Genomic DNA, 72,089 nt, shown 5'->3' with positions numbered 1-72,089 from the left:
CAATCGGACATGTCGCTCGCCGCGTCCTCCGGGATGCCCTCAGACGCGTCGCTGGCATCATCGTTACCATCGTTGGCGCCACAATCCTTGTCATCAGCATCACCGTCACCATTGTCGGCGTCGCCTACACCATCGTCGATCACGTCGCCTTCATTCGCAGTGACCACCACCGCGTCATCCTCGGAGGGGAAGGACCTGACTAGGGTGTCCACATTGTCATCAACCCAGCGTGCTAGGTCGTCTTGGATGGCCTGGGGCACAGGGGCAATGACGGCATCGAAGTCAAAGTTGGGGTAGGTATTTTGGAGGTGGCTAAAGACACGGGAGAACGTGCACTTGAGCAGGCCGCGGCTACTCTCCTCGGCAAGCACGCGGGCCCTCTTGGATCGATTCTCCAAGCGCGTCACCATGTCGGTGAAGAAAAGGAGGTGACTAGCGTAGTCGTCCGAGTGGGGATGAGGTGCATTTTCGTCACAAACGGTGCCCAGCACAGCATTGGCTCTGGTCCTGAGGTTTTGGAGCATGGGGGCGTGCTCGCACTCTAGCGTCCGCCACCGGAGCGCTTCCACCCTACCCTGCTGCATGGAGGATTCAGTGCCGGTGACCCGCCGCTAAAGGGAAAGCAGCTCGGCACGTGCGGAAGCCAGCTCGGCCTGCACTGAAGATAGGGCGGCTGCAACGGCTTTCTCATGACGTTCAGCCTCGTCTAGCTGTGACCTGAGGGCCTTGGTCCTGCCCACAGCCTCGGCTTCCACAAGCTTCAACTTCAGGTCGTACCTGCCCACAAGGTTTGCGCGAGCTTTGGCCGCTTGGCGATCAACTTCCTCCTGGGCCTTGGCCTCGCGCGTGCCGACAGCGTCCTCAACATGGGAAACCTGGAGCTCCCTCGTCTCCAACCACTCGAGCTCAACACTGTGCTCCGCGGCTTCTAGCGCTAGCACTTCCTCGTGCCTCAGGATATCTCCCTCCTCGGCAGGCGTCCCCTTCATCGACGCTAAGGTAGCCTTGCGCGCCTCCACTTGCTGCTCCAAGGAGGCACTCCAGGCTTGGAGCTCCCACGCGCGCTTCTCTGCGAGCTCGCAGTGGATCACCTCAAAGCTGATACATGCTTATGTGATGCCATTGAACAGAAGGGCATCATCTACGCGATTGACAAAGCAGATTGTCGGGGATATACCCCGCGGTATGACCCAGCCGGAAGTATGACCCGACTGGACATGGCGACTCACTAAGTGACCCGCCCGGATCTCTCAACTCACTGATGACCCGGCTGAGCCAGGTGACTCATATGTGACAAGGCCGGCGGAGCAGAGGAGCAACAAGACCTAGTGGCCCAAGCAGACGGTTCATGGAAGGTCGGCTCGTATTATGGTGGGCTGGCTTAAGAGGAAAGCATAAGGAATATTCCCTTACAAAGGAAGCAAGACTAGGACTCCACTTGTAACAGAGTAATCCTAATCCTAATAGGACTAGTCATGTAAACCGCCCCTTCAACATATATAAGGAGGGGTAGGGCACCCCAAGAGGGACAAGTTTGATAAGTTCTACAAGTTAGGTTTAGACAAGACAAGTCAATAGCTCTCGATATAGAGCACCCTTGTAATCGTGATCATCATCATCAATATCAATGAAGCAGGATGTAGGCTTTTACCTCCACCATGAGGGGCTGAACCTGGGTAAAACCTCACGTCTCTCGTTCCGCTCAACCCCTCTCAAGCTACCACATAGATGCGTTGGCCTCACGACTAAGTCCTTTTCACGAGGACATCTGCTGTGATAATTCCACGACAGTTGGCGCCCACCATTGCGCCTGCACACGGTGGTGATGAGTTCTTGGAGGGATCTCTTCTAGGGATCGAGAAGCTTGCGATTGTTGGATGAAAAAGTGCTAGCACGGAAAGCCCGAAGGGTAAACTGGCAGTAGACAGCCTCGGACAGAGCAGGAAGATTCATTATTTTTGTGGTAAGTATCATGGTTAAACTCGGTGTTGATAGTGTGATTACGAAGATAAGAGAATTTAAGGTTGCGCGCGTGGCCGGGGGGGTCCATCTGGATCGATTTCCTCCATGGTGTTCTACAAAAGTCACCGAGACCGACAGGAATATTCCTTGACACCGTTGCAGAAATCTACCAAAGGAGACTCGTTTTCCGGGTCGGAGGAAAAATTCGCTATAGCCGTGCGTGGACAGTCAAGAAAATACAGCCACGTCTTACCATCTACGGACAAGTACACAAGACCTAAATTGTTGCTACTACTGGTACATGTCAGATCAAGAAGGCTCTCCCAAAAGGAATCATCCATAGTTTGCTACATGCAGACCGGGTCAAATCAGAGGAAAGAAAAAGGATTGACACGGATCGGGCATAGTCAAACCAACGACGACCAGGACTGACACGGGGGGTCGACTCAGACTCTGTCACTTGGTCGTGAGCCGCCGGGGGCTTCCTCATTCGTAGCCATTGCAGTGGGATGCCTCCTTCTCGGTCTGACCCACCCCAGCCTCTGTTGGTCTCCTGCCTTCACTCAAAAATACACCCTCCTTCCGTGCATTGTCTCAGATTGCCATCGTCTCTGTGTTGAAATCGCTACGTCAAGTCGCCTTTTGACCAGTACGATTTATTCTCAAGGATAAATGGCAGCACATGCCAAATCCATCAAGTTTTCACTGCTGCTACGTGAGAGCATCTCCAACAGTTTGTATGTTAGCTTGTTGGTAAAATCTGCCATGTCATCAATCAACATATTAACATACAACATCTCCAATGGGTTGTATCTAGTATGCCCAATAGGATGTGAGATAATAAATAAGGTGCTCTCTCATTCTACATTGGAGCTTGTGCAATGGGTGTTGGTTCAGGCTGGTTGTAATGGTAGTATCATAACTAGTATCATGCATGCCAACTAGGCAATTTTGATGAAGTGTCATATCATTAAATGAAGAAAGAGATGATGGAGTATCATATTATGATACCGTATCATAATAAATGATATTCTACTTTGTGTCATGCATGGCAATAAATAGAGTACTACATGATACTAATATATGATACTATGCATTAGGAAAGTAGTATCATGCACTAGTATTATATGCATGATACTACTATATGACACTCCCCATTACAACCAGCCTCATGTACATACAACCTTCCTCTCTTTCCTCATTTATTGCATGACACATCATCAAAAATCCTATGTGGCAAAATCTACCAACAACTATCTTACAACCATTGAAGATGCCCTGAGGGCAAAGGAATAAAGAAACAAGCATCATTGCATTCCACGAGTCCCTAGGCCTACCACTCCTCCTCTGCTGCACCGTAAGCCGGCCTGGGCCCTGCTATCGCCGCTGCTGTACTTTAAACCGCTACTGATCTGAATCACCTTCTGCCTTCGTCGACCCCACGCCGAGCGGTCTGCCACCATCATCGACCTACGGGTACCATCACAGTCCAGCAATAGTACGCCACTATGGGGTAAATCAGTGATGCCAATTCAGAATTCACTAATAAACAGTTCATCCGTGGAGTACTAGTACTTGCTACCATGACCCCACATGAAGGATCAATCAAAAGGAAAGTGAGGCCTGCTCACACATATCCTGGATGGGATTAATAGTACTTTTTTGACTTGGGCTCCACAATTGGGCATCCGATCCGCGACTGCTGGCTTCGGCCCTGCCGTCTCCGCCGCTGCACTTCCGAGCCTATCTGCGTGAAAACTGCCACGGCCGTGCTGAGCCGCCAGGGCCGTATTGAGTCGCCAGACAGTTTTTTCAAGCATAGAAGAGAGTGGCTAAATTATCATTGCATGTATTGGAAGTTATTCATGGAACGTCTCGTCTATCGTCCAAAACAACTCAGGACAATTGTTCACCTTAGATGAGGCGCTATGCTGCGGGTATGGAGCGCACTGGCAATGTTCTTATACCGGCGTTTCATCCATGCCATACTACCCGGTGAATGAATGTGTGCAAGTCATCATCCTTGTGACTCGGTTTACATCAACTAACCCGGACCGTGCCTGCGATTGACTCGCCATCCGCATGGCTTACTGCACTTGTGATTGATTTTTTTGTCTGCACCGTTTGCAATGCCGCGGCTGACTGTACCTATCGGCTGATTTTTATGGTCGCCTTGTTATCACAACTGGATCGACCTCCAACAAAAACCAGGTGCTATTTACCTTATTTTTAAGCGCATATTAATTCATCTGAGCAAAACTACTTTGTCCTGATGTGTTTTATATGCAGGAGAATTATTTATTACAAAGTGACATTATACAACGAAGATGGAGGCGTGCCAACATCAATCGGCACAGGTGGTCGTCCTTAGCGAACGGATTCCCGCATCGGCTTACAATGCTGTGACCGACTCACCCGTACGTGACGCCTTACAACGCCACGGACGAGTCACTCATCTGCCCTCGAGGCGGTTCACGCGTCCGCACTGGCTTACAATGTCGCAGCCGTCTCTCCCACCCGAGCCGGCTTACGACATTGCGGCCGACTCATCCATCTGTGCCTCCTCTGATGCCGCAGTCGTTTTACTGTCCGCCCTGCGGTCCGGCCTATTCAACGTGCCGGGTTGACTAAAGGACACCGCTGAGGATCATAAATACATCAGGTGATATCTGTCTAGATTATTTTAAATAGCACGTATCAACATGTTTTCCTTTTGAGAACAATTACTCCGGGTTATGATATTATTTATGCAGGACATTTGGTCACTACAAGAGCAGTAGTGACTCGCCCGCGTCCATACTACCTCTAATGTTGCAGTTGTTTTTTTCTGTCCGCCTCCGCGGTTTGGTGTATATCAACATAATGCGGCTAACTTGCCTATTCACACGGTTCATCGTGTCGGTTCATCGTGGTGGTCAACTGATCATCAACTCTGCGGTGGATAAATTTTGGCCTCATATGTCAGGTGAGATCCATCTAGTATATTTTTTATTGCTTTCTTTAAAAGAGCAATTACTCTGGCTTGCAAGTTCTCCGGTGCAGGGCATGTTATATCACTAAGATGTTGAATGACTCATACCGGTTTATACCACGTACAAATATGGAGAATCTCAAGACAAATCCTCGAGTCGTCTTAAGAGTCAGGGGCTACAATGACATGACTCAGCGAAATTGTCCGATGTCAGTGAATTCCAGAACTCCGGTTCATTGGAGGGAAGATAACCCGGCCCCGGAGGATACTGCCTTACGGGCGAATATTTAAAGGCTGTCATAAAATTTCTGGCTTAATAAGAAGGATTCCGGTTCAAGGAAAATTTGTCTCCCACAAAGGGTTGAAGCTCTCAATATCCGGTTTAAAATCCGGCTCAAGGTAATTAAACCTGTCTCCCACAAAGCTTTGAAACTCTCAATATCCGGTTCAAAATCCTGGTTCAAGAAGAATTTATCTCTCGCAAAGCTCGAGTTCTCAGGAAAAAATTAAACGGACCAAAGAGAGTCTGTTGCAAGGCACAACTCAAACATATGTACCTTGCTTCAAAAGACCATTTGGGCCTGATTGTATTTGAATCTAGCTTAATCCCTTTTGGGTCCGACTTTGATCGAATTCGAATCAGAGTTGTTAAAAAACTCTCAAGGTTGTTTGGGGGCTTCCTGTTCAAACATAGGTCGTATTCGAACCAAAGAGAACATAGCTGTCGGCACCCTCTTGATCGGCGCAATTCCAAACTCACTAGGGGCTTCTTGATCGTATTCGAATCATAGATTAACCCCTTTTGGGTCTGACTTTGATCGTATTTGAATCAGAGTTGTTAAAAAACTCTCAAGGTCATTTGGGGGCTTCCTGTTCAAACATAGGTCATATTCGAACCAAAGAGAACATAGCAGTCGGTACCCTCTTGATCGGCGCAACGCCAAAGCCACTGGGGGCTACATGATCGTATTCAAACCCTAGCTTAACCCCTTTGGTCCGGTTTACTGATCGTATTCGAATCAGAAGCCTCAAATTTTTCTCTCTGTTTGACTTAAGTTTTTCAAAACAGTCTTTTGGGATTGTCTTGAGACTTTTTGCTCATATCTGAAGCATATATGTGTGGTTTCTATTAACCTGGCTCGACTTTTGACGATAAGTTGCCACCATATGTCAATCATAAACATTTGGAAGTTTTGGCTTCTCAAGATTGGGTTATGACCCTTACTGGACGGGTAACATAAGCCGGAAGTATGATTCAATATCACAGGTATGATATTGTTTATACATGATTATGTTTAAACCGGTCCTAGATATGGACTTTAAGTCGCTAGTATATTTTGGATTGCGCCATAGGAATCATGTGCTTATCAATCATTAGATTATTGCTTTTATTGGATGCGGCGAGGTAAGCCGGTAGTATGAGATAATTCCATAGGATTTGCAGAACTATGACTTATATAAATGCTTAAGTCCCAGCTCATCAATAAAATTGATGCTTTAAAATGAGTATCTGTTCTGGATTTTATCAAAGGCTATAAGCCGTCGGGTTATAAAAATTCCGGCTTACAATGGAGGCGTATTAAATCGCCATCGGCCAAGAGCCGCCAGGTATTTAAACTCTAGATTTACTTGTCAAGAGTTAAGGTATTCAAAGTCACTTTGGCGCAATGGCTATTATTTTATCAACGGATATGATATATTCTACATTGGAAGGAATAGTCCCGAGTCGCTACAGGCTTACGACCCGGCACTTGGGGGCTACATTATTCAAGTTGAGATTACATCAAATATGCAAGTCTCATGTCGCTGCAAGCATGCACCATGACACTTGGGGGCTAATGCAAAGTCATTTTTTCTCACCTTATTGAAGACCCGACTCATCACATTGTAATGAGCTGGCCCTTGGAGGCTACGAATTGCTCTTGTCAACAATTCAAGGTACACAAGTCTTAAATCCATTATATTGAAAGGTCCACTACTCAGTTGGTAGAGTACAAAGCTCTTAACCTTATGGATGTGGGTTCGAGCCCCATGGTGAGGATTATATCATATGATCTTCTTTTCAAAGAAGTATATATAAAGTTCTAGCTCAATATTATCTTACTGAGCTGACCCTCGGGGGTACACGTTGCTGCTCAAGTCTACATGATCATATTTACAAAGTCCCTGCTCATTATTGCATAATGACCTGACACTTGGGGGCTATATATGGGGAATATTCAGATTATGACTAACGATTGAGATGAACAACCCGGATTTCTTCAAGGTTGCAACAATTATGTTGGAGCAAGTCTTAAGCTATCACTATGTTCTCCTATTAAGACTTGGGGGCTACAGGTATTATGCATATAAAGGATGAACTTCTTCAAATTATCAGTTTTGAGCAAATCAGGAAGATCAATTACATGAACCGGTGTCAACAACAATTATGACCCGGCATAGTATGTTTTATAACCCGACAATTTTGGTAATTATAAACCGACAAGTTTTACATCTTCAAGCCAGCTGAGAGTCAGATAAGTATTTCAAAACCAATTTTTTAAGCCGGTGTTTTGGAAGCAGATTCAAGTGGATTATTTCTTACAATATTTCTCTATAAGAGAGCAATGTCAACAAATTGACTCTAAAGCTGGCCTATTGACCCGGATTTCTCAAAAGAAGTATCTGGAATTTTTGCATTCACAAAGTTTGAACATATCTACTAAAGGAGATTTGCTATGAGTTCATGGGCATGTATCAAGAAGGAAATGACAAGGACTTAAAGATGATCAGGTGCCGGCTTACAAGAATTTTAACCCGGATCACAACCTATCAAATTTGCTCTTGTGTTTATTTTGCAGGATCAGTTTAACATGGATAAATCCAAATTAAACTGGGGGCTAATGTCGGGGATATACCCCGCGGTATGACCCTGCCAGAAGTATGACCCCGCTGGACTTGGCGACTCACTAAGTGAACCGCCCGGATCTCTCCACTCACCGATGATCCGGCTGAGCCAGGTGACTCATTGGTGACCCGACCGGCGGAGCAGAGGAGCAACAAGACCCGGTGGCCCAAGCAGACGGTTCATGGAAGGTCGGCTTGTATTATGGTGGGCCGGCTTAAGAGGAAAGCATAAGGAATATTCCTTTACAAAGGAAGCAAGACTAGGACTCCACTTGTAACAGAGTAATCCTAATCCTAATAGGACTAGTCATGTAAACCGCCCCTTCAACATATATAAGGAGGGGCAGGGCACCCCAAGAGGGACAAGTTTGATAAGTTCTACAAGTTAGGTTTAGACAAGACAAGTCAATAGCTCTCGAGATAGAGCACCCTTGTAATCGTGATCATCATCATCAATATCAATGAAGCAGGATGTAGGCTTTTACCTCCACCGTGAGGGGCTGAACCTGGGTAAAACCTCGCGTCTCTCGTTCCGCTCAACCCCTCTCAAGCTACCACATAGATGCGTTGGCCTCACGACTAAGTCCTTTTCACGAGGACATCTGCCCTGACAATTCCATGACATAGATGGCACCACGTATTGCTGGGACGGTGCGTGTAAGTTGTTTCCGTCTGATGTTAATGATGACGCCATGACACTGTTTGAACTTTTTGTGATGATTGGCATATCCCTGTTTGAGCATAATTTGAGTAGAACTATGGCAATGTATTAGAGACGCCATAAATCAGCTATATTCAGAATGAGTTAATTCATGTGATTGTGACCATGTCATTACAGCCAATTTGTACCCCTGAATAATCAAACGGCTAGGAAGATTTTGATATTCTCCTTATTTTATAGTAATCTATATGCTACTAAATATGAGTGTGTATCAATGGACATGTTAGTTTCCTCATTTTCATGATATAGAAACATGCATCACACTGTTATTTTCATCTAACCATACATTAGGGAAGTAAATATGCATATGGCGAACTCTATATTTGGAAGTAGTGAAATGTTATAATGCTTACCATGTGTACATACCTATGTTCGCCCTTCAGCAATCAATGGCTAGTATAATATGCTCACAAAAATTTTGCCCATAGAACATCAGTATATAACAATGCATGGTCTGTTAGTTTCCTTGAAGAATTTTTTTGTGAGGACAGAACATGATTACATAACATGCATGACATGGTAGTTTCATATGAAGAATCGATGGTGAGATAACATGAGTATAACCATGCATGGCACTTCTATATTTTCGAACCCAGTATACATTTCCCTGTATTTTTCTCCCAGTTCCAACAGGGACATATCAATGTTGTTCCTTGCATTGTCCTACTCATACTCTGAACAATGTTGATCTTACATTAACAATGCATGTCCTTTTTGATATGATGCAGTGTCCCTACAGTTAATACCCTTTGTCATCACACCACCTTTGCCAAAAATAGGGAAGCACAACTGGTTCCTCGCTCGATCAGACGACGGCAAAAGACTGACGATCATTCGGACACATGAGCTGTAAAAGTTATATTGCAAAAACCCCACTGTATGCAAGCACCGTGAAATACGTGAGTATCCGGACAGTGGCTGTTACGTCTATGAGCAGGATACCAGCTTGTTGGGTCCTTCAGGATTTTTGAGTTAGAGGCGAGTAAACAGCCTTGGTTCACACTCTCTGTTTCTCGGACTCGATTATCTGATTAACCAGGAGATCACCGTTGGGAAGGACCTTGATGGTAGAGAGGCTCTATTTGATATGGAAAATTGTGTCTACACGGTGAGCCCTAGGAGTTCGGGAGCAAACTCCCCTGATTATCAACGATACAACCTGCAGCCAAAAGAAGGTGAGAATGACAAAAGCATCTGGATTAACTTTGATCCTTGGATGTGTCGAGTCCGACAGGTAGTGATGTGGTTCAAGCCTTTAGGTTGATAGGTAATTGGGCTGTTGCGTCGAAAGGGTGGAGTACTGGTGTCTCCGGATCACTTGTGACTGAACTGGGGCTGCAAATTATGATGGTGTTGGATCATCCATCTTCGAATGACTTGTTGTCTTTCCTGCTTGTTCTGGATGGGTAGTTCTCTCTTTTGTTATGCATATTCCTTGTCATTTGGTCATCCTCGTCTATGTCACTCTTACTATGTAATAGTTGCCTCTATTTAGAATGTCATTCTCGTCTGGATCACGAGAGTTTGAGCACTGTAGATGGATGCGTTTTGGTGGTGTAGCAAGACTTCTTATGAACTATCATGTCTTGTTGTTTATCTCAGTAGTAGTCACTAGTCAGTGTTTGAATGTTGTATATATCGTTGTTTCAAACTGTTTTATTGTCTCGAACTATTGGTGGGCTAAATGAGGGAATCACCATTCTCAAGTGTTCAAAGTATATCTCCTTTTTCAAGTTATAAATTGAGCTCAGTGTCTTTTCGATGATGTACACTTGTTTTGGCCAGTGAGGTGTCGTTGAATATGGGCCGAGTAGTAACGCAATGCCAAATAGGTCAATTATGACTCTCAGGCCGGGCTCTCAAAAGATCCTCAAAAAAAGGCCGAGCTCTCAAAAAAAGAAAGAATAGGGACTCTTAGGCCGACATGTGGGCGCCACCAGTGTTTTCGTGCGCTTGCGCGCCGAAAGCATATTTGTGTGTGTTTAAAATTCATGCTACCTTTTCATCCCCAATCTCCCGCCCCCTACCTCTGGAATCTCGATTCATACTCCAGTTTCCCCAAATCCCCCTCCTATACTGATTTTACTCAAGCGCACTACCATGTCGCTGGTCAATGCGGATCTCCGAGCCAGAGATCCTGGGGTCCGTCCTGCCTTCGGGTGCTGTGTGCTGTCGCTTAACAGTGTCATGGCGGCGCTTGACGACCAGTTTGCCGGCAAAGTGCTGATGGTAACCATCAACGGCGACCGGCCTCCCGTCTCGCCGGACGACCTTGTCAAAGCTCTTGGCATTGGGCAGGGCATCCAAATAAGTGACTTGCTCGTCGAAGTATGTCCGCCACCAGCTAATTTCTTCGTCAGGTTCCAAACAAACTTCGACTGTAGTCGTGTGTTCGAATCTTCCCAACATTTTTTCTGCGATGGCACGCTAGTGAGCTTTGATCGGTAGCACCAAGGATGGGGCTCGGTGCCCTCTGAGCTTGAGTTTTTAACAAAGCTTACCTTCCACGGCATGCCTTGACGTGCTTGGAACAGCGAGTCCATGAATGAGCTTATCAACGATCTTGGAGGTGAGCTTGTAAGTATGTTTTTTCTCCAAATAGTTGGGCTCTGACGGTTATGGCATGGATGAAGAAGCCGTCCACCATACAGAAGGTGATTGGTGTTGAGATACCGGTGTAGGAACCGGGGTTGTACTATTCGTCGCCACCAAGGCCGCCGCGGACCACATTAGGGATGTACCTGTATTGAGTGTTCGTGCATGTCAAAGAAGTAGTCAATCCATCAATCGAAGTCATGCCGCCGCCACTGCTGCCCGGGTCTGTCGATGATGTCCATTACAGGAGTCAACGTCAGACTTTCCCTGTGTTGCTCGGAACGATGGATGGCACAGGGCCTACTCCACTGCTTCTTTGAGAGAAGAGGCAGGGCTGGCTACCTGGATGTGCTCTAATTTGAGGTAACAATTGAGTATTGTCAAATATTATACTAGTTAAATCCGAGCTATGGGTGTGAAGCACTGATGTGCCAGTACATTTGATTGTGACCTGTTCAATTTTTTTACATGAACATTTTTTTAGAAAGCGATGTACGTCAACTTAATGTTCTAGCAGAACTTATATATTGTGTTGTATCCCTCCTAAGAATGTTCTTAAAGGGTTGTACGTCAACTTAATGTTCTAGCGGAACATAATGTTAATGCATCCCGCTAGGTTGTAAATCTTTCCTAAGAGGAGGGATGCATTAGGCTTAACAAGACAATGGCCTTTAAGAAATAATAAATGGGATGTAATTATAAAAATTGGGCAGTAACTCTAAAAAATGCACCAAACACTTAATTAGTTTATAAAATATTACTTTTGGATTTTGAAGTTTTTAATTTCATTAATTGTTGCGCACGCAATGTTTCATTGGATTTTTACGTAATACAAATTTATATTGAAATTGTATTTAATTTGACTAGAAATTTAGGGATAAAAATATTCCGAATCCCATCAAAATGTGGGAAATTTTATTCAATTCTGTTCTGAACGGTTGGTTGAAATTATTAATTGTTGTCCTAGCTAGAAAATTGGTTGTACTTTTAACAAACTATAAATGGGATGTAGTGAATTACATTAGAATTCAAAAATGGGTTGTACATTCTTACAAATCGCAAATGGGCTATAAGTTCCCTGCCACACACTTGTGGCCTACTAAGTTGGTGCGTCCCCTAAAAAATGTAAGTTGGACACGTATGCAAGGCTTTGCCAACTTATAGTCAACACATGGTTCTAGCAGAAGTGTCCGTTGGATGTCCATCCAACGGATGTCGTGCTTCTTCTTCAATCTCGAATTTCTAGCTTATGCCGCCCAAAAATGATTCCTCCACCTGACATCTGGGGCACACCATTTCGGAGTCTGACCTGTGGGCCTACTAAGTTGACGCGTACCAAGGGCTTTGTCAACTTAGTCAATATAAACGATTCTAGATGCAGTGACCGTACGATGTTCATCCAACGGCCGTCGTGATTCTTCAACCTCTGGTCTTCTTGCTCCAGCCGCCCAAAGCAGCGCTGGTCGTGTCGCCTGCTCCTGCCTCCCGTGGCCGGATGTGCTGCCGCGGAGGCCTCATCGCCCCTACCACTCCCATCACTGGCCAGGCCCTACGGCAACGGCATCCTCACACCGCAGCCGAACTAGTGAACCCTCATACTCCTCTCTGCGTGGGCATCCACTGCCGCGTCTTCCCCGGCTCCATGCCATCCCCTTCCTAGGCCTCGCCGTTGTTCACCACCTTGGTGCTCTCAGCGCGGCATGGTGAATGTGGTCAACGCACGACTTCCATCGGAAGAGTACTATACATGGAGAGGCTAACAGCTGGGTCCACGGCCACAACAAGGAAGTGCCTCCTTATTACATGGAAAATAAGTATTCCTCCACCTGACAGCAGGGACCCACCGAACGGGCCACCGTATTTTGCAACAAAATGATTCGTCCCGCTGACTGCTCGGACCCAACAGCTATATCTTCGCACGCAGGGAAGTGCCTGACAGTCGGGACCCACCTGGTCAAAGCGTACATAACATTGTCATTCTAGTCGCGAATGTGTACGTAGATATTGGTCGATGTAGAGGCGCCCACGTGTCGTAGTAGAGGCACGCGCGTAGCATGTACACGTACGTACAGCGGCCAGGGTGCAAGAAAGAAAATACGGTCACATACGTACATACGAGCGGGGTCTCGAACGCCTACTCGCGCATACGTACGGCCAGGGCTCGTGTACATGGCTGAGTTGGAACAGAGAAGCTGCGCCGTCGTCGTGTTCGTGGGGAGGCAACGGAATGCGTCATGTTCATCGAGAGGCAACGGAACGCACGCTGTTCATCGGGAGCCAACCGGCTTGGAAGGAACAGCCGATAGGAACGAGGCCTGGCGTACCACAGAACGGAGGAAACAGCCTTGTGTTCGACCAGCCATGGTCGAAACGGGATCCTGTTCATTGGGAGGGGTCTGGCATACCGCAAAACGGAGGAAACGAACCTCCTACGGTGGAAACGGGGTCATGTTGATCGGGAGGGGTGTGGCGTACCGCAAAACGGAGGAAATGGACTTGTGTTGGAGCGCTACGGTCGAAACGGGGGTCCTGTTCATCGGGAGGGGTGTGCCGTACCGCAAAACGGGACTCCACGGGATATTGTTCATCTCCACCGTCGACTACCTCCACGGGCTACTGTTCATCCACCGTCGACCTTCCTCCAGCCTCCACCTGCGACTGTTCATCCACGGGCTCCCGTTCATCCATCCTGCAACGCGCGCTCCTCCACCGGCTACTGTTCAACCAGCCCTCTCCACAGGGTCCTGTTCAACCACCCCTACACGGGCTACTGTTCATCCAGCCCTCCACTGGTTACTGTTCAGCCAGCCATCCACCGGCTACTGTTCATCTAGCCCTCCACGGGGTCCTATTCATCCAGCCCTCCACGACGTCCTGTTCATCCACCGGCTGGATCGATCAGGGTACTGTTCATCCAGCGGCAACGACCTCTACTACCACGGGGTCCTGCTCATCCAACCCCCCACCGGGAACTGTTCATCCAAACCCCCCCAACAACACTCACTTTTCATCAAGGGAAGGACGTAGCACTGTTCGATCGGCTTCAGTTAGCAGCAGTAGCGAAGGAATCACTCGGCTTCAGTTAACAGCAAGGGATCGATCAATCGCTCGGATTTAGTAACGCGTACCCTGTAGTGCAATCTCTCGGGTTCAATTAGAGCCCAACACCTTGCTCGGGTTCAGTTAGAGTGCAACGCCTCGCACACGCGCACACGCGTACGAGAGAAACGCGCATCGCTTGGCCCCTGACCACCCACCGTAACTGGGAACTCCCTGATATTTTCCTTGCCCTCGCTTCTACCATGGTTTTTTCCGTCATGGACGACCCAAAGAATGTCATGCAGCTGCGTCTCCGGCCCGCCCAGGACGAAAAGCCCATTTTCTGTCATGATTTTTTGTCATAGAAGTAGGACCCCGCCACATCTATGATGATACCAGGTTTTGTCACACTTATCATCATAGAAGTGTCATAAGTATGACAGAAAAAAATTCGTTCGGCCCAAAATGTCACAGATGTGTCTTTTTTTGTATTGAAGCCAGGTGGGGCGCCGGCCCTAGGTGGGCTCCCCCATCCTTGGCCGAGTGGGATGGGGAGAGGGGGTGCGGCCAGCCCCTTGTGGGCTAGTGTGCCCCCGTCCCTTGGTCCATGAGCTCCCCCTACACTTGTCGGAACCCCTCGAAACCCTTTTTAGTTCTCCGGCGATAACCGGTACACCCCGGAACACTTCCGGACTCTGATACCCTTCATCCTATATATCAATCTTCACCTGCGGACCACTCCGGAGTTCCTCATCATGTCTGGGATCTCATCCGAGACTCCGAAAAACCTTTGGTCACCACCATAACAACTCAACTATACTTATATCGTCACCAAACGTTAAGTGTCTAGACCCTGCGGGTTCGAGAACTATGCAGACACGACCGAGACACCTCTACGGTCAATAAACAATAGCGGGACCTGGATGTCCATATTTGTTCCTACATATTCTATGAAGATCTTTATCGGTCGAACCTCATTGCCTAGGATTCAGCTAATCCCATATGCAGTTCCCTTTGTCCATCGGTATGTTACTTGCCCGAGATTCGATCGTCGATATCTCCATACCCAGTTCAGTCTCATTACCGGCAAGTCTCTTTACTTGTTCCGCACAAGGTCTCGTGGCTAACTCTTTAGTCAGATTGCTTGCAAGCTCATTGTGATGATGTATTACCATGCCTACTCAACATACACCCTCGGAGATACTTGTAGAGCACCTTTATAGTCACCTAGTTACGTTGCAACGTTTGACACACACAAGGTATTCCTCTAGTGTTAGTGAGTTGCATGATCCCATGGTTATAGGAACAGATACTTGACATGTAGAAAACGATGGCAATAAACTTGATACGATCATATCCTATGCTTATATTTGGGGTCTTATCCATCACATCATTCCCCTAATGATGTGATCCTGTATCAAATGACAACTCATGTCTATGGCTAGGAAACCATAGCCATCTTTGATTGACGAGCTAGTACAATAGAGTCTCACCAGGGACATGTTGTTGTCTATATGTATCCACACATGTATTAGAGTTTCTAGTCAATACAATTATAGCATGGATAATAAACAATTATCATGAACAAGGAAATGTAATAATAACCATTGTATTATTTCCTCTAGGGCATATTTCCAACAGTCTCCCACTTGCACTAGAGTCAATAATCTAGTATTACATGGTAATGAATCTAACTCCCATAGTGTTTCGGTGTTGATCATGTTTTTGCAACAGATCTACAACATTCAGATCCGTATGCACGTTGCAAATGTTTATGTCCTCCTCCTTGAATGCGTCGTGGATGGAGTTGAAGTGTCACTTTATGTGTCTGGTCCTCTCGTGAAACCTTGGTTCCTTAGCTAGAGCAATGGCACTAGTGTTGTCACAGAACAGAGTCATTGGGTTCAGTACACTGGGCACAACTTCAAGATCTATCATTAACTTCTTCATCCAGACACCTTCCTTTGCTGCCTCTGAGGCAGCTGTGTACTCCGCTTCGCATGTAGAATCGGCTACCATGCTTTGCTTGGAACTGCACCATCTTACCAATCCCCCATTTAGAATATACATGTATCCGGTTTGAGACTTAGAGTCATCCGGAGTGTCAAAGCTTGCATCGATGTAACCCTTTACGATGAGCTCTTGATCACCTCCATAAATGAGAAACATTTCCTTAGTCCTTTTCAGGTACTTAAGGATATTCTTGACCGTCGTCCGGTGTTCCACTCCTAGATCACTTTGAAACCTTCTGGCCATACTTATGGCAAGGCTAACATCTAGTCTTGTGCATAGCATCGCATACATGATAGAGACTATGGCAGAAGCATAGGGGATGACACTCATCTTTTCTCTATCCTCTGTATTCGATGGGCATTGAGTCTTACTCAACTTCACACCTTGCAAAACAATCAAGAACCCCTTCTTGGACTGATCCATTTTGAACTTCTTCAAAATCCTATCAAGGTATGTGCTTTGTAAAAGTCCTATTAAGCGTCATGATCTATCCCTATAGATCTTGATGCCTAATATGAAAGCAGATTCTCCTAGGTCCTTCATTAAAAAACTCTTGTTCAAATATTCCTTCATGTTTTCCAAAAGTTCTATATTGTTTCCTATCAACAATATGTCATGCACATATAATATTAGAAACACTATAGAGCTCCCACTCACTTTGATCTTCAAGATGTTTCCATGTAAATACAAGATTCTCCAAAAACTTGTATAAACCCAAACACTTTGATCAAATTTATCAAAGCGAAGATTCTAACTCCGAGATGCTTGCACCAGTCCATAAATGGATCGTTGGATTTTGCACACTTTGGTAGCATTCACTGGATCAAAAAAACATTCCGGTTGCATCATATACAACTCTTCCTTTAGGAAACTGTTAAGGAATGTTGTTTTGACATCCATCTGCCAGATTTCATAATCGAAAAAATGCAGCTATTGCTAACATGATTCTAACGGACTTAAGCATCTCTACGGTGAGAAATTCTCATCGTAGTCAACTCCTTGAACTTGTGAAAGCCCCTTTGCCACAAGTCGAGCTTTATAGACCATGACATTACCATCCGCGTCCATCTTCTTCTTGAAGATCCATGAATTTTGAATGGCCTTGCGACCTTTAGGTAATACTTCTAGAGTCCATACTTTTTTTTCATACATGGATCCCATCTCGGATTTCATGGCCTCTAACCATTTGTCGGAATCTGGGCCCACCATTGCTCCTCCATAGCTCGTAGGTTCATCGTTGTCCAACAACATGACCTCTAAGAAAGGGTTACCGTACCACTCAGGAGCAGTACGTACCCTTGTCAACCTACGAGGTTCGATAATAACTTGATCTGAAGCTTGATGATCACCATCATTAGCTTCTTTTTCAACTGACATAGGTGCCATGGAAACATCTTTCTGTGTTGTGCTACTCTCTGGTTGAAGTAAAGGTTCAACAACCTCATCAAGTTATAGCTTCCTCCCACTCAATTCTTTCGTGAGAAACTCTTTATCGAGAAAGGACACATTCTTACCGACAAACACTTTGCCTTCGGATCTGGGATAGAAGGTATACCAAACTGTCTCTTTTGGGTATCCTATGAAGATGCATTCGTCCGCTTTGAGTTCGAGCATTTCTGGCTGAAGCTTTTTGGCATAAGCATCGCAGCCCCAAACCTTAAGAACCAACAACTTAGGATTCTTACCAAACCATAGTTCATACGATGTCGTCTCCACGGACTTAGATGGTGCCCTATTTAAAGTGAATGCAGCTGTCTCTAATGCATAGCCTGAAAACGATAGTGGTAGATCGGCAAGAGACATCATAGAACGCACCATATCCAATAAGGTACGATTACGACGTTCGGACACACCATTACGCTGTGGTGTTCTAGGTGGCATCAATTGTGAAAGAATTCCACATTGTCTTAAGTGATTGCCAAACTCATAACTCAGATACTCTTCCCATCAATTAGATCATAGGAATTTGATCTTCTTGTTATGATGATTGTCAACTTCACTCTGAAATTGCTTGAACTTTTCAAACGTTTCAAACTTATGCTTCATTAAGTAATATACCCATATCTACTCAAATCATCGGTGAAGGTGAGAAAGTAACCATATCCACCACACGCGTGTAACATCCCAAAATTCTAAATTTTGGAATGTTATATTAAATAAATAGTTTTGATTGTTTGTTTGACTGTGGTGTAGTTGCTTGTGTGAAATTGAGTGAAATTTAAAACTTTTTGAAAGTTGAATGAGAGGGAATGAAATGACTTTCCCAAATTTCACCTTGCATTTATGATCACCATGAATTAAAATTCATTTCATCACAAAACCCTAGAGTGAAGATGATATGACTTCTTCCATTTAAATAAACGAAAATGGTTTTAAAAAGATTTGTATTCCATTTTGGAAATATTCCAAATTCGAAAACTTTATGCAACTCAATGAGTTTCATGAGAGAAGATAAAATGACTTCTTGAAATGCAAAGAAAGAGAGTTGGAAGTTTCAAAGAATCAAATTGAAATTCCATTTGAAGTTATTTTGAAAACCCACTTTCAATTTGGAGTTATTTGGTTTTATTCAAATTACTTTTCTCCAAAAATAAAATATATGGAAAATAGGGTAAAATGATTCTCTACAGTAGAAAAATGGAGACAAATGAGTTTGAAATCATTTTAGTATTTTAAAATATTTTTATTTGGTTTCTAAATGAACCACCAGTATTGTTTGCTTTATTTAAATTTTTGTGAAATTTATTTGCTGCTGAAAATATGTTCATGTTTTAGGAAATCTTTTTCTGAAAATTTTGATATATGATATGCTATGTAAATTTTGTTTTTATTTTCATTATTAAGTTTTCCTTTCGTGTTTCTATTTAAAAAAATTGCGCGTGTTATCGCCCACACGCGCAGCACAGTAGCATTTGGCGATCCATTGTTTTTTTCTCCTAAATGGGCAGGCCTAGCCAACTGTTTCCTTTCCAGATTTATTTTTCTTCCTTTGGCAAAAAAACTGCAGCACGTACGCGCGAGGGGCCAGTGCGAAGCGCTTAGCTTTTCTCCTATGTTTCATTTATTATCATCTACTTTTAGTCCCACATTGCCAAGATAAGGACCTCTAAGTCTCCTTTCCACCTATAAATATAGACCCATAGAGCCTCCAAAAATCATCCACTTCCGTGTTAAATCAATATTTTGGTTTGACTAGCTTCACAAAAGAAAATTATATTTCTTCTCTCTGATGGGACTCCTGAAAGTTGTCTCCTCTCTCTGAAGTCGTCTTTTTTCTATCTTATAAAGTTATCTTTCTTCGTATTTTTTTATACTCCCATAGCTTATTATTTCTAGACTAGTATGAAAGAATAATTAGATTACCTAGTCTCTGTATTTATACATTAGACCTAGAATTCTTTTAGTCCGTAAAACAGTTTGGCCTTGATTTTTCAAATAGCCATAATTTTTAACTTGTTCATCCAAATTAGATAAAACCAACGCCTACATTTTCGTCTTGATTCCACCTATCTAGTGAATCTATCAAATAAACTTTTTGCAACTTTCAAATTTCGAAAAATGTTCAGATTCATATTCAAACTTCTTTTGATCATATCTTTTTATCCGTAGCTCCATTTTCGATGAACCCAATTGCATCGGATTCATATTGAAGTAATATTTCCGTTCGCACAATTAGTGTCATCTTTCCAACATATAATTTTGATCTTAGCCAGTTACTCTACTAGTCCACCAAAGATTTGTTACACAACATTCTAAGCAGATTCAATGCTATATTGAATTACTTGATCCGTTATTTTCAATCTAGTAATTCTTTTTCCTACATATTCATTTTGACTTCCTACATCCAGTAGCATCATTAGTTTCAACTTTTGATCTTTTCAAATTTGAATGATTCAAATATAAACTCGAAGCTTCACTTGATCATATCATGTAAACTATAGTGCTTTTTCAATTGATTGCTTTTTCAAATTGAATCCCTAGGCATAATCTAACATCTTGAGCCATCGCCACACTTTTTCACCGAAATTAGGATATGATCTTGCAAAATAATTTGATTTGGTTCTTTTGGAGTTTTCGCAATATTCCTTTGCATTTTCTTTTGTGTCTTTGAGTGATTGCTTATGTGTGGATAAAATTGATTGGTTACGATAGATTGATCGGAGTGTCACGAGTAGAACTATCTAGAATAATGAGTGCGAAGAATCTTCATCAACGGTACAAGGCAAGTTCACACTTTAATCATATTTTTCCTATACTCAGTTTTTACTATGCATTAGTTCACCCTTACAATTTGCATGAGTAGGATTGGGAATTTGGGGCATTGCTATGTAGTTCATGAGGTAGGAACCTATGATCCTTGAAACACCCCGGGATTATTCGTTATGTCATATATTGATTAGCCATGCTTGTAGACGGGGATTGGTATGTGAGATTCATGCAAGTTATGAGAGAACTAACAATTAAGGGTAACTTAAGGTGGCAACATCAACACATATCTGGGTGGAATGGTTGGGGCACCCTGGAGAAACCAGTGGCTTGCCCAGGCACCTGGAGAAACTAGAGCTTGCCCAAGGGGATCCCGGAGGACCCATGAGATCACCCTATGGAATGCCACCCAGGCTCAAAGGGATCATATGATATTTCATGCCTAGAAACTTCTGTGTGCAGCCACAAGCCATTATGGGATCTGGCGTAGTTGAGTAAGTTGCAGGAAACCTTTCCATGATAGGCTAGAAGATGTAGGGGAATTGTAGGTGTACCGGCCTATCTATCGATTAAGGGGACCTCTTCGGAAAGACTATGTCTCGATCATCCGGTTGTCAAACATCAGGCAGTGCGAGGAATTCAATGGACGAGATCGAGTCTTGTGGGGAAAAGTGCACAAACTTTGTAGAGTGTACAAACTAATCATGATTAGCCGTGTCCCCATTTGTGGACAACTTGAGTATCTAGAAGTGAATTATTGGTTGATCTCATCACTCTATTTAATTAATGTATTGGGTTATTAATAACTTAGGAATTTTGGAATTGAGTTGGAGGAACCTTCTCAATAATGGAATAAACTTGGTAGTAAAATAAAATTTATTCCTTTGTTGTAGGGAAAAATTTACTTTATGCAAAATTAAACTTAGAGCCTCCACCAGCCAAATATGCATATAGAGATAGATATTCTCATTATTATTCTATGGTGTGAAATTGCCAGTAAATACAACGTACTGACTAACATGGCTGCAACGTCTCATGTTGTAGGAATCTTACAACGAGTAAGTGATACATTAGGGTTACAATGTTTACACTCAACTTTGCCATTGGTGTTGTTGGGACTCCACAACTTGGTTGTTACTTCCGTTATATGGATTGAGGTAGTAGTATTTACGTTACATTGTACATGTGATTGAACTCTGTTATAAATCCCCGAGTATTGTGTGTGTCAGCATACCGATCCAGGGATAACACTTAAGCACAAAGATTTGATCCATTTGGGTCGGGTCACTATAATATGGTATCAGAGCACATGCTGACTATAGGCCGTGATCTCTAGAAACTGCTAAGCCCTTAGTAGATGATTTCTCTAAAGCTTTATTTTCAAAAGTATTCTTTAACTCTCATCATTTCTATTCTTCATCAAATATTAACTCTCACCTAAAAGTGTTAGACTATACCCTTTCCCCCTTATACCACCTGGAGGATCAACTGAAGCCACTCCAAGAAGGATCCGATATCAGACAACTGATGACCACTTCGGAGTAAAGAGGATTTCACCATGCATTAGAAGTGTTGAAGCTACAACAGTTGAATACTCCGAAGACTTGAAGAGTTTGACGACTTTGAGGATTTATTAACCTTTAAAAGACCAAACCCATGTTATATACTTATGTTAGATGCGCCGATTGTGAGCTGTCATTTGTTTGATGTTTTTCGACAGCTACACAAAATAAAACTGTCTCTTGAAAACTATTTTTTCTACTGTGTGTATCCCTCTCTATCTCTCTTATCTCACCTGAAAACCCTTGGAACCAATAGAGGATGAATGACGATAGACTTGTATTCTCTGGAGCGATGACCAGCCGGAGGCAAAGCTATGGATACAGAACATTGAGGATCACTTCAGGAAAAAATTTGATTGCAAGGAAGTACAAGGTTCAATATACTCTTCAGTACTTTGGAAAAAGTGCTGCAACATGGTGGAAAATGCATCAAGCCATACAAGGATGTAATGGAGCAAAAAGTTGGGAGGAATTCAATAAGACTGTTAAAATCCTGTGTCATCCGAAAGCATGGTGATAACCCGAAGAAGAAATCTTGTGCCTGCAGGATTTGTGGAGAGGTAGGACACACCCAGGAGGAGCACAAGGATGAATGCCGTCATTTTGAAGAAATCACCCAGCTGAAGAATGCCCAAATAGGCAGGTTACTTATTTCGTGTGTAAAGAGACTACCCACTACCCTGCTTAGTGTCACATTTACCCCATGGTACAACGAACTATCCAGCAGAAGAAAGAAGCAATGAAAGAAGCCCATGTGGAAATTTTAGAAGAACATGTGATGAAGGAAGATGTTGAGGGCACACCCGAAGAAGATCAAGTTAAACTTCACACCAAGTCATGCTATTCATGTGGAGAAGAACGACACATCTCCCAGTATTGTTCGAAGGAGTATCTAGTAGAATTCCCGATGGTGGAAGTAGAGTATGACCCATAGGTAATAGAAGTCCTGATTGTTACAGAAAAGTCCAGGAAGAGAAACAGAATGTATCCCCAGAACAACCCAATTTCGACAAAGAAGGACCTGAGTCATATCACATGTTACAGGTGTAAGGATTTAGGTTATTACGCTTATAAATGTCCAGAGAAGAAGCTAAAAAATCCAAGGAGCCTACATAATCACAAAGAAGGCCCGAGACATGTCGGAAGTCAATTGTTTTCGCTGCAAAGAAGCGGGACATTTTGCTAGGCAGTGTTCAGATCAGTTGAAAGCTGGAGCTGAGCAGATGAGATTTCGATATGGATAATAAGAGTAGTAGAAAGCAATTTTATTTTCATAAGTTCGATGAGCTGAATTATGTAATGGGTGCCCAGAGATTGTAATAGATTCATGAAATCATTAAAGTTCATGTGTCACGATTTCATACATTGAATTTTATGAGTTGTTACTCTATGAAGAAAGATTTTGACCATTTTCGAGGATATGAGAAATATGGTCTATGGAAGAATTTGTGCATTTCAAGGGTGGTAGTACCCTGTGCGGACACTTGACCCCTGGAAAGGATAATGATATTCCATGGAGTGGACTTCGAATAAAATAAGTATGAGTTTTATCTCGATATGTGGGATACCCCAAGAATATGAAGGGATGAAGTACTATTGGATATAAAGGAGGTATAATGTTGGTAATATGGAACAATTCTAACCCCATGATGAGTTAAGGCCATAAATGTGTTGAAGTGCGCCCATAACCCACATGACCAGGAGTTAATAAGCATCAAGTACTCCCTGGGAGAAGAAATTTTGGAAGAAGCTATGATTTGATCAGCAGACGTTTCTCAGAGGATACGAAAACCCGAGAGTTGTGAAGAACAATAGATGTTTTGCTCAGCTTGCAGAAGTAATGGATATATCCGAACTCAGTTCGTCAACAAGAGAAATTGCAATGCTTGTGAGGATGACCTAGTGTTAGAATGCGAGATTCACTAAACCATATACAAGGTAATGATTTGGGTGCAGAATGGATTGATCACCCTGCTGACTTACTCTTATTATTCGCCTCTTCTGTATGGGATGGTAAATATGAGTGACTTGTAAGTGCATCAAGTGCCACCCCTAGTTGGTTTTGGAGTATTGGCGACAAACCTAGTTGAGGGACTAATGTGTTTGTGCGAATTGCAGGATAACACAGGTAGAAGTTCCTCATTGATTCGGTTTTCCTACCAGAGATGACCCCTAAAAATGTATGAAGACATTGATGTCAAAGGTGGTATATGAAGATACTGACATTGAAGACTATGACAAGAGAAGACATCGCATGAAGCCTATAGAGCTCGAAGACTTAGATCTTTCGTAGTTCTTTTTCTTCTTTGATTGAGTCATAGGAACCACCGTACTGTTAAGTGGGGTCCAAGAGAACCAGTCAGAATGACTGAAGTGATGCTTAACAAAAACCTATGTCTTCGAGTGAAGACTATAAGAGCGAATCTTGTCCAGAGTCGGACAAGTCAGCTTTGCTTGTAGCCCAAGTAAAGTTGCCGTGTGAGGTTGAAATCTGACCGTTGGAACACGTGTCAGTTCCTTAGTGACCCAGGGTCATTTCGGACAAATCAGGTCGGGTTGCCTAGTGGCTATAAATAGCCCACCCCCTACAACCATAAACGGTTGGCTGCTCAGAGTTAGAGTACGGCTTTTGTCGTTTGAGAGCAACCCACCTCGAAGCCTTTGAGAGAGAATTCCTTACGAGGATAAAGCCCTAACCACCCAGAGCCTAAGAGTGTTAGGCATCACTTAAGTCTTCTTGTCTGTGTGATCTAAAGACTTATTACACTTGAGGACTGTGAATCCTCCAGCCGGTTAGGCGTCATGTTCTGAGCATCCAAGAGACATTGTGGATTGCCGGTGAACGAAGTCTGTGAAGGTTTGGGAGTCTACCTTGAAGACTTACCTGAGTGATTGGGCGAGGTCTGTGTGACCTTAGCTCAAGGGGAATACGGTGAGGACTGGGTGTCCTGAGCTGCGTGTTCCGGACTGGGTGTCCGGGACTGTGTGTCCTAAGGTTTAAATACCTAGCCGCCCTAACCAGACATACAGTTGTCACAGCAACTGGAACTGGTCCAACAAATCATTGTCTTCAACGAGTCACTGGTTTCATCCTTCCCTTCCCTTTACTTACTGTTACTCCTTGTGAAGTCATTGTATGTTTGCACTATCTTTTGTCTTCACTGAGTGACTGCGTGTTCTGTTTGGCTTCATAATATCTTCCTACCTAATCCTCACTACATTGATGCTATTAGTCATTGTGCTCTCACTCCATTGAATACTTGACTATGGTTTTCCTAGTGTAGTCTATCTTCCCTGAATATCGATGGAACTGAATATCCCTACTGGAAGAATAAGATGCGCATGCATCTCGAAGCCATTGACGTCGACCTATGGTATGACGTCAAGAACGGCGTTCCCAAGGCTGGAGAAGGTGTCACTGCTGCTAATGTCAAGAGGTTCATTCAACTGGACTCTACTACCAAGAATATCATCTGTGTGACCAAAGGACAGTATGGCCGCGTGAGTGCTTTGGAAACATCTAAGCTAGTCTGGGACTGGCTCTCCAAAGTCAACGAAGGCGTCTCAACCCAGAGAGATTAGAGAATCAGTGTCCTTCGCAACCTCTTCAACCGCTTCAAGAGAAATGAGAATGAGAATGTCCAGCTCACGTTTGATCGACTCACTGACATCACAAATGAGCTTCAAGCCCTTGGCGCTACTGAGATCACCAAGCATGAAGTCATCAAGACACTACTGAGATCACTTGACAGTTCGTTTGACACCCTAGCCCTGATGATTCAAGAATGTCCTGATTTCAAGACACTAGATCCGTTTGACATACTTGAGAGGCTCAACACACATGAATTTCAGCTTTTTGAGAAAAGAGATATCTACGGTCGAAACTATGGGCGAACTCGTGCCTTGAAGGCAAAAGCTGTTTCCTCATCTGAAGAAGAATCTGACAGCAATTCTGATGATCCTGAAGACATTGGAAGGGAACTTGCTATGCTTGTGAAGAAGTTCCAAAAATTCACCAAGAAGAAAGGCTTCAGAAAGTCTTCCCGATCAAGCTCAAGGAATGATGAAGCTTCTGCTCATGACTACAAGAAGAAAACATGTCACAAGTGCAAGAAACCTAGCCACTTCATCTCTGAGTGTCCGCAGTGGGACAATGAGAACAAAAAGAAGAAGAAGAGCAAGGAATATGACTCTGATGACAAGAAGAAGAAGAGATACTCAAAGTCTTCTTCCAAGTCTTCCTCAAAGTCTTCATCACACAAGAAGAGCTCATCTGGCAAGGCACGTGCATTTGTTGGCAAGGAAATGGATTCATAGGAGGAGTCCGCTTCTGAGGAGGCGGAGGTGGACTCTGAGGAGGAGTCCGATTCTGGCGTCACAAGTCTAGCTACAGCATACGTTGCCAAGTCCATCTTCAACACTGAAGATAATGACTTCATCACCGACACCGATGCAAATGACAAGGACTACTCCGCTCCTACCTACTGCTTCATGGCACGCGGTGCCAAGGTAAACACACGCACTACTCACTATCAAACATCTAGTGACGATGACTCTGATTGTGGTTCAAAACCCAGCTAGAAAACACTTGCTAAAATTGCAACTGAACAACAGAAAGCCATGGAACATATTCAAAAACTGTTAGACAAAAGCGGTGATCTGTTAGGAGCTGAAATGACTCGATCTGAGTCCTTAATTGAAGACATAAAAAATCTTCATGTTAAGTATGAGGAACTTGAAAGTCGTCATGAAACGCTCTCAACAACTCATGAAAATCTTTCCTATGATTATCTTCAAAGGAAGCAAGATCTTGAGAAATTGAGAGCAGCTCATGAAGATCTTCAAAAGGAAAATGAGTCACTTCGCGCCAAACAGATCAGTTCCGATCAAGAAGGATTTGAACCACCATGTCTTACTGCATTGAGCGTGATAATACTACTTCTGTTGCTGAATGTTCTACTGCTGCTACTGTTGCAATATCTTCAACTGTTGATGTGGAAACTAACCCCTCTGTTGAGGATACCACTGCTATTGTTGATGAGAATGCTAGGTTGAAGACATTGCTTGAAACAGGGATGTACAAAAGTCTTAAAGGGCATCAGACACTATGCGATGTCCTCAAAAAGCAGATCTTGAACCGAAACCCGAGGAAAGAGGGTGTTGGGTTCGTAAGGAAAATGAATGATGATGGCTCTTACTGGAAACCTGAGCAGTACCCCAAAACCACATGGGTTGCTGCAAAGGAATCTTCAGCAGATCCATCCACTCTATCTGGCTTCACTTGTGCAAACCCCATTGTCATTGATGAATCCTTTGATGCAAACTATAATCTGTTTAAGAATCAGAATGGTGAAGTGTTTGCTAGGTACATTGGTAATAACTGCAGGAATGGACCGCCTATGAAGAAGATCTGGGTTCCGAAAAAGTGTCTGGAGAATCTTCCTGTGAATGTCATCATGACACCACACGTGAAGAAGACAAACCCCAGACCACAGGCTTCATACGGTCCAAAGGCTTCATACAGACAGAGGACTCACCAGAGTCGCACTAACGCAAATGTTTTGCAGGGAAACCATACTCAGGCCTATGAATATGAGCGTGGTTCATCAAACCGCCATGTTCATAAGACCAAGAACTATTTTAATTATTCTTATGAGTACTATTGTCCGCCTGCAAGACTGTTTGCTAGGGCTCCAAAGCCAAAGTTCTTAGATGCTGCACTTAGACTTATTGCTTCTAAGCCACCCTTGAAGATGTGGGTGGCTAAGAAAGCTTAACTCTCTTTTGCAGGGAAAGGTCTCCAGCAGAAAACCAAAATCGTCTGACGCTATTGCTGGGGATCTTAAACATCTTGTAGGGCGCAAGATCAAATGCCCGAATGGTCTTACTATGTACTTCATTCCTGAATCGCTTGCTACTCTTCCTATTAGTCCTAATCTGGATCTAAGCTTTCATAACCCACTGGTTCGTCAAATGTTTTTGCTTCACTATTCTCTTCGTGAATCCTATCCCCCTAACTGCACTGTAGGGTACGACACCAGTGTCTTCAGAATGGATTATTGATAGTGGGTGTCCAATCACATGACTGGCAAAAGAACCCTTCTTATGGACTCAACCTTACGTCCATCCGACAAGAGTCACATCACATTTGCTGACACTGGTAAAAGTAAGGTATTGGGTCTAGGTAGAGTTGCAATCTCAAAGGATCAACACATGGATAAAGTCATGCTTGTTAAATCCCTTGGCTTCAACTTAATGTCTGTCTTAATATCGCCGCCTTGTTCTAATGGAATCTGACAAGTCTCTAATGTTTGAAGGGTATCGGAAAGATGATTTGTACGTGGTAGATTTCTCAGCAGGACCACAACTTGCCGTATGTCTTCTAGCAAAAGCTTCAAAATGCTGGCTTTGGCATCGGAGGCTAGGGCATGCTGGCATGAGGAACCTTCACACCCTTGCAAAGAAGAAGCATGTCATAAGCATCAAGGGCGTCAAGTTCATGAAAGATCACTTATGCGGTGCCTGTGAAGCAGGAAAGATGACGAGGGCCAAACATCCCTCGAAGACAATCATGACAACCACTCGACCCTTCGAACTGCTCCACATGGATCTTTTCGGTCCCACTCATTACTCAACTCTTACTACTACTGCTTGTCTCTATGGCTTTGTCATTGTTGATGATTATTCTAGATATACTTGGGTGCACATAATCCTCTACAAGACTGAAGTGCAGGATGTCTTCAGACGCTTCGCCAATCGAGCAATGAACAACTATGGCGCCAAGATAAAGCACATCAGAAGTGACAATGGCACTGAATTCAAGAACACTGGCCTTGATACATATCTTGATACTTTGGGCATCACACATGAATTCTCAGCTCCGTACATGCCACAGCAGAATGGCGTCGTCGAACGCAAGAACAGAACACTCATTGAGATGGACCGAACGATGCTTGATGAATACAAGACTCCATGAAAATTCTGGCCTGAAGCCATTGATACTGCATGCCATACAATAAATCGTGTTTATCTTCACAAGCTTCTGAACAAGACATCTTATGAGCTCCTTACTGGCAAGAAGCCAAATGTTAGTTACTTCAGAGTATTTGGAGCCAGGTGCTGGATCAAGGATCCACATCACACTTCAAAATTTGCACCAAAAGCACATGAGGGTTTTATGCTTGGATATGGAAAGGATTCACACTCCTACAGAGTCTTCAATCTCTTTCATTATAAAGTGGTTGAAACAGTGGATGTGCGGTTTGATGAGACTAACGGTTCACAAAGAGAGCACCTGCCAAATGTGCTAGATGAAGTTCCTTCCAGCGAATCAATCAAGCTAATGGGAACTGGAGAAATCATACCCTCTGAAGCTCAACCTGAAGAGGAACTTATCATCTCCGCACCTGATCAACCTGAAGACAATGCTCAGCCTGAAGACAATCCCACTAACAATAACAATGAACAGCAAAAGCAAAACCTTCGCCCTGTACATCCTCGTGTTGCCAATGAAGTGCAGATTGAGAGAATAATTGATAGCATTAATGCACCTGGTCCGCTCACTCGTTCAAGGGCAACTCAGCTAGCAAATTTCTGTGGGCACTTCGCATTCGTCTCAATAACAGAACCCAAGAAAGTTGAAGAAGCCTTCATGGAATCTGAATGGATTCAAGCCATGCAAGAAGAGCTTCAACAGTTTGAGCTGAATAATGTATGGGAACTGGTTAAGCATCCTGATCCTCGGAAGCACAACATAATAGGCACCAAATGGATATACCGCAACAAGCAAGATGAGCATGGTCAAGTTGTCAGAAACAAAGCTCGTCTCGTTGCTCAAGGATATACTCAAGTGGAAGGCATTGACTTCGATGAAACATTTGCTACTGTGGCTCGACTTGAAGCCATACGCATACTGCTGGCCTATGCAAATCATCATAACATACTTCTATATCAAATGGATGTAAAGAGCGCCTTTCTCAATGGCAAGATTGAAGAAGAAGTGTATGTTGCACAACCACCTGGCTTTGAAGATCCGAAAAATCCTGACATGGTATACAAGCTCAACAAGGCACTGTATGGCCTCAAACAAGCCCCTCGGGCTTGGTATGACACACTCAAATACTTCCTGAAGAGCAAAGGCTTCATACCTGGTTCCCTCGACCCCACTCTCTTCACGAAGACATATGATGGTGAACTGTTCGTGTGCCAAATATATGTGGATGACATCATCTTCGGCTGCACCAATCAGAAGTACAGTGAAGAGTTTGGATATATGATGCAAGACCAATATCAGATGTCCATGATGGGAGAGCTGAAGTTCTTCCTCGGTCTTCAAATACGACAGGAACGCAACGGCATCTTCATATCTCAAGAGAAGTATCTCAAAGATTGCCTGAAGAAGTTCGGTATGCAAGACTACAAAGGTTTCACGACGCCAATGCCAGCCAAACATCATCTGGGTCCCGACGACAATGGTAAAGAGTTCGATCAAAAGGTATACCGCTCCATGATTGGTTCTTTACTTTATCTATGTGCATCTAGGCCAGATAGTATGCTTAGTGTTTGCATGTGTGCTCGATTCCAAGCGGCACCAAAGGAGTCGCATCACTTAGCTATGAAGCGAATTCTTCGATATTTGGCTCACACCCCAACTCTAGGATTATGGTATCCAAAGGGCTCAGAGTTTGATCTGGTTGGATTCTCAGATGCTGATTATGCTGGTGACAAGGTGGATCGCTTTCTGGCACAGGTCACTTTCTGGGACGATCACTTGTATGTTGGTCTTCAAAGAAGCAGAACTGTGTATCTCTCTCCACTGCTGAATCTGAATACATTGCTGCTGGATCTTGCTGCGCTCAGCTTCTGTGGATGAAGCAAACACTCAAGGACTATGACATTCATCTGAAGCAAGTGCCACTCTACTGCGACAACGAAAGCGCCATCAAGATTGCCAACAACCCAGTTCAGCACTCGAAGACAAAGCACATTGAAATTCGTCATCACTTTCTCAGAGATCATGTTGTGAAGGAAGACATTGATATTATACACGTCAACACTGAAGAACAATTGGTAGATATCTTCACCAAGCCCTTGGATGAGAAGAGATTTTGCAAGTTATGGTGTGAGCTAAATATCTTGGAATCCTCAAATGTCCTGTGATCAGGCACACATCCTAACACTTATGCATATTGATGACTTAGATGTGCAACACACGAAGTAAAGTATATCTTCAATCAATGAAGACATACATTCTAAGTGTGGATACATTAATGTGGAATTTGACTTCGGAGCGCCACGATAATTATGCGCCGTGTCTGGGTCTAATACTTCCTATACGGTGGGTAACGCCACCACCAAAGGTTCTGTTCGAAGTGTTTCACTCAGGGCGTTACATTTGCTATGTCTTCACATTTGGTTTGGCTTAAATCTCAACATGTCTTCATGTTTATCTTCACTATGTTGAATATATATATATACTAGTGTTCTGTCCTCTACAGCATTCACTTATAGCTATGTCTTCTTATTGAATCTTTTGAACTAAGTGAATGTGATCGGACCCTAACCTCTTTATGCTTTCTATCTCAAACTCTATCTCTCCAAGTCATATGCATTCTATTGAAACTGTCGAATGTCTTCTCTGCGTCCTTGTCAGTAGAAGATACAGAGACAAACATTAAGTCTGTTTTCAATGCTCATTCCTTCACCTGAAACCCGGAGAAGTGGGAACGACCACCCAACAATCCAGGCGTGCGTGGGACGTGGAACAACCCCCGATATGCTGCATGATGGCCACGTGTTCCTCAGATGTGAATCGCCAGGGGCACCTGTGTAATAACGTAGTGCCGCCCCTGTACCTATATATACACGCCTCACAGTAGTCATTATCTCTTCTTCCACTCTCGCACGAACCCTAGCGCCACCGCTAGCCCTCGACGACGCCGGCGACGAAGCGCTTCGCTGCCGCAACCTCTCTGATGCCGTCTTCATGCCGACCGCGGACATCGTCTTCTCCGCTGTCGCCGTAGGTGTCCTCCATCGCCAAGTTAGGGCACGGACGATCGAACTGCTCGGCCTCCTCTTCCACTCCGTCTAGCAGTTCTTCGTGTGGTAAATAAAACTTCCTTTTTACAGCCCCCTTGATCCTATAGCTTCGTCACTTTCTACCACAAGCAGTTTTTGTTCACACAATTTGGATCTCTTACATACTGCATCTCATAATATGCCTAGTATATTCACTTGTATTTCACAAAGTAGTTAGATTCCTCACTTGTACTGATCCATGGATTCGTACAAATCTGGAACCAACTCCTTATCTATGAGTGAATGTCTTCGCACAATGAGGTCAATGTCTTCTAAACTGATTTATCTTCAAAATCTTCTAAGAATGCATATGACCTCTTCCCCTTCCCTTGCATGTTAATGCTGTCACAGGTACATGTCCATGGCAGAATTCCTTGGTTCTCATAGTCTGCATTCATTTGCAGAATACATACAACATCACATAAATTCTCCTGAAGCCAGTTCCTGTTTGTCCAGCAAGCGAAAACCTTTGAAGCCTTTGAATGTATTGAAGCCTTTCAGTTTAAAGTTCATGGCTTCAGAGAAATCAGCAAGGAAGGGTGGCAGAAAGCGTCTAGGAGAAACATCAAGAGATCTGCCCGATGACCTCTCAGAGCTGTACAAGACAGATCCTGAAGAGGATTACAATCAGCGCAAGACACGAATCCAATGGATTCGACGCTATTGGGCAGAACAGTGGTTCAAGTACAGATTTGTGACAAAGGAATATGCTGAAAAGAATGCCATCAATCGACCATGGGGACACATCCTCTACAAAAATCTTCAACCCGGGACCAGAGATGAAGCCATTGAACAAGGCTTCTATCCCTGCATGGTCCGTGGACTAGAGCCTGCGGATGCTGACCCATCGTCACTGCTATGGTGTCGTGACGACAATATGTTTAAGTGCAACTTCCAGTTTGCCCAGAACTCAGCGAAGCAGAACAAGAAGTCTTTGGGATTAGACATCAACCCTGGTCCCTCTGCTCCCCATGCCGATGGAACTCGCGAAGCTGAACCCAATCTTCTTGGGCCCTTCTACAACCTTGAAGGTCATCACCCATATAGTGGTTCAAGGGACAGCCGTAAATGAGCCTGCAGATGATGCTGACTCAGATGAAGCGCCTGCAGCGCCGAAGCCAAAGAAACTGAAGCAGCCAAAAGCTTCCAAGCCTACCTCTGCACCAAAAATCTCACGAGCGAAGCCATTGGCAACTGCACCTCCTGAAGACAGTGTGCAGTCTGAAGATTTGTCATGCATCTCCAAGCCCCAGAAGGTCAAGATGCCTCTGCCACACACCGGCCAAGAGCTGACAGCTGCTGCCATTCTGCGCAACGATACCATTGATCTATCCAGTGATGAAGATCTTGCAGATGACACTCTTGAGCAACTCATCAAGAGCAAAGAAGAAGCAGAAATCTTCAAGGATCTGCCTCTCTTTGACGTGACAATCATCCACAACTTCATTGATGAGTGGTTTGACACGCCCAACATCATGTTCGAAGATATGCAACTACCCATTGGCCTCAGTGTCGCCTTCCATGGCGCCATTGCTTCAGAGCTAGCTCTCGCTCAGCGCATCGTCGAACTGAAGCAAAAGATTGACTATGAAAAGGCTCAGTTCAAGAAGCATATGGCCAAGCTTAGCGTGCAAGAGGTGAAAAACTTCAAGATTATGCTACACGAGCTCAAAGAAGCCTTTCTCAAGAAACACGCAGAAGCTCAGGGTTCTCGGGAGCGCATGAAGAGCCTGGCTGACAAGGGTGTGCAAGGCTACAACGAGGCTGAGAAGCGCAAGGCCCTTGGGCGTCCGGGCATTGATCCCAGGATGGCTGCTAAGCAGAAGAAGAATCCCATTGTCGCCGAACCCAATGCACCAAGGCAGGAAGCAGATCCCATTGTCTTCCCAACTAGCATGACTGGCTCGAAGCCCAAGGCCCGGTCAACCGCTTCAGAGCTGAAGAAGATGAGGACTGCTGAGGCTGAAGCCAGGAAGAGGAAACATCCTGAATTCCTTATTTGGCCCTTCCTTAAATATTGCTTCCTTTTTTGGCCCAAAAAACTTTTTTCTTCCATTCTTGACACTTAAACTTCATTTTTTTCCCAATCTGACACTTTCATCTATTTTTCCATCCAGCGTTGTTAAATGGCATGTAGAAAGACAATACTGCCCCTGGTGGTAATATGTCAGAAAAAAAGATTGGATCGAGTATTTGGGCTCGACTGCGCGAGCGTGCACCCGGCTATTGCTGCCACCGCCGCCGCCGCGTGCTTGCTGCCTTGCTGGTACCGTGATGCATGCGTGATGGCTGCGCGCTTGCTGCCGCTTGCATGCGCCAATGCGTGCGTGCTTACTGAGTGTGTGTGCATGCTTGTTGTGTAGTACTTGTGTGCGTATCGGTGCTTCAAAGGAGCTAACACACTACGTGCAAAGCAAGCACAGTAAGCAAGGATGCTAGCAGCTTAATCGATTTTTTCCTGGAACAGTGCACGCTCATCTATTACCTCACGCCACCGGTAGAAGCTAGCTCTTGATAGATTGGGCCTGTCGTCATTGTTCTTTTTATCTAGCAAAAAAATTGTCGTCATTGTTTCACTCATATTATTATTATTATTATTATTATTATTATTAATCCCCTACAATACCTTTTTTATGATTATACACATAGTACTATTTTTTGTTTGTTTATTCAACAATGAGACCTCTGTGTTTGCATGTAAATAATCGGGTCACATATTACACTAGGGGTAAAACGGTCTTTTTAGGTTAGACTTAACACCGTTACTAGCCAAAACTGACAAAAGTGTCACATAGGGAACAAAATAAAGTTTCAGTGACGAAAAGGAAAGAAACAAGTTTTTTGGGCCAAAAAGGGAAGCAAAATTTAAAAAGGGGCCAAATAAGGAATTCTCTCCTGCTACTGCCCCCTCCAAGAAGAAGAGGAAGACCAAGAAGGAACGGGCTGCTCCCACAGAGCCCTTGATTGTTGAACCCATCTCCATGGTTCACCCTGACGCTGAACCGCAAGAACGTCAACTGACTGTCCATGAGTCTGCTTTCACAGAGGCTCATGAAGCTGAAGACTTTCCAGCAGCTGATCCCGTCGCTGGTGAAGACATTGGTCACCATGACCATGTTGAAGATGATGCAGTCCTTCCTCAGCTGGAGCACCAACTGGTATCATCGCCTATGCTAACGCACAGCGAACTCATCAGCATTGGTCGTCCTCTGATGCCAATTGCTCAGGATGCTTCATGGGCTGATCGCCCACAAGAGGAAGAAGACTTTGAGGCCCAGCCAACTCCAACTCCACAGGCGTCGCCAGCGTTGCGCAGGCTTCGCAAAGGACCAAGGCCTCTAGTCTCTGAGTCTGAAGCTAAAGCTGCTGAAGACATTCCGGCTGCATCAGCCGATGAAGAAGAAGCTCCACAAGCTGCTACTCCCCTGTCCCACCAAGAAGTTGTTCTCGAGGAGAACGTGATTGTGACCGACCCTCTAGCTCGTCAAGTGGAGGTTGAAAATCTTGAGGCTGCCACCACCAACACCAATGAAGCCATTGACGCTGTCATGGTTGAAGCTAATGTGGAGCCTTCACCAACCCAAGCACCAGAAGTCAGCGAAGCCACTGATCCCACTGCTTCTGTTCCTGCGCCTGCTGCCGGTCCTTAGTTCGACTATCATGTTGAGCATAAGCCTCAGGTACAGAAGCCAATCCCAAGATTGCCCAGGTTTCCAGGTCCTGCATCAACACCTGGATCATTCAATGTCAATGGCTTCAGAGCAGAAAACACATTCTTCAATAGCTCCAGGAACCCCTACTCAAGGGAAAGAATATCATCTGATCGGTTCTGGAGCTATCCGCAGCGAAGCTATTACTCCCGCATTATATACAATCAAGGTCGCATCTTCCCACACAAGCGTCTTGACATTGAAGCAATAGCTGGTCTGCCCTGTCTGGAAGAAGCTCTCGATTGCTTCAAAGAGGTTGGATTGCTGCCGTTCGTCACCGATCAAGAGCATTGAAATGAAAAGTTGCTGCTCCAATTCTATGCCACACTTCACATCCGCGGGTACAACAGAGATCCGAAGACTTGGGTCCTGGAGTGGATGACAGGAAACATTCATCACAAAGCCAAAGCCTTGACATCATTGAGCTCACTGGTCTACCCACTCCTGGCGATCTCTACGAATCTGGCTGTCAACTTCATAGTGAAGCTGTGGAGAGAATCTTTCAGAAGCCTGAACCTAACATGAGTCAGATGCTCAGTATGATGAAGCCATTGCCCCAAGATGGTACATATCCCAAAGAGTTCTTTGTTGAAGACCTAGAGTATCGGCCAAGGACTATTTATCACATCATAAGGCGAACTCTCTGGCCCATCAAAGGACACTCTCCACATGCCAAGCTGGAAGGTGCAATGAAGACTTTGGTCTTCTATATTCTTCATGGAAAATGTTTCAATGCCCAGGACTTCTTCATTCGCCAACTTGTTGCATCAGCCTTTGATCTTTTTGGCTTGAAGTTCTATGCCCCATGGGTAATGCGGCTGATCAAACTTCACTCCGCTATCTCATATCAGCCATGTGCTTGATGTGGATATGTCTATTGAAGCCATCTATCCTGAGCCTGCCAAGGAACCTCTAAGTCTTCAGAATGCGGAGCATCAAAGTTTTTCTCAGAACATTGAAGGAGTTGAAGCAGTCACTCGTGTGTATCCTTTGGCTGGAACTACACATGCACCACATCCTGCCCTTATTGAAGCCACCGACAGCACAACTGCCCAACGACCCAAGAAGCGCACTCGTGTTCTTAATGACCGAGAGCTTCTGGTGGCTCTTCATCAGAAACAGGATAGGCATCATGACTGGCTGAAGCGTCAAATGCAAAGCCTCTTGGTGGATGTCAACCGCATTTGCAATCTTGCCACCAAGAATGCTTTTGTTGCCCATGAAACCTCTCGACGCACATGGGAGGGGCTGACGTTGATGTGCTATGAAGATGATCTTCAAGAGGATGGGTTCTTTGAACGCTTCAAGTTTGACTCCACACCTCCTCGAAGGGCAGTGCTACGCCGCACTCCATCTCTTGAAGGCTTTGAGTTCTCTTCCTCTGCTGCAACTATGAATACCAGAGTGATCGAGGATGAAGACGATGCCACTTCACTGCCACCTCCTTCAGAACGCTTCGACACTGCTCCAAGTTCTTCTACACCGCCGAACACCACCGACAACCCTGCTGCTTCACCAACTCTTCATGGGAACGAGTAGATGCTCTATGTCTTCAAACCTTTCTGGTCCTTACTGACAAAAGGGGGAGAAGCATATGAGTTTGATAATCTTCAAGCGGGTCCGTATGGGCGGGTGCTTTATATTTTGCTTCGTGTTTACACAGGTAGAAGTTCGTCATTGATTCGGTTTTCCTACCAGAGATGACCCCTAAAAATGTATGAAGACATTGATGTCAAAGGTGGTATATGAAGATATTCACATTGAAGACTATGACAAGAGAAGACATCACATGAAGCCTATAGAGCTCGAAGACTTAGATCTTTCGTAGTTCTTTTTCTTCTTTGATTGAGTCATAGGAACCACCGTACTGTTAAGTGGGGTCCAAGAGAACCAGTCAGAATGACTGAAGTGATGCTTAACCAAAACCTATGTCTTCGAGTGAAGACTATGAGAGCGAATCTTGTCCAGAGTCGGACAAGTCAGCTTTGCTTGTAGCCCAAGTAAAGTTGCCGTGTGAGGTTGAAATCTGACCGTTGGAACACGTGTCAGTTCCTTAGTGACCCAGGGTCATTTCAGACAAATCAGGTCGGGTTGCCTAGTGGCTATAAATAGCCCACCCCCTACAACCATAAACGGTTGGCTGCTCAGAGTTAGAGTACGGCTTTTGTCATTTGAGAGCAACCCACCTCGAAGCCTTTGAGAGAGAATTCCTTACGAGGATAAAGCCCTAACCACCCAGAGCCTAAGAGTGTTAGGCATCACTTAAGTCTTCTTGTCTGTGTGATCTGAAGACTTATTACACTTGAGGACTGTGAATCCTCCAGCCGGTTAGGCGTCACGTTCTGAGCATCCAAGAGACATTGTGGATTGCCGGTGAGCGAAGTCTGTGAAGGTTTGGGAGTCTACCTTGAAGACTTACCTGAGTGATTGGGCGAGGTCTGTGTGACCTTAGATCAAGGGGAATACGGTGAGGACTGGGTGTCCTGAGCTGCGTGTTCAGGACTGGGTGTCCGGGACTATGTGTCCTCAGGTTTAAATACCTAGCCGCCCTAACCAGACGTACAGTTGTCACAACAACTGGAACTGGTCCAACAAATCATTGTCTTCAACGAGTCACTGGTTTCATCCTTCCCTTCCCTTTACTTACTGTTACTCCTTATGAAGTCATTGTATGTTTGCACTATCTTTTGTCTTCACTGAGTGACTGCGTGTTCTGTTTGGCTTCATAATATCTTCCTACCTAATCCTTACTACATTGATGCTATTAGTCATTGTGCTCTCACTCCATTGAATACTTGACTATGGTTTGCCTAGTGTAGTCTACCTTCCGCTGCATAGTAATAGGTTTATTTCTATTGTTTGTCTTTGAAACTTCCATGTTTTGAAGACTTTCATAAAAATCACCTATTCACCCCCCTCGAGTCGATATAACGCACTTTCATGACTTACCCATAGTAGAGAGAGACGACGATATGAAAAACCTGTTTGAACCTTAGAATGGTATAACAATTTTCCATTGTACAAGGCAGTTGTTGCCAACCGTAGGTCATACGGTGAGAATGAAGCCCAGACCCGTTTTCTGCAGGGACCCAGTCAAATTGTTTGCTGACCACCATTAGATATCGATAGATGTTTAGTATTGGCGCCAGACCTGTCAGCTAAGAAGAGCCAGTCTCGGAAGAACCTTGCCAAGATGAAAGGACACAAGAATTGAGAAAAAAAAGGTTATGCCACTACCGAAAGAGCCGAGAGAAGGAATTATTTTGAAGATCTGAGAAGATCGACACTTCCAACAATAAGGATGTAGTACCCGAGTTCTGATGGAACTGTAACCATGCTTCTAAGGGTGGTAGCACCCAGACGTTCGTGACAATCGATGGATATTTTAGGAGACTCTGAACCTAACCTATTTCTTGCTAGCTTCTTCGAATCTCGAGGACGAGATTCATTTTAAGTGTGGTAGGTTTGTGACATCCCAAAATTCTAAACTTTGGAATCTTATATTAAATAAATAGTTTTGATTGTTTGTTTGATTGTGGTGTGGTTGCTTGTGTGAAATTGAGTGAAATTTGAAACTTTTTGAAAGTTGAATGAGAGGGAATGAAATGACTTTCCCAAACTTTCACCTTGCATTTATGATCTCCATGACTTAAAATTCATTTCATCACAAAACCCTAGAGTGAAGATGATATGACTTCTTTCATTTAAATAAATGAAAATGGTTTTGAAAAAAATTGAATTCCATTTGAAAATATTCCAAATTTGGAAACTTTATGCAACTCAATGAGTTTCATGAGAGAAGATAAAATGACTTCTTCAAAGCTCCACTGCCATTAGACAATCAAACAAGAATTTTCTTAGGTACACCTAGCAATTAGTCCCACAACAATGCGCAGATCAATTAGCACCACATGATTAGTCCCACACGACACAATATAACAACCATCATTCATCTAAATAGTGTTATGGTGTGGACGTAGCAAATTCCAATGACTGACCGTACTCCACCACGGACGAAAACAGCCCTGCCTCCTCGCACGCCCCATGCACCTGCAGCCGCCGCCCCCTCCCTAGAAAAACCCACGCGCACGACGGCGCTCGCCCACACACAGAGGGCAGCGGGGGAGAAGAGGGGGAGATGGAGAAAGGAGAAGAGAGGAACCGGAGAAGTAGAGGGCAAGAGGCCGGCATGACTTACTAGACGACAGAGGCACGAGATCAGTGGTGGACATGGGCCCTCCTCCCTAGCGGCAAGAAGAGAGGGAGAGAGGCGGGGCTCGCCGGCCGGCGGAGGCGTGAGATTAGCAGCGAACGCGAGCCCTCCTTGCAGGCAGCTGTGTGCCTACCAATCCTCGTGCTCTCCCGATGACTCTCTGACCTCACCCGCCTCGTGGCCGTGTCACTGACCTCGACTACCTCTTGAATTTCAGCATCTCGCTTCGGCAAGCTCCACCTCGCCCTCATCATCAACCTCCTCTATGTGGTTGGCGGCTGCATCCCCGGCCTGGACTATGGTAACCTCTTCCTCATGTACAACATTTTTTCATGTCGATTGCTGCTACTAACACGATGGAATCAAGCATCTTTCCTGACATTTTTGTTTAGTTTCTGTAGTTGAAGGTTCTAAAGTGTGAGCTCTGAAGTTCTTCCCCACAAGGCAGCATAGGTAACTGACAACCTGCTTTTCTAATACCTGTGTTTTCATCAGGCTACTGATGTATTAGGGTACATGCGTACCTTCCATGGGAGCTTCAGTTTGATTGCTGATGTTGCCACTAGATTTACTTGTGCAAAGAAATCTGGGAAATAGAAGATATCAACTATGTGTTGTGCATGGAATTAGGCTGGTCATTTTGGGGATATATGCTACTATTTTTTGAGTGAAAGTTATGGTTTTGTATGTTCCATGCTTATTAGGGTACACGCGGTGTTTATTAGCTTCGGAGTTACAAGGTAGACATGACATGAGAAATAAATTTATAGGAACTCTCTGTGTGTCTTGCAGGTGCTATGTTTATTTCTGTACATGTTTTCTCTCCTCGACTATCAGGAGATCAGATCGAGGCTATATCCAGTTCATGAATTGCTAAAATAAATACATCTCAGGTGTGCTTCCTGATCTTGCTATAAGGACAAACATAATATTCTCCTTTCACCACCAATTATTTTTCTTATCTCTAGGTTAATGGACTTCTTTCTCGCATAAAGGACAGTATGATAACTACCCGGAAGTGCAAGATGTTGTGATTTAGTGAGATTGTGAAATCCCTCCTTCTGCTCCGTCCAATCTTTCAAGTTGACTTATTTGATCTTCTATTCATTCTGATTAAATTTCTTACAACTTCTCCTAATTGTCCAGCCAATTAAGAAGAGAAGATATGGAGAAGAAAAATGTACGACACAACAAGAGATGGCTTTAGAAGCAGTGTAAACAGGGCTGACTTGTATCTCTTTCTACCCTTATATATATTTAGATTATGCAACTGTCGATCGAATATTTATTTATTATTATCGTTATAAATATATATTTCTACAGATCATGATCATGGAAAATCTTGAAACATGTACTGGCAAGAGAGGAGGAATTGAAGAAAAAGGTTGTTCTTTAGAAAGACGTTTATGAGGATCCTACAGTTTGATTTTACTCTAGAGATGGTAGTTGCTCTATCCCTAAATAGTGGAGTTAGCCGCTACTTATTTTTACATTTTCCTATCCATTATATGAGTCTGCATCATACATGTGCAGATAAATTATTCTCAGCCTAGTAGAGGAGAGGAATTATATCTTGAATTCATTGAAGCAGCATCATTTTGGTCCATACTTTGTATGACTTGACTATGCAAACATGATGCTTTGTTCGCAACCTATATAACATATTGTATTACTAAGTCCATTTCTAACTCTAATTTCAAAATTAATTTTGCATAGCTTTTTCTTTATGCCAAATGAAAACCGACAAAATATTTATAGCACTCTGGGGGTTAAACGTTAAGTTTCTAGACATGTTTTTTATATGCTAGAGTATGCCTTTGACCTATGGAAACAAAGTGGTTCGTTATTTTTTTCAAGAGCTTAGGTGCAAGTAAGGAGCCCTACATGCCACCATGTTTGTCGGTGTCAAAACCGGCGGATCTCGGGTAGGGGTCCCGAACTATGCGTCTAAGACGGATGGTAACAGGAGGTAGGGGACACGATGTTTACTCAGGTTCAGGCCCTCTTGATGGAGGTAATACCCTACGTCCTGCTTGATTGTTCTTGATGATATGAGTATTACAAGAGTTGATCTACCATGAGATCGTAGAGGCTAAACCCTAGAAGCTAGCCTATGGTATGATTGTATATGTTGTCCTACGGACTAAACCCTTCGGTTTATATAGACACCGGAGGGGGCTAGGGTTACGCAGAGTCGGTTACAAGGGAGGATATCTTCTTATCCGTATTTCCTAGCTTGCCTTCCATGCCAAGGAGAGTCCCATCCGGACACGGGACGAAGTCTTCAATCTTGTATCTTCATAGTCCAATAGTCCGGCCAAAGGATATAGTCTGGCTGTCCGGAGACCCCCTAATCCAGGACTCCATCAGTAGCCCCTGAACAAGGCTTCAATGACGATGAGTCCGGCGCGCCGTACTGTTTTCGGCTTTGTAAGGTGGGTTCCTCCTCTGAATACTCCAAAGAAGATTTTGAACACTAGAATAGTGTCCGGCTCTGCAAAACAAGTTCCACATACTACCGCAGAGAGAATAATATTTTCACAAATCTAATCTGCTGATGCATTCTGACAGCACAACGTTATGTCATGGCTCGGTCATTATTCAAACCGTTTTTCTCAACCAGCACCACACATAACATGGGGCGCTTTTCTCAACACGTCTTGTCAAAGCAAAAATCGTGTCCCCCTTATTATGGGATTTTCATCAATACAGACGTGGGTAACCCAACCGCGCCATCAGTTACGGCGCCTGGGGAATAAGCGGTTTTACCAGGCAAGTTGGGAGACGCATCGCTTCTTCCGCCCTTATAAAGGGACAAGGATTTACTATTTTTACCCATGCCTTCTTCCTCCTTTCTTACCCATTCCCGCACACTCGAGCTCTAGCGCCCAAGCTTGCGTTCTTCTGCTCAAACCACTCCAAGCATGTCCGGAGCAGGAGGCAAGTGGATGGTCTCCTCCATCACAGAGGAGAACATCAAAAAGTTATGGGAAGCTGGATATCTGGTCGCGGATATCACGCACCGGCTGCTAGATGCGGGGTAGATCATCCCAACGCCCGAATCCCATGAGAGGGTAGCTTTTCTTACCCATTTTGTCCTTGGACTGGGATTTCCCCTCCACCCGTTTGTTCGCGGGCTCATGTTCTACTATGGGCTGGATTTTCATGATCTGGCCCCCAATTTCATCCTCAACATCTCGGCGTTTATCGTCGTGTGCGAGGCCTTCCTCCGCATCAGGCCCCACTTTGGCCTATGGCTGAAAACCTTCAATGTTAAACCGAAGGTGGTGGGTGGCCAGCAAGCAGAGTGCGGAGGCGCCATGGTGGGCATGATGCCTAACGTCACCTGGCTTGAGGGCACCTATGTGGATAACATAAAGGGGTGGCAATCGGGGTGGTTCTACATCACTGAGCCGCGCGACTCCAACTGGGTGGCGGCCCCCAAATTTCGATCTGGAATCCCCACGCGGCTCACCTCTTGGAAAGAGAAGGGCATGTCCTGGGGTTCTTTGGTAGAGTTGACTGGACTCTAGACCTACATCCGGAACATGACGAGCAAGAAAATCAAGCTCGTCAACGTGGTCTAGGTCATGCTCTTCCGTCGGATCCTCCCGTGTCAACGACGGGATTTCGATTTGTGGGAGTTCGACTCGGCCATGCACCAGACGCTGGAAGAGCTCTATGACATGACGCACGAGGAAGTCTGGTGGGTGCTGTTCAAGGGTGCCGAGATTCTTCCTTCCCTCACCGAGGACCGCGGACTCAGCGCAAAGCGCCGCGCCAATTCGGTAAGTTTTTATATCTCTCAAGGAATTTATTTGCCCCGGTTTAGTCATATGGAGGATCTAAGCTTCTATGCCATTAACAGGACTGGATAAAGACAGCGGAGCAGCTTGATTGCCCAGCCCCCCTGTCTGAAGATCCTGCGGGCTCTCTCCTAACGGAGATGCTGACTCCAGCACCTTACGAGGTGCCGGTGAAGAAGACCAAGAAGAAGGCCGCGGGGACCCAAAAGGGTCTCCGGCGCAAGGTTGTATCGGACTCATCGTCCGATGACTCCAACGCGCACTCCTCCCACGAAGACGTGGAGGAGGAAGAGGAAAGTTCTCCGCCCCAGCCGGGGGAGATAAGAAAAGGAAGGCCGACCCAACCGGGGAGGCCGATTGGTCCAAGAAGGGAAGGACCCGCGCTCTGGACTGTTCCACGATGGCCGCCGATAGCAGCGATGAGTGGCTACCCAGGGTCATGCCCCTGGTGAAGTCGTAAGTGTCCGGACACCCTAGTACTTCATGGTATGTTTTATTGCACTGCTTCACCTCATGCCGAACATGATTATACAGTCCGTCCCGAGCTCATATTGACGCATCCTCGTCGAGCGGCTCATTGGACTCGTCGGATATGAACAGTGGTTCTCTTCCGACCGCTTCCACCCCTCGCCCTACGGACAACGCCGAGGTGTTGTCTCAAAAGACACCAAGCCAAGGGGAGGTGGTCCTAGGGGCGCCTCGAGGCAACTTCCCGGACCCTGGTTACCAAGGGAGCGAGGCTCCTATAGGCTTCGAGTTCGGCCTCCAGCCGAACACTACGCTGGAACCTTCGATGGTTCCGGACTCCGGTAGGCGGTCCCCCGTTAAGGGGGGCCAACCACCCATGCCGGTGTCCTCTGTCCATCCAGACGCACCGAACAACTTGCTGGAAACGCTTCGCAGTGCTTCCATCGACGAAGAGCACCGCACTATCAGGAGTGCGGTGGTCGAGAACGTTCAGTCCTCTAAAAACGGGCTGACCGAAGCTTGCGCCAGCCTCCTAACAAGCTTAGAGGTAAGTAATCAAAACATATATAAGAAAATGTTACCGCATAGATAGTAGCCCCTGATGCTTTGTTCGGTGTTCGAGAAGAAAGGCCGAATAGAGGATCAAATGATGAGTCAGGAGTCTAGTAGAATAAGTCTATGTGTAATTGTAGACTTCCCTGCTGGCCACTGCCGCACGTACTGCGGAGGTTTCTGCACTGAGGCAGGACCTAGAGCGGTCCGAAAACGAGCTTGTCCAAACCAACAGGTAGCTTGAGGAGAGCAAAGGTAAGCAATACCTTGTCTACGCTTTGGAAAAGAAGTTCGGTTGCAAAATAATAGGATCATCATGAATTTGCCAAGGGCCACGACCGAGGTGGCGACCCTGAAGAAGGTGTTGTCCGAGGCCGAAGACAAAGCAGCCAAGGAGCGCATCGAGCAGGAGAAGCAAGAAGCCTGAGTGGGCGAGGTGCAGCAAGAGCTCGAGGCTCTCGCCAAAAAACACGAGTCCTTGGAGCTTCACTCCAAGACGCGAGAGTCCAAGCTCGCACAGGCGCTTGAAAGCGCCCGGAGCGCCAAGGCTGAAGCCCACAAGGCCCTCCAGGAAATTGAGGCGGCGAACAAAATTGCAGCGGGTAAGGCATTCATTATGCAAAGCAAGCATGTGAAGGAAACTTTCCTTTTTCTTACCCGAGTTCGGAGCTCTCCAGGAGCGTACGCCGATCTTCCCCGCAGTGTACTAGATGCCACAGAGTTTTACCGGGATGAGGAGGGAAGCTCGACGAAGAAGTTGTTCTGGTCTCAGTATACTGGGACCGAACACCTGATGCCTTTGAGCTACCAGCTGAAGCAATTGGTCGAGCTTCACAAGGCGGCCGAACAGGCCATGGGGGCCTTATAGTCCGGATGTGGCCTCGTGAGCCCCTGTCCGGCAGCTACTTCGGTCTAGTGAGGCGGCTTGTGGAAGCCTGCCCACGGCTTGAAGTCATAAAGCGGTCCGTCTACATCGAGGGTGCGTAGGGCTGTTACCCGGGCGAAGGTGCACTGGGCGAAGCTGGATGCCGGGAAGCTGGTGAAGGAGGGGCCGCTGGAGGGCAAGGAGCATCGCCACCCCGAGATGTACTATGAGAGTGTCCTGAAGGGTTCCCGCCTTGTGGAGGGTGAGTGTGCCAAGGATGTAATTTTTGAATGAACATGCTCATGTGATCCTGTAATATGAAATGGGTTCATTTGTGCCATGCGAAGCTTTTTTAATTTAAAATATTACCTTATGTGCGTCCGTTTATAAAATCTGCGAGTTGGCCAGTCGTCAGCTTCTGCCCCCATGTAACTAGTACTGGGGTGTTCAGGATAAACCTAAGTAATCTTTACCCCAATTTTGGGTCCTTCAAGGGAGGTGTTCAATGCAACGAACGAGGCAATCGGACTATAATGCTTTATCACTCTCACTTAGCCATAGAAGTCTATAATTTTAAATTTTGGCGAAGCCCCTAGTATGCGGAAGGCCGAATTTGGGGCGCTATACACACCTAAGCCGGACAAGGCCGACTCCTCGCCCGAAGCGGAAAAAGTCTATAAGGACTTGAGACCTTTTCGAACAGCGACCAGTCTCTCGCCTTATCATGACAGTTAGTTTTCGGCTTTCTCTACTAAGGTGCTCGTCCGGAAGAATCGGGACACAATCGCTGTAGTTCTCCCACCGCTACCTTAGCCGATATAGCGGAACGTAAGGTACCAAAGCATGGGAACCAGGAAAACCCAACATTTGACCAAAGACATGATTCAGAGCTGATGCATATAATGATATAAGTTCGGGGTGCCGCACAGTAGAAAGTGTTCGGACATCTTGCGCCGTATTATGGGGTAAACAAAAGCCCCTGGCGTACTGTCCGTACCCGAACATGCGGGTGCGGATTGTCATAAATGGACATATAAGAGAGAAAAAAAAGCTTAAGTAATGCAATGATAGACTAATGATATGCATTGTTATTTAAATAATACGTCGAAGCGTACTGGTAAAAGTAGTGCAATAAGCAGAAAGTAGGACAATTCGAAATGTCCTATCGCAAGGCAAGCTACGCATAGATAGTGAATAGATAGGGTATATAGCCCCTAGGGCGGTTAAGCCGCATTGCCGGATGTGCCCTGATCGTGCCCCCGCCTATGTCCATGGTATTTACAGTGCATAGTTATGTACGCGCGGCACGGATTTCGTTGCTTGACTGGGACTGGGACGGGGGCCGAATTGCTAGGCGAGCTATGAACGTGCCAAGCGATCCTATTGCAGCTTGTTCCGGACTCGCTTGAAGGTGTCTGGGGGCTGTGACGCCGAATTAGTGGTCTGCCTTAAAAGGCTGCTTTGTGCTTCTGCTGCAAGGGCCGCAGTGTGCTCTTCCGCGCGGAGCGAGCGTTCTGTGTTTCCATTTACCGTTATGACCCCCTAGGTCCTGGCATCTTGAGCTTGAGGTATGCGTAATGTGGCACTGCATTAAATTTTGTGAATGTTGTTCGTCCGAGCAGTGCGTGATAGCCACTGCGAAACGAGACGATATCAAAGATTAACTCCTCGCTTTGGAAGTTGTCCGGTGATCCGAAGACCACTTACAGTGTGATTGAGCATGTGCAATGGGCCTCTACACCTAGGATGATGCCTTCAAAGGTGGTTTTGCTGGGTTTGATCCTCGAGGGATCGATACCCTTTTTCGCATTGTATCCTGATAGAGCAGGTTCAGGCTGCTGCCGCCGTCCATAAGGACTCGAGTGAGGTGAAATCCGTCGATGATGGGGTCTAGGACCAAAGAGGCGGATCTGCCATGACGGATGCTAGTGGGGTGGTCCCTGCGATCAAAGGTGATTGGGCAAGTAGACCATGGGTTGAACTTTGGGGCGACGGGCTCCATCGCATAGACGTCCCTTAGTGCACACTTCCGCTCCCTCTTGGGAATGTGGGTTGCGTATATCATGTTCACCGTCTTCACTTGTGGGGGGAACCCCTTCTGTCCTCCTATGTTCAGCGGTCGGGGCTCCTCCTCGTCATCACTATGCAGCCCCTTGTCCTTGTTTTTGGCATTTAACTTGTCGGCCTTCTTGAACACCCAGCATTCTCTATTGGTGTGATTGGCTGGCTTGTCGGGGTGCCATGGATTTGACACGAGCGATCCTGTATGCAATCCAAACTGGACGGAGCCGGAGTACTTCTTTTAAATGGCTTTTCCGCTGACCGGATCTAGAGCCTATGAATCCGGCATTAACTGCCATATCTTCTGTGTTATCGCCGTTATTGCAGCACTTTGGTCTGTTATGATGTTGCCTACTGTTGGCATCTTTGGTATCCGAAGTGCCCAAATTCCTCGATGTGTTGTTGTTGCGAGCCAGCCAGCTATCCTCGGCCATGCAAAAGCGGGTCATGAGTGCTGTGAGGTCTGCCATAGATTTCGGCTTCTCCTGGCCAAGGTGGCGAGCCAGCCATTCGTCACGGATGTTATGCTTGAATGCCTCTAGGGCCTCTATGTCCGGACAGTCGACATAGAATTGTCTGGTTTTTCTTAGTCAGGAACCGTGTCCAGAATTGTTTGGCCAATTCCCCTGGCTGCTGGGTTATATCGCTCAAGTCGTCAGCATCCGGTGGCCGCACGTAAGTGCCCTGTAAGTTGTCTAGGAATGCGTCTTCCAGATCCTCTCAACTGCCTACGGAGTCTGCTGGCAAGCTGTTCAGCCAATGCTGAGCTGGTCCTTTGTGTTTTAGTGGGAGGTACTTGGTGGCATGTAGATCATCATCGCGAGCCATGAGGATGTGAAGGAGGAAATCCTCAATCCATACAGCGGGATCTGTTGTGCCATCGTATGATTCAATATTTATGGGTTTCAAACCCTCTGGGAATTCATGATTCATAACTTCATTAGTGAAGCATAGGGGGTGTGCGGCGCCTCTATGTCGGGCTATATCCCGACGCATTTCGTATGAGTCTTGTCTGCTGTATTCGGCCCGGCCGGATTTACTCTTGGTGTATCCGACGCGACGATCATCGTCCCGTGTTGGCGCGCGTGCCCGTGACTCGTATATTGACCTTGCGATTTTTAACTTACTGTCCAATATGTCTCGCAGGTCCCCTGTGTTGTCCTGGGCCTTAGTATTTTTGATTGAGTGGCGACGGGGTGCAGGCTGAACTTCAGGCTGAAACGCCTCTCTGGCTCGGCCACGTAGTGGCCGGTCAGCCACATCGTACACTGGTGAATGAGGTTTCAATGCTTCCTCCTCGAGGTGAGGTAGCAAGCTGCGTTTTGGGTAACTCTTGGAGGGGCACTCGAGTTCGTACTCCTCGGCCGCAAGGAATTCGGTCCATCTGTCTGCTAGCAAGTCTTGATCAGCTTGAAGCTGTTGCTGCTTTTTCTTCAGGCTATTTGTCGTGGCCATAAGCCAGCGCTTGAAGTGCTCTTGCTCGATGGGGTCCTCAGGCACGATAAATTCTTTGTCTCCGAGGCTCGCCTCGTCTTCAGAGAGAGGCATGTAACTGTCCTCCTCCGGTTCTCCATCTGCTGCCTGCTCTAGAGGGCTGGCTTGTTCATCCTCCGGCTGTACATCGTGCTGGAGGGGATTGTGATTGTCTTTGGCACTATCCGGAGTGTTATTATCTCCTATGCCGGTATCACTACTTTTGCTGTGGCGGGACTTAGAGCGGCGCCGCTGATGTAGGCGCTTGGGTTGCTTCTTGGAGGGGTCATCCTCCGCTGTCTTGTTGCCATTGCCTTCTTTAGGGGTGTCCACCATATATATGTCGTATGATGATGTGGCGGTCCAGCGCCCTGTGGGTGGTGGTTCCTGCTCGTCTCCTGCATCGTCTTCCATACCGTCGATGTCTTCGGAGTCGAAGTCGACCATGTCGGTTAAATCGTCGACAGTGGCTACTAAGTGGGTAGTGGGTGGGCAATGAATTTCTTCGTCGTCTGCATCCCATTCTAGCCGGACATAGTTCGGCCAAGGTTCTCCTAACAGGGAGAGGGACCTCAATGAATTTAGCACATCGCCGAAGGGCGAGTGCTGAAAGATATCCGTAGAGGTGAACTCCATGATCGGCGCCCAGTCGTATTGGACGGGCATGGATGTAAGCGGCTCGGAGTCCGTGGCCGGAGGTGAATCCAGTGGTTCGGCGACACGGCTCTCGTAAGGGGTGAAGTCAGTATCCGGCTCCATCGCCACTTAGAGTGCAGTCTCCATGGTGGGGTCTATCCCTCCGCTCTCGGATGGCATGATTTGCTCGGGATTGACGGCCGGAGTAGTCGTAGATGAGATCTCCCGAACACTGTCGGACGGCAGAGTTACGTCATGCTCGTCGTGACTGTGCGGCGCACCTGACACGGGCTCGAACCCGTCAAAGATCAACTCTCCACGACCGTCGGCAGTGTAGATTAAGTTTCCGAATCTGACCTAATGGCCAGGGGCGTAGCTCTTGATCTGCTCCAAATGGCCAAGCGAATTGGCCCGCAGTGCTAAGCCGCCGAATACAAAGATCTGTCCAGGGAGGAAAACCTCACCCTGGACCGCATCGCTACCGATGATCGAAGGAGCCATCAAGCCTTATGGTGACGACACAGTGGAACTCTCAATGAAAGCACCAATGTCGTGTCAAGACCGGCGGATCTCGGGTAAGGGGTCCCGAACTGTGCGTCTAAGGCGGATGGTAACAGGAAGCAGGGGACACGATGTTTACCCAGGTTCAGGCCCTCTTGATGGAGGTAATACCCTACGTCCTGCTTGATTGTTCTTGATGATATGAGTATTACAAGATTTGATCTACCATGAGATCGTAGAGGCTAAAACCTAGAAGCTAGCCTATGGTATCATTGTATATGTTGTCCTACGGACTAAACCCTTTGGTTTATATAGACACCGGAGGGGGCTAGGGTTACACAGAGTCGGTTACAAGGGAGGAGATCTTCTTATCCGTATTGCCTAGCTTGCCTTCTACGTCAAGGAGAGTCCCATCCGGACACGGGATGAAGTCTTCAATCTTGTATCTTCATAGTCCAATAGTCCGGCCAAAGGATAAAGTCCGGCTGTCCGGAGACCCCCTAATCCAGGACTCCCTCAATGTTTCTTACTCTTCTATTCATGAAGTGTTTACAACTTTTGTATTGTATGAGTATATATCCCAAAAAGCATCAGAAAAATGTACAATCACATTCAAGTATTGTATTTTTTCTCTTGATGGATACTATCCGAGGAAAAAACTCTAGACATGGCGTCGTAACCTCTGTTCTGTTGTAAACATGTCTGTAGTACCATGTATCATCAAGCATTTAAATCGTTATTAAGAGTAACATGGCACTCTCTATATGCTCTAGGTAAACTTGTATTGGATACACAATTCTTGTTTTTTTGTATTTGGGCAAGAATTCATGTATGAGAAAATAATAAAGCTCTTTCCTATATTGGTTTTATGTCTCGGCAGACCATTACTGGTTTTGCTACCGCATCATCCAGAATCTGGTGTGGGTTAGAGGCCATGGGGTTATTATGGATGTTCAAGAATATGGCCTCTAAGACATACGCCTACTCAATAGTGAGCTATTGGGACTTATGACATGGAATTTATTTGCTTCAAAAAAGATGGCATAATGTTATTTCTTTAGCTATTTTTTTATATTTTATATCTATTGGTCACATGGCAGGTGATGGCCCTCAGGTGTACTACACTATTGATGGTATCCTTATCTTTGTTCACGGTTATGTATTGAGATTGATATGTAACTATTTCATCTTCTATTATAAACATTGTCTTTTTCAAATCCAGTGAGCATTCTTGTAAAACAGTGTCCACTCACATCGGTGGACTAAATTATCTAAGACTTAATATTCGCAGATCATGGTGAAAGGCATTATGAATTACAATTTACAAGTGTTCTTTTCAATATATTATCATCTATCCCGCGGGTTTGTACTCACTTTATAGTTTGGCACACTTGATTTGTCGATGTCCAAAATGGATATATTTTTATCTATGACAACAATGTGTACCCACACCATAGCCACTACAAAATCATACAACTTATATTTACGAGATCTTTCAGAATGAGATGGAGCTCCTTAATGATTCGAAAAAATGTATGTATATGCCTATTTGACAATTTGCCCTTCAATAATCACAGCAAAAGAGGAAACAATCTACAATATATGATATTAAAGAGTGTAAATAGTACCTCTATTTTGTTCTCCAAAAAGATCTCTTGGGACAAATTCATGTTGTCTATCGAATCATGTTGCATTAAGAAGTATCACACTGGAATTAACTACTCAATATATTATTAGATTTAATGATCTTCATAACAACTTATCAGAGACCAGAATGGAAGAATATATTATTGTCTCTATGCAGCAACATGACTACAATGGCATCAGACTTCTGAAAATACAACTTGAGCAACACCGCATACATTGTGTATCTATTTGATTCATATATTTGTGATTGTTTTCTTTTATATTAAAATAAGATGTATCACATTTGGTCAACATTTGAGATGTGTATTATTTAATTCATATATATTGACGTCTATCACATTTGGTCAACATTTGAGACATGTGTTGCACGTGCAAGCTTACTAGTGCTAAGAAAGAGAGTTGGAAGTTTCAAAGAATCAAATTGAAAGTCCCTTTGAAGTAATTTTGAAAACCCACTTTCAATTTGGAGTTATTTGGTTTTTATTTAAATTACTTTTCTCCAAAAACAAAATATATGGAAAATAGGGTAAAATGATTCCCTACAGTAGAAAAATGGAGAGAAATGAGTATGAAATCATTTTAGTATTTTAAAATATTTTCATTTGGTTTTTAAATGAACCAGCAATACAGTTTGCTTTATTGAAGTTTTTTTGAAATTTATTTGCCGCTGAAAATAGGTTCATGTTTTAGGAAATCTTTTTCTAAATTTTATATATAATATGCCTATGTAAATTTTGATTTTATTTTCATTATTAAGTTTTCCTTTTGTGTTCCTATTTTTTTTCAACTGTGCGAGCTATCGCCCACATGCACAGCATAGTAGCATCTCACGCTTCATTGTTTTTTCCTCCTAAATGGGCCAGGCCCAGCCAGCTGTCGGTGTACTAGAATAGGGGTTCCCTAGTACCCCGAACTTGTGCACGGGCAGTTGCAGCACCCCGCGGCAAGGCTTGCCGGGCGAACGCCAAGATCCCCCAAGGTTCCCTTGGAGCCATCCAAGAACAAAGTATTTAAGCTAAGGAGACAAGGCCCCGGCAAGAGGAGCTTGCCGGGAAGGCCAACCAAGGCGCTCCAAGGAACTTGCCGCGACGCGCCACGTGCTCCGGCAAGGCAACAAGGCCCCGACAAGAGGAGCTTGCCGGGAAGACTAAACAAGGTACCCCGAGGCCCGGTGAGCGACGAGCTTCTAGACCCGACAAAATAACAACAGCGGCAAGGCGCTTGCCACGGCAGGCGGCCACTCTGCGCCCACGCTCCAGCGCATCCACCAACGTGTCGCTCTGGGGGCTTCTCCGGGCGCGCGTGGCGGGAGGCTGTGCAGCCAGCGGTGCGCAGTGGCATGCGAAGCTGACAAGATCGCCATCGTGGCGAACGGTGGCGCCCCTAACGGTCCTTTTCTGCACTGTTCGGGCGACTCAGACGGGCATTTAATGCCCTTGTCCCCTGCCGTCAGGGTTAGGTAGGGTGCATTGTACAAGTAACTGTATCAACTACCTCACTTTTTACGTTTTTACCCTCCTCTGCGTTGCCACCTGTCGGTGACCCCTTTAGCGTATAAAAGGAGGCCCATGCGCAACTTAGAGGGGGTTCGGACAGTTCGCTTCGATTCATTCGTAGCCCAGAAAACATCACGCTCTCTCTCTCGAGAGCAAGAACACCAGATAATACAACCAGACAAGCAGCAGTAGGAGTGTTATTTCTCCGGAGAGCTCCTAAGCTGGGTAAACTGCTCGTGTGCCTCTCGTCGATCTGCTCTTCGTGTGATCTCCGCCCCCCGCCGAACCGAAAGGGGCCCGGTCCGCCGGCCCCATAGGTGTTCGTGGATCAGTTTCCCCGACATCTTTGGCACGCCAGGTAGGGGGTGTCGAGATTGTGTGAACCTGATCCGGCGTTCACACGAGCTAGATCTTTATTTCCTTCATCAACATGCCACCGAAGAAGAAGACTTCGGCGGCAGCCGCTCCGTCCACGTCACTTCCGCCACCGTTGGAGCAAATGGGTGGTGGAATGGACGCCGGCGGAAGAAAGGACGTCGACGAGGAAGCTCATGATGCCGCCAGGTCCAAGAACAAGGCTGCACAAACCTCGGCGACTGTGCATGTTCCACGGCACTCTCAGGAGGCGCAAGATCAACAGCGTCATGGCACTAGCAGTGCCATTCGCATGATAGGCCAAGACCAAGCTGGTGGATCTCGGGGCGCTCAAGACCAGCATGCACGCCAGCGTGCTGGCACGAGCGGGGCACGGACGCCTGGACCGGATACTGCTCCTTCTAATATAGTTAGAAGCTCGAGCACGTCCCGCTCCTCGCGCCGTCTGCCACTGCTACCCACCACTCCAGCAGAAGCTTTGGCACGAGCTCAACTTCTCCTAGATTACCCTCCGACGTCGGACAAGATCGACGAATGGAGGGCCACCATTCAGAGTCTCATCGGCTACGCCAACGGCGACACTCCACGGCGGCCGAGCGCATCGCCGCCGCGGCAGGGTTGCCGGACGCGAGCCGGTGGCGACGAAATGGGCGGAGGTGCAACTACCATGCAATCACCGCCCCGAAGGCCAAGATCGCCAACTCGCCGGATCCACCTCGACAGCGACTCCACTGCATCGTCGGATCCACGAGCTCGTCGCGATCAGCGCCAAGTTCTTCATGATCAACAACAAGAAGACGCTCGAACCCGCATCGAGCGCCGAAGAGAAGCGCGACGTCAATCCGACAAGCGCGCTGGGCCCTCTGTTGACATGCATGCGCCAGGGGAACCAGGCGATCTGCCGTACGCGGTAGGTTGTCCTGCGTTCACTCGTGAGCTGCGGCAAGTCCAGTGGCCCAGCACAAAGAACTTCAAGCCAGATGTACCGGAGAAGTACGACGGCAAGACGCATCCGTCAGAGTTCCTCAGCATCTACACCATTCCAGTACAGGCTGCCGGGGGACGAGATGACAAGATCCTTGCCAACTACTTCCCGCTGGTGCTCAAGCCCAACGTCAGATCCTGGCTCATGCACTTGCCAGACAACTCCATATCCTCTTGGGCTGATCTGTGCCATCAGTTTGTCGGCACCTTTATAGGCGGACACAACCCTCATGGACAGGAGAGTGATCTTCATCTGCTCGCCCAGAAGGAAGGAGAGCCCCTACGCAAGTACATTCAGAGATTTAGTAGTGTGCAGCACAACATCCCAGACGTCCACCCTGCCGCAGTGATCAGCGCGTTCCATCAAAACATGCGGAACCGCAGGATGCGGGAGGATCTGACAGTGAGGATGCTGCCCCGCCAAGGAAAAACCGGCGGCGGAACAACAGAAGGAGGAAAGGCAAAGAGGTGCTAGTTGTTGAGTAGTCCGGCAACGGTGGTGGCGCCAAGGAAGCCAAAGCTGGTGACTCCGGCAAGGAGGTTGCCGCGGAGGTGGCGGTCGCCGACAAGCAGGACGGCCCCAACAAGCAATATTGCAAGATCCACCGCACCAAGGGCCATGATCTCCAGAACTTTAAGAAAGTCGAACAGCTTGTTGAGCAACAAAAAGCTAAATACGAGCGGCGCGACAAGGAGAAGGCCCAGGAAGGAGCTGGTGGATCCGGCAAGAAACGTCCCGGCCGAGGAGGACGTCGCGGCAAGGCCAAGCAGCGGCAAGGAGACAGACCTCCTCGCGGCCGTGACAAGGATGAAGATGACGACGATGATGAAGACATGGATGATGAGGAGACTGATGAGCAGGAGTTCCAGAAAGCCACAGAGGTCCTGTGCGTTGACGGTGGTGCTTCTCTGCATACCTCGCACCGCCAGCTCAAGCAGTGGGTGCGGGAAGTTAATGCAGCAGAACCACCCATCGAGTCACGCAAGCCTCTGAAATGGTCCGGCACGCCTATCATCTTCGACATTGAGGACCATCCTGATCGCATAACTGCGGTCGGGTGCTTGCCGATGCTGGTTTCACCAACAATCCGCAACCTCAAGGTCACTAAGATGCTAGTTGACGGCGGGGCCGGCTTGAACCTGATCTCCTCCGCGGTGCTGAACTTCAGGACTAGGAACCCGGTAGATCACGTTGCCGGTAACGTTTGGCAGCGAGCTGAACTTCAGGACTGAGAGGGTCACGTTTGACGTTGCTGACTTTCCATTACCTTACAATGGAATCCTTGGCCGATCGGCACTCGCCAAGTTCATGGCAGCATCTCACTATGCGTACAACATACTGAAAATGCCAGGCCCAATAAGTGTCATCTTTGTCCCTAGCGACAAGAAGGATGCTCTTGTCTGTGCCGACAAGATCTACGGGGAAGCAGCAGCCGCAGCAGAACGCAAGACACTTGCCGCTGAAGCTCCCGGGGGGAAGAAGAAGACCAAGTCCGGCAAGAGCTCCGATGCCCACTCCAGCAAACGCACCTCTTCGGAGTGCTGCGCTACCGTCGAGGACGCACCATCGAGCTCCACTGGCAAGCGTAAGAAGGCAATGACAGCTCCACCTGAGACCAAGAAGGTGTCCGCCAAGGAGGGCGGCACTGGTGGTACCTTCACCATCAGCACCACTCTTGACCCCAAATAGGAAAGCGCGCTCGTTGCTTTCCTGCAGGCGAATGTCGACGTGTTTGCGTGGCAACCATCTGATATCCCTGGTGTTCCCAGGAAAGTAATTGAGCACCACCTTGCCGTCTGTCCTCATGCGCGGCCCGTCAAGCAGAGAGTCAGGAAGCAGGCAGTAGAGCGCCAAGAATTCATCGCAGAAGAAATCAAGAAGTTGGAAGCAGCAGGCCTTGTCAGAGGAGTACTCCATCCCACGTGGTTGGCCAATCCTGCTGTTGTGCGCAAGGCTAACGGGAAATGGAGACTTTGTATTGACTTCACTGATGTTAATAAAGCTTGTCCCAAAGACCCATTTCCCTTGCCGCGTATTGACCAGATTGTTAACTCCACAGCCGGATGTGATTTGCTTTCATTTCTTGATGCATACTCAGGATACCATCAAATCTTCATGGCAGAAGAAGATGAAGAGAAAACCGCATTTATCACCCCGTGTGGCACGTACTGCTTCGTACGGATGCCTTTCGGTTTGAAGAATGCTGGTTCAACATTCGCAAGGGTAGTCCACCATGCTTTTGAGCCGCAAATGCACAGAAATGTGGAAGCTTACATGGATGACATAGTGGTCAAGAGCAAGAACAAGGCGACCCTGATTCAAGATTTAGACGAGACATTTGCAAATCTGCGCAAGATCAACCTCAAGCTTAACCCCGAGAAGTGCGTGTTTGGAGTCCCTTCCGGCAAGCTTCTCGGGTTCTTCATGTCTCAGCGGGGAATTGAAGCCAATCCCGACAAGATCAAAGCCATTGAGCAGATTGAAGCACCAAAGCGCGTCAAGGATGTCCGAAGGCTTGCCGGTTGCGTGGCTGCTCTCAGCAGGTTTATCTCTAGATCTGCTGAGCGCGCCCTGCCATTTTTCAAAATTTTGAAAAAGGCAGGTCCAATAAAATGGACTCCGGAAGCGGAGGCTGCGCTGCAGGACTTGAAGAGATACCTGTCCTCCACTCCAACGCTTGTCGTACCTAAGCCGCAAGAGAAGTTGCTGCTGTATATAGCGGCAACCAATCAAGTGGTTAGCGCTGCGTTAGTGGCGGAGAGGGAGGCGGATGATGAGCCAGCAACCACGGTAGATCCATCCAGCGACAAGCAGGGGGCTTCGCCGACAAGCTCTGGTCCCGACAAACATGGGTTTGCGCAAGAGCATGATAAGATGCCAAAGAGAATGGTGCAGCGCCCAGTTTACTTTGTCAGTTCTCTTCTGCAGGGGGCTAGATCAAGGTACTCTGGTGTGCAGAAGTTGCTTTTCGGCCTCCTCATGGCCTCGAGAAAGCTGCGCCATTACTTCCAAGCACATGAGATCACAGTCGTCACTCGCTTTCCGCTGTAGAGGATACTGCAAAATCCAGAAGCAACAGGCAGGATTGTCGAGTGGGCGCTGGAACTGTCAAGCTTTGGCCTCAAGTTTGAGAGCACTTCAACTATCCAAAGCAGAGCATTAGCAGAGTTCATAGCAGAGTGGACGCCAACCCCAGATGAAGAAATTCCAGAAACAAGCATCCCCGTCAAAGAGGCAAGCAAAGAGTGGCTGATGTACTTTGATGGTGCCTTCTCACTACAAGGCGCCGGCGCAGGCGTGCTGCTTGTCGCACCCACCGGAGAGCACCTCAAGTACGTAGTCCAGATGCACTTTCCCAAAGAGCAAGCAACCAACAATACTGTAGAGTATGAAGGATTGCTTGCCGGTCTCAGAATCACAGCAGACCTTGGGATCAAGAAGCTCATTGTCAGGGGTGACTCACAGCTTGTCGTCCGACAAGTGAACAAGAACTACCAGAGTCCGTTGATGGAAGCGTATGTTGATGAAGTGAGGAAGCTAGAAGAGCACTTTGACGGCCTACAAATGGAGCATATCCCAAGAGCTCAGAATGATATTGCTGATGGCCTATCAAAGTGCGCCGCACTAAAGTTACCTGTGGAACCAGGGATCTTTGTGCTTAACTTGACTCAACCATCCGTAACACCATCAACTGGACAAAGCAAGAAGAGGAAGTTGGTTTCTGGTGACTACTTTCCGGCAGAGCTCCCCGTAGCCTCCGCCAAGAAAGTCCCCAAGATCAACACCAAGGAGGCTGAGGGGCAGTCTGCTCCGGCAAGCCTTATGGTTTGTTCCGTTGAAGCAGACGCTCCCGAAAAGTTTTGCTCCGGCAAGCTTGCCGGGGAACATCAAGCTCCGGCAGGACCACAAGTCCTTGCCATGGAAGCGGATGTTCCCGCAGCAGCAGATGCGCCTTTAGTCCTTGTTGTCGAGCCACAAGCTCCAGCATGGGCACAGCAGATTGTCCACTTCCTTCAGACAGGAGAACTTCCCGAAGAACAAGAAGAAGCAGAAAGAGTAGCCCGGCAGTCAAGTATGTACCAGTTTGTCGATAGCATACTGTACAGAAGAAGACTCAACGGTGTGAAATTGAAGTGTATTCGCCGGGAAGATGGACAAAAGCTGTTGGCAGAGATACATGGAGGCATATGTGGCCACCACATTGGCGCAAGAGCACTTGCCGGCAAAGCTTTCCGGCAAGGTTTCTTTTGGCCGACAGCCCTCCAGGATGCAACTGCACAAGTAACCAAGTGTGAAGCGTGCCAGTTCCACTCCAAACAGATACACCAGCCAGCTCAAGCACTCCAGACGATCCCTTTATCCTAGCCATTTTCTGTCTAGGGGCTCGATATCCTCGGCCCCTTCCCCCGAGCTGTCGGGGGCTTTGAGTACTTGTACGTTGCAATCGACAAGTTCACAAAGTGGCCGGAAGTGCAGCCAGTGAGGAAGGTGACAGCACAGTCAGCAGTCAAGTTCTTCAGGTCAATTGTTTGCCGTTTCGGGATCCCTAACAGGATCATCACCGACAACGGCACGCAATTCATGAGCTGCACCTTCATGCAGTACGTCCAAGACCTTGGCGCCAAGGTCTGCTTCGCTTCTGTTGCTCATCCAAGAAGCAACGGTCAAGCAGAGAGGGCAAATGCTGAAGTGCTGCGCGGGCTCAAGACCAGAACTTTCGAAAGGCTGCACAGGTGCGGAAGGAACTGGATCGAGGAGCTGCCGGTGGTTCTTTGGTCGATCAGAACGACGCCAAATCGAGCCACTGGCCAGACACCTTTCGCTCTAGTCTATGGAGCAGAGGCAGTTCTCCCCACGGAACTCGTATACGGATCACCTCGAGTGCTCGCTTATGATGAGCTTGAGCAAGAACAGCTGCGACAAGACGACGCGCTGCTCCTTGAGGAAGATCGTCTTCAGGCTGCTGTACGAGCTGCTCGATACCAGCAAGCTTTGCGCCGCTATCATAGCCGCAAAGTTAAAGCCAGAAGCTTCGAGGAAGGCGACCTTGTTCTTCGGCGCGTTCAGTCCGCCAAGAATTCCAACAAGTTGACGCCGAAGTGGGAAGGCCCTTATCGGGTGAGACGACTCACAAGGCCTGGCGCTGTCCGCCTTGAGACCGAAGATGGCATTCCGGTGAGCAACTCCTGGAGCATAGAACATCTTCGTAAGTTTTTCCCATAGGGCGCGGTTGCCGGAACCCGTTCTGGCAACCACCTTTTGTACAAGTCTTGCCGTTGTTGCATGTAATCCTTTGTACAAAGCCGGGCGCAGATCCCGTGCATAAGTAAAACCCCATGTGATCCGCACAACTTGTCCAGTTCATGCGTTAGTTCCTTTCTTGCATGCGATTATCTGACACTTTGTGCAGCACCTACATCCGGTAAGCAGTAACGAGCCGAAGAGCTCCATATTATTATTTTCTCTTCTTTCTCCTTTGTTTAAAGGAAAAGAAGGTTCTCTCGCACACAAGTTTGCCGGGGGGAAAGAGAAGATTGTGGTATGGGCCAGGCGTCGTTCAAGCAAAGACTTGCCTTACCGGGAAGCAAATGACAGAAAAGCTAAGTTGCCAAAGTTTGAGCAATCACTTTTTAAATTTTTGAGTTATCTTCCTCGAACGACCCTGCTTTGTATGGAAAACCTGTGCGCGGAGGAACCAACTCGTGGCTAGTTGCGCCCTTACTTTGTTTCGAGTCAGCTCAACAGCTTAAGCGTGCTGCATCTAGTCGCGACAAGGTTTCTTGTCGGAAGCAGCACCGCCAGCAGGCTGCTGAAGTTCCGCACTCAGCGCTCGCGGCTCGGGCGCCTGCACCGACAAGTTCCCTAGAAGCGTAGGGTAAAAACATACAAAGGAAGGAATCTAGTAGAGGAAATAACATAGCAATTGATAACAGAAATAAAGTTATATTACAAGATAACTTGTCGCAGCTCTAACAGTCTGTTTTCATAACATGATTAGTAGCGGCAAGGGAAAAGAAGAAATGGGCGGCCTAGTCTACGCGTCCGCCCTCGACCCTCTTGATCTCGCTCACCTTGTCCACAACGGGTGCGACAAGGGCCTTGAGTGCATCCAGATCGGCGTCAGGCGGCAAGGACCTGAGGACGTTGGTGAAGCTGAGGCCTGGATTGCGGAAGGCTACCTTCATCAGCACCTTCTGGAGAACCCCGGTGCAGATTTTGCGCGACTCGTCGGCCAGCTGCTTCGGGATCCTCTCCCGGAGCCGCTGGAGTGCCGTCGCCACGCCCTTGAAGAACAGGCTGAGCTTGGCGCTGGGTTGAAGACTCTCGTCGGAAGGATACCCAAAGTCCTCCATCCCCAGCTGCGCCAGCTCCTCGTTGATGACTGCGGCAATGTTCACCAGACCCTCGGTCCAGTGCTCCACAGTGTCTCTGAACGAGTTCTGGGTAACTGCAATGCTCTCCAGCAGCGCCGCGTCAGCCTTGACCTTCTCCGACAAGGTCTTCTCCCGTTCCTTGGCGGCCTCCAGCGTCTGCGTCAGCGTGGCCAGCTTCAGCTCCAGGTCTGCTTTGGAATCCTTGGCGGCGCTGAGCTCTTTGCCCCTCTCAGCGAGAAGACCTTGCAGCTCACCGTGGGCGGCAGCATCCTTCTCACGCTCACGCTTGAGCGCGGCAAGCTCCTCGCCGCTCTTCCCAATGTTGGCCTCCAGCTGCGCCACCTTCTCCTCCAGCTCTTTCTTGGCGGCCTCTGCAATTGCCGCAGCGTCCTTTGCCTCCTTGAGCGCCCCGCCAAGTGCTTGCTCGCGCTCGGCGAGCTCTTCCTCGTAGCTGTCGAGGTGGGCCTTCCGCTGCACTAGTTCACCTTCCCGCGCGGACTGCTTCTCGGCGGCCAGCCTTTGCTCCTCCTCAGCCTCGGCCTTCTCGAGAAGGAAGGCCGTGCGCTCCTCATCGAGTCGCTCCCGCTCCTGCGCCAGGGACCGGAGAGCTTCTTGATTTTGGCCCCGGAGCTCCTCCGCACGCTTCTCCATGTCAACTCCCGCCTTCGCGACAAGCGCTTCCCGGGAAGCTAGTTTGGCTTGCCGGGCGCGGTAGAGTGATAGCAGCTTCCGCAGCAGCTGCTCCTCCTCAGGCTCACTGCTGCTGCTGCTGGGCACGTCAACCAACGACAGTCCAGCAGAGGCGAGCACCTCCCCATCGAAAGCTTCCCCCTCGACCGGCGCTCTGGAGCTCGACGCCCAGGGTAGCTTGATGAAGATACCGTCGCCGGCCTTCAAGTAAGCGCCGGGCTGGGGCTCCTCGGAGCCCGGCTCCGCAGAAGCAGCAGAGGGATCGGCGGTCGGTGCAGCGCCTGGCGCTCCTGCGGCCTCAGGGTCGTCAGTGCGATCGCCCGACCCCTCGCCGGCTTCTGCGGCGGCAGCCCTGGAGGCCTCCTCGCCAGCGGCCTCGTCAGCACCGGCCCCTTCCTCGCCGGCGCCCTCTGTCTCCATTGGCTCAGCCGCAGATGGGTCTGAAGAACGAAGAAGGGAGGAAAATCAATCAAAAATCCAAGAGAGGAAAAACGGAAGAAGCAGAACCCAAGGGAAAGTTTCTGGGCAAGTGGATTACCTGCGCCAAGATCTGCAGTTGCGGCCTCGGTCGCCGCAGGATCAGCAGTGCCGTCCCTTGCCGGAGAGTTCCCCCTTGCCGGAGAGCGCTCCCTTGCCGGGGACTCCTCCCTTGGCGGCGCAGTCGAAGCAGGTGGCACTTCGGGACCAGCTTCCGGGCGCTCCTGATGAGACTGCTCTGCTCCTGCACAAGTCAACAAGCAAGATATCAACAAAGGAAAAAGCACTCAAGCGCGCCCGGCAGCAGAAGGCTAAACTATGAACTTACGCTGGGGGCTGCGCTGGGGGCTGCTTTGAGGAGTGATTGCCGGGTCCGTCAAGGTGGTCTCGGACCCACCTCCTGCTGACACGATGGGGTCATCCTCGATGACGATCACCGCGGCCTTGGCCCTCTTCGCCGCTCTCTGGGCCAGCGTCCTGAAAAGAAAGGAGTCCAGATTGGAGCAAGTCAGATACAAGATATAAACAGCAAGATTGAAGAACTACAAGAGCACCAAAGAAACTTACTCTTCTTCCTCCTCGTCGGAGCTGAGCGCGGAAAGATCGAAGTCCGGCCCTCCTCCGGTGCGGCGAGGTGGAGGAGTAGGATCCCTTGCCCGCTTGGCGGGGGCGGTGGCGGTGGCCCGGGAAGATCCCGCTCCAGTTGCCGCTGTTGCGTGAGGCGCTCCCGCGGCAACATTGCTTGCCGCGGTAGAGCGCGTCGCACGGCTCGGCGGCTGTTGACCCGGCTGCCGCCCCGCTGCGTCCCCGGCCCTGCGAAGGCGCCTTCTTGGCGGGGCCGGGGGCTCCGCCTGCGGCAAGTTTTCTGAAGGCTCGGGCTCCTCCTCGCCGGCCTCGCTCGGCTCGGCTTCGGAACCGGCAGGCTCCTCCTCGCCCATGAACTCCGCGCGCTCGGCAAGGTTTGCCGCCTCCGCAGCCTCCGCCTCCTCCACAGTGAACCCAAACGCGCCCGCAGCAGCTGCGGCCGCAGCCTCTTCCGCCCTACTGGCGATGCACTGCAGCTCCTCATCGGTGGTGTCACGGGTGAGGCTCTTCTGCTCGTCAGCATGGACCGACACTTCCTCCAAGGTGTCGAAGAACGCTCGCACAACGTCATCCGCAGGCTCTTGCCAAGTTGGGACGATTCCGTGTGAATCGCACAACGGCATCATGGCGCGGATCCGGTCAAGCGAAGAGTTATTGCACAAAGGAACTACGCCCCTCGGCAGTGTGAATGGGTGCTGGGGGTCGCGTTTGAATAACTCCAAGAGCATTGCGTCCAGCTCCAAGACGGTGAAGTTGTAGTTGAGGCCCGGCCGCAGCCTCATGATGTCTGCCAAATTCTTGAATTCCCAAGCGGGCCTCCCCCTCTCCTGCAGGGGGCAATGCGGCGGCGGAGGAAATCTGCCCCGACAGCACCTACGGTGAGCCCGGCAAGCCTGAGGCGAAGAATCCTAGTGATGGCGATCTTCAGCCTCTCGTCTTCCGGGGCCACGTTGCTCCAGTCATTGCCGCGCACTATTGGAGTTTGGCGCACGGCGGTGAAGGGCTGCGGATTCTCCTCAACGATCCAGCACCACTCCGCTCTCCACTCCTCCCACTTGCTGCGGAGCTCACCCTCCAAGTACGCCTCTTTCTTGCCGACTCTCGAGATCCAGGCAATCCCTCCGGCAAGCGGCTCTCCTCTCTCTACCCGAGGTATGAAGAAGTGGCGGAAAAGGGCAACACTAGGGTGGACTCCGACAAAGTTTTCGCACAAATGTGCGAAAACTGCCATGGTCAGGACAGCGTTGGGGGTGAAGTCAAGGAGGCGGAAGCCATATGTGTTCATGATATCACAGAAGAACTCCGAGAAGGGCGGGCAGAGCCCGCAATAGAAGAATAGCGCGAAGAATGGGTACCCGTTTGGAGCCAACTCCGAAGCAGCGGCCGGGAGTACCCTCGTGCGCGGATGCGCACGCGTCTCCGTCGCCCAAAAGAGGTAGAAGTACTCCCTCAGCTCCTGCACGCCGAGCTGAGGGGTGAAGATCGCCCGCTCCTTCCGCAGCGCCGCGAGCCGCTGCGCCTCGGCCGACTTCACGCCCTTTCCCTTGTCGGCTTTCGGGGCCATGGCGGAGGTGGTGGGGAAGGTCGACGGCGTTGGTGATGCTGGTGGCAATGGGGGGCGGAGCGCTGCTCTCTCGGCTTCGAGAAGAAGGGGGGAGCGGCGGAGTTTCTTGAAGATGAAGTAGCAGCAACCAGCGAGGGGGAACGAACTGCCCCTGTTTCCTCTGCTTATAAAGAGGGACGGGGCGGACGTTTCGGCCTTCCAAATAAACAACCACCCACGATCTCTCCCACGATGCCGCATTCAACGCGTGCCGTTATGGGAGAGCGCGGTGGATACGGAGCAAGATTCGGTCCGCGTGTGCCCGTGCCCTGACTTGGGCCTGGCCCAACAGCGCTCGGCACCGTGTCTGGCCCAGGCCCGGGGGCTCCTGTCGGTGTACTAGAATAGGGGTACCCTAGTACCCCGAACTTGTGCACGGGCAGTTGCAGCACCCCGCGGCAAGGCTTGCCGGGCGAACGCCAAGATCCCCCAAGGTTCCCTTGGAGCCATCCAAGAACAAAGTATTTAAGCTAAGGAGACAAGGCCCCGGCAAGAGGAGCTTGCCGGGAAGGCCAACCAAGGCGCTCCAAGGAACTTGCCGCGACGCGCCACGCGCTCCGGCAAGGCAACAAGGCCCCGGCAAGAGGAGCTTGCCGGGAAGACTAAACAAGGTACCCCGAGGCCCGGTGAGCGACGAGCTTCTGGACCCGACAAGATAACAACAGCGGCAAGGCGCTTGCCGCGGCAGGCGGCCACTCTGCGCCCACGCTCCAGCGCATCCACCAACGTGTCGCTCTGGGGGCTTCTCCGGGCGCGCGTGGCGGGAGGCTGTGCAGCCAGCGGTGCGCAGTGGCATGCGAAGCTGACAAGGTCGCCATCGTGGCGAACGGTGGCGCCCCTAACGGTCCTTTTCTGCACTGTTCGGGCGACTCAGACGGGCATTTAATGCCCTTGTCCCCTGCCGTTAGGGTTAGGTAGGGTGCACTGTACAAGTAACTGTATCAACTACCTCGCTTTTTACGTTTTTACCCTCCTCTGCGTTGCCACCTGTCGGTGACCCCTTTAGCGTATAAAAGGAGGCCCATGCGCAACGTAGAGGGGGTTCGGACAGTTCGCTTCGATTCATTCGTAGCCCAGAAAACATCACGCTCTCTCTCTCTCGAGAGCACGAACACCAGATAATACAACCAGACAACCAGCAGTAGGAGTGTTATCTCTCCGGAGAGCTCCGAAGCTGGGTAAACTGCTCGTGTGCCTCGCCTCGATCTGCTCTTCGTGCGATCTCCGCCCCCCGCCGAACCGAAAGGGGCCCGGTCCGCCGGCCCCATAGGTGTTCGTGGATCAGTTTCCCCGACACCAGCCTTTTCCTTTCCAGGTTTATTTTTCTTCCTTTGACAAAAAAATACACCACGTACGCGCGCGGCCAGCTGATGCTCGTGCGAGGCGCTTAGTTTTTCTCCTCTGTTTCGTTTATTTTCGCCTACTTTTGGTCTCATATTGCCTAGCTAAAGACCTCTAAGCCTCCTTCCCATCTATAAATATAGACCCGTAGAGCCTCCAAAAATCATCCACTTTGTGTTAAATTAATATTTTGGTTTGACTAGTTTCACAAAAGAAATATATATTTCTTCTCTCCGAGGGACTTCTGGAAGTAGTCTCCTTTCTCTGAAGTCGTCTTTTTTCTACCTTATAAAGGTATGTTTCTTCGTATTTTTTTATACTCCCATAGCTTATTATTTCTAGACTAATATGGTAGAATAATTAGATTACCAATCAGTCTCTGTATTTATAAATTAGACCTATAATTCTTTTAGTCGTAACAAAGTTTGGCCCTGATTTTTCAAATAGGCATAACTTTTTACTGGTTCATCCAAATTAGATAAAGCCAACGCCTAAATTTTTGTCTTGATTTCACATATCTAGTGAATCTATCAAATAAACTTTTTGCAACTTTCAAATTTCGAAATTTATTCAGATTCATATTCAAACTTCTTTTGATCATATCTTTTTATCCGTAGCTCCATTTCCAATGAACCCAACTGCATCAGATTCGTACTGAAGTAATCTTTCCATTCGACCAATTAGTGTCATATTTCCAACATATAATTTTGATCTTAGCCATTTACTCTACTAGTCCACCAAAGAGTTGTTACACAACATTCTAAGCAGATTCAATGCTATGTTGAATTACTTTATCCGTTATTTTCAATCTAGTAATTCTTTTTCCTACATATTCATATTGACTTCCTATATCTAGTAGCATCATTACTTTCAACTTTTGATCTTTTCAAATTTGAACGATTCAAATTTATACTCGAAGCTTCACTTGATCATATCTTGTAAACTGTAGAGCTTTTTCAATTGATTTCCTTTTCAAATTGAATCCCTAGGCGTACTCTAACATCTTAAGCCATCACCGCACGTTTTCACCGAAATTAGGATCTGATCTTGCAAAATAATTTGATTTGGTTCTTTTGGAGTTTTCGCAATATTCCTTTGGATTTTCTTTGGGTCTTTGAGTGATTCTTATGTGTGGATAAAATTGCTTTCTTACGTTAGATTGATCGGAGTGTGACGAGTAGAGCTATCTGGAATTATAAGTGCGAAGAATCTTCATCAACAGTACAAGGCAAGTTCACACTTTGACCATATTTTTCCTATACATAGTTTTTACTATGCATTAGTTCACCCTTACAATTTGCATGAGTAGGATTGGGAATTTGGGGCATTTCTATGTATTTCATGAGGTAGGAACCTATGATCCTTGAAACTCCCCGGGATTATTCGTTATGTCATATATTGCTTAGCCATGCTTGTAGATGGATTGGTATGTGAGATTCAGGCAAGTTATGAGAGAAATAATAATTAAGGGTAACTTAAGGTGGCAACATCAACACATATCTGGGTGGAATGGTTGGGGCACCCTGGAGAAACCAGTGGCTTGCCCAGGCACCTGGAGAAACTAGTGCTTGCCCAAGGGGATCCCGGAGGACCCGTGAGATCACCCTATGGAATGCCACCCAGGCTCAAAGGGATCATACGATATTTCATGCCTAGAAACTTCCGTGTGCAGCCACAAGCCATTATGGGCTCTGACGTACTTGAGTAAGTTGTGGGAAACCTTTGCATGATAGGCTAGAAGATGTAGGGGAATTGTAGGTGTACCGGCCTATCTATCGGTTGAGGGGACCTCTTCGGAAAGACTATGTCTCGATCATCTGGTTCTCAAACATTAGGCAGTGTGAGGAATTCAACGGAGGAGCTCGAGTCTTGTGGCAAAATGTGTGCAAACCTCTGCAATGTGTACAAACTAATCATGATTAGCCATGTCCTCGATTATGGACAACTTGAGTGTGTAGAAGTGAATTATTGGTTGATCTCATCACTCTATTTAATTAATGTATTAGGTTATTAATAACTTGGGAATTTTGGGATTGAGTTGGAGGAACTCTCTCAATAATGGTATAAACTTGGTAGTAAAATAAAATTTATTCCTTTGTTGTAGGGAAAAATTAGCTTTATGCAAAATTAAAATTAGAGCCTCCACCAGCCAAATATGCATATAGAGATAGATATTCTCATTATTATTCTATGGTGTGAAATTGCCAGTACATTTAATGTACTGACCTACATGGTTGCAATGTCTCGTGTTGTAGGAATCTTACGACGAGTACGTGATACGTTAGGGTTACGATGTCTACACTCAACTTTGCCGTTGGTGTTGTTGGGACTCCTCAACTTTGTTGTTACTTCCGCTATATGGATTGAGGTAATAGTATTTACGTTACATTGTACATGTGATTGAAGTCTGTTATAAATCCCCGAGTACTGTGTGTGTCAGCATACCGATCCAGGGATAACACTTAAGCACAAAGACTTGATCCATTTGGGTCGGGTCGCTACAACGCGTCAACACTCATCGGACCGCACACATCATCATGTATGATTTCCAACAAGTCACTTGCTCGTTCCATTGTTCCGGAAAACGGGGTCATAGTCATCTTGCCCATGAGTCATGGTTCGCATGTGTCAAGTGATTCAAAATCAAGTGACTCCAAAAGTCCACCAGCATGGAGTTTCTTCATGCGTTTTACACCAATATGACCTAAGCGGTAGTGCCACAAGAAAGTGGTACTGTCATTATCAAGTCTACATCATTTGGCCTCAATGTTATGAACATGTATATCATCACTATCGAGAATCAATAAGAATAAACACCTCACAATGGGTGCATGACCATAAAAGATATTGCCCATATAAATAGAACAACCATTATTCTCTGATTTAAATGAGTAAACATCTCACATTAAACAAGATCCAGATATAATGTCCATGCTCAACGCAGGCACTAAATAACAATTATTCAGGTTCATCACTAATCCTGATGGTAATCAAAGAGCAAGCACGCCGACGGCGATCACATCAACCTTGGAACCATTTCCCACACGCATCATCACTCGTCCTTCGCCAGCCTGTGTCTATTCCATAGTTCCTGCTTTAAGTTGCAAATGTGAGCAACCGAACCGGTATCAAATACCCATGCACTACAAAGAGAGTTGGTAAGGTACACATCAATAACATGTATATCATATATACCTTTATTAACATTGGCCCCCTTCTTGTCGGCCAGACACTTGGGGCAATTCCGCTTCCAGTGGCCAGTTCCCTTGCAATAGAAGCACTCAGTTTCTGACTTGGGTCCGGCCTTGTGTTTCTTCATGGGAGGATCAACTGCTTTGCAACCCTTCTTGATGTTTCCGTTTTTCCCCTACTCTTATTGAAACTAGTGGTTTTATTGACCATCAACACTTGATGTTCCTTCTGGATGTCTGACTCAGCGACTTTCAGCATCGCGAACAGCTCGGAGATTGACTTGTTCATCCCTTGCATGTTATAGTTCAACACAAAGCTCTTGTAGCTAGGTGATAGTGATTGAGAACTCTGTTAGTGACCACCTCTGGCAGGAACTCAACTCCCAACTCAGCCAGATGGTTGTAGTACCCAGACATTCTGAGTATGTGCTCACTGACAGAGCCGTTCTCCTCCATTTTGCAGGCATAGAACATATCAAAGGTTGATGACCCACAAGTATAGGGGATCTATCATAGTCCTTTCGATAAGTAAGAGTGTCGAACCCAACAAGGAGAAGAAGAAAATGACAAGCAGTTTTCAGTAAGGTATTCTCTGCAACCACTAAAATTATCGGTAACAGATAGTTTTGTGATAAGTTAATTCGTAACGGGTAACAAGTAACAAAAGTAAAAAAGGTGGATCAAGGTGGCCCAATCCTTTTCGTAGCAAAGGACAAGCCTGGACAAACTCTTATATAAAGGAAAGCGCTCCCGAGGACACATGGGAATTATCGTCAAGCTAGTTTTCATCATGCTCATATGATTCGCGTTTGTTACTTTGATAATTTGATATGTGGGTGGACCGGTGCTTGGGTACTTCCCTTCCTTGGACAAGCATCCCACTTATGATTAACCCCTCTCGCAAGCATCCGCAACTACGAAAGAAGAATTAAGGTAAACCTAACCATAGCACGAAACATATGGATCCAAATAAGCCCCTAATGAAGCAACGCATAAACTAGGGTTTAAGCTTCTGTCACTCTAGCAACCCATCATCTACTTATTACTTCCCAATGCCTTCCCCTAGTACCAAACAATGGTGAAGTGTCATGTAGTCGACGTTCACATAACACCACTAGAGGAAAGACAACATACATCTCATCAAAATATCGAACAAATACCAAATTCACATGACTACTTATAGCAAGACTTCTCCCATGTCCTTAGGAACAAACGTAACTACTCACAAATAATATTCATTTTCATAATCAGAGGGGTCTTAATATGCATAAAAGATCTCAACATATAATCTTTCACCAAATAAACCAACTAGCATCAACTACAAGGAGTAATCAACACTACTAGCAACCCACAGGTACCAATCTGAGGTTTTGAGACAAAGATCGGATACAAGAGATGAACTAGGGTTTGAGAGGAGATGGTGTTGGTGAAGATGTTGATGGAGATTGGCCCCCTCCCGATGAGAGGATCGATGGTGATGATGATGGTGACGATTTCCCCCTCCCGGCGGGATGTTTCCCCAGCAGAACAGCTCCGTCGAAGCCCTAATTGGTTCCGCCAAGGTTCCGCCTCGAGATGGCGGTGCTTCATCCTGAAAGCTTTCTTCTCAGTTTTTTCAGGGAAAAAGACACCTTATACTAGAAGATGGGCATCGGGAGCCTGCCAGGTGGCCCATGAGGCAGGGGGGCGCCCAGGGGGGTAGGGCGCGCCCCCGCCCTCGTGGACGTTGGTGGCTCCTCTCTGGTGCTTTCTTCGCCCAATATTTTTAATATATTCCAAACCTGACTTTCATGGAGTTTCAGGACTTTTGGAGTTGTGTAGATAGGTCTCTAATATTTGCTCCTTTTCCAGCCTGCAATTCCAGCTGCCGGCATTCTCCCTCTTCATGTAAACCTTGTAAAATAAGAGAGAAAAGGCATAAGTATTGTGACATAATGTGTAATAACAGCCCATAATACAATAAATATCGATATAAAAGCATGCTGCAAAATGGACGTATCAACTCCCCCAAGCTTAGACCTCACTTGTCCTCAAGTGGATGCTGATATCGAAAAATATGTCCACATGTTTAGAGATAGAGGTGTCGATGAAATAAAATATGAACATGAGGGCATCATGATCATTCTTAGAACGACAACATATATATATATTGTCATATGATTTCTTATGCTAAAGTAACAATCTATTCACAATGTAAAGTATGAATCAAAAACTTCATTGAAAGCTAGCAAACTATAATCTCAGTCATTGAAGCAATTGCAATTTATCATAACATCAGAAAGAGTCAATATAAGAGCTTTTCAGCAAGTCCACATATTCAACTATCATTTAGTCTTTCACAATTGCTAACACTCACGCAATACTTATGGGTATGAAATTTTAATCGAACACAGAGAAAGATAGGGGCCTATTGTTTTGCCTCCCAACCTTTTACCTCAAGGGTAATGTCAACAATAATAGTTTATGAAAACCCACATCCAATTAGCTATATATATCACGGTCTTTCCAACACACAGTGCTTGCCAAAGGATAAAATGTAAAAAGGAAAGGTGAAGATCACCATGACTCTTGTATAAGGTATAGGACAAAAATAAAAGATAGGCCCTTCACAGAGGGAAGCAGAGGTTGTCATGTGCTTTTATGGTTGCATGCACAAAATCTTAATGCAAAAGAACATCACTTTTTATTGCCGCTTGTGATAAAGACCTTTATTACGCAGTACGTTGCCTTTATTTCTTCCCTATCAAAAGTTTGTATAAAGCTTATTTTCTTCGCACTAATAGATCATACATATTTAGAGAGCACTTTTTATTGCATGCACCGATGACAACTTACTTGAAGGATTTTACTCAATCCATAGGTAGATATGGTGGACTCTCATGGTAAAACTGAGTTTAAGGATATTTGGAAGCACAAGTAGTATTTCTACTTGGTGCAAAGAATTTGGCTAGCATGACAGGGAAAGGCAAGCTCAACATGTTGGATGATCCATGACAATATAATTT

Source organism: Triticum aestivum, chromosome 2A, assembly GCF_018294505.1.
Source record: "Triticum aestivum cultivar Chinese Spring chromosome 2A, IWGSC CS RefSeq v2.1, whole genome shotgun sequence".
Taxonomy (NCBI): Eukaryota; Viridiplantae; Streptophyta; class Magnoliopsida; order Poales; family Poaceae; genus Triticum; species Triticum aestivum.
Note: the sequence above shows the minus strand (reverse complement) of the source record.